Source organism: Lathyrus oleraceus, chromosome 6 (assembly GCF_024323335.1).
Source record: "Lathyrus oleraceus cultivar Zhongwan6 chromosome 6, CAAS_Psat_ZW6_1.0, whole genome shotgun sequence".
Classification (NCBI taxonomy): Eukaryota; Viridiplantae; Streptophyta; class Magnoliopsida; order Fabales; family Fabaceae; genus Lathyrus; species Lathyrus oleraceus.
In genome coordinates this window covers 163,132,047-163,204,135 of record NC_066584.1, presented here as the reverse complement: position 1 = coordinate 163,204,135, position 72,089 = coordinate 163,132,047, and the positions used below count along the sequence as shown (strand labels likewise).

Sequence of the window (72,089 nt, the reverse complement as noted above, 5' to 3'; positions counted from 1 at the left end):
GAGGATGGAGGTGGATCAATAGGGTGTTCATCTAAGTCATAAAGTCAGCTATTATGGTTGTGAACACTCGTTCTCTCATGGTTAGGCAAGGTAAATAGTCGGGCCACTAAGGTGTTATTCTCTTCCTTACCAAATAAGGTGTGGGCTAGTATTTTATGAAAATATCGGATAGCAGGGTTATGGATCTTTTGTGAGTGCATCTCATTCGGGTTTGGGTTGGGTTCTCCGGATATGCAACCCCAGAAGTCATCGAGATCAATGTCATCAATAAGGTCCTCCTGGCGGGTATTAAAGACGAAAGGGCTGCTAGGGAATCCTAAGAGGTCAGCAAGGTCTCGACGGGTGTAGGTGAAGTCCATGCTAAATAACCTAAAGGATATTAACCCTTTGTTAAGTCCGTAACCATGTTCAGGGATGTATACAAGGGAAATCAGGAATTCTAAGGTTAGCTCACGGTACGTGACAAACCGTCTCTTAATGGCTGCGTTCTCCTACCCAAGCTGGTTAAACATAAACAAGAATGATATCTCAGATGCCTAATTTATCCATGGTCGGTCCATAATATATGGTCAGTGCCATATCCTTCTGGGCTAGATAATCATACCGCCTTCTCTGAACACTGCCTCTGAAAATGGTATCTACTGGTTGCATGATGAAAGTCAGTAGCTCGATGAATTCAAGTAGATACTGGCATTAAGTCAGTAATGGTTATTAAAGAAAAAATACGGATTGACTTTATGAAAGGGAAGAAAAATATATATATATATATATAAAAAAAATGGATAGAGAGAAAAATTGACATTAATAGAACTGGAAATATTCGCTATGTTTTACGTCGATAGCGCGGCGACTTAGGAGTGTAAGTACTCATGGTGGTTCTTTCGAGGATGAATCCTCAGTCAAACTTTTAATTATCCTTGATTTCCATGGCCACTTATCAATCCATCTCTCATATCCATCACTTTTTCTTCTTTTTCTTCTGCGAGGTAGTTTATCCTTCTGAACTTGTGGTGGTGGTTCTGGCTCTATTCTGAGAGCTAGCTTTTCAGGTTTAGGTTCAATTTTTGAAAACACCACCTCAAAGTCTGGTTTGCCCCTTTTTATACTAATTAGTTCCCTAATTTCATGGGCTTCAAATTCTCTCTTCTTGTTCAGGGTGGCAAATAAAGGTGCATTGGTGTGGATATTTTCTGATGGCTCCTCATTTCTTTCGGATTTGGGGTCTACCTTAACTTCCACAGACCTTTGCTGGAAAGGAATTGGTGATTTATAGGGAGGAGGGACAACACATAGCTCTTCCTTCTCTACCTTTTTGACAACCTCCCTTTCGGGTGGTGTTTGTGGAACTTTCTCAATCTCTACTTTTTTCTCACCTGAACCCTCCTCCTCATCACTATCCTTAGGATTTTCGGTAAATCTTTCACTGGTGGTTGTTACCATATCCGCATGTTTCTCAGGGAAAGGTCCTAGAGGTGTCTGCGCAAGTAGGGAGATTTGAGTCTCCAATGCCTCGTTGTGAGTGACGAGGGACTCGACCACAATGTTCAGTTGCGTAAGGGTTTCATTGGTATATAGACTTTGTTTTCTAAATTCTTCATTCTGAAGAGTTTGTGTAGCCACAAAGCGTTCCATCATAGATTCTATCCTTGAGTGAGTTTGCGTCTCAATGAAATCCTCCATTAATATTTCCAGGTTGGATTTATAGGAATCTTGCGATTCCTCAAAATACTGGGAGTGATAATCGTAGAGAAAGTTTGGGTGATACATAGTGATAGAGAAAAAAAAATTGCCTTAGTCTCTACAGCGTAATAGAAGAGTTACGATATCGACTAAATAAAGTCCCCGGCAACGGCGCCAAAAACTTGATCGCGACTTTATGAGTCGAATTTGGGGTACAAACTGCAAGTGCACAGTTCTATCGCGTAGTTTTAAAAGATATCGATCCCACAGGGACTTATGAATCGATATACCGTTATCTAAGGTTACTTCGTAAAGCTAAGGCAGGTAATACTTTGATTGTTTGGGGGAAAAAGCTAAAACTAAAATAAGATCTAAAATTAATATCTAATAAGCGGATATCGGTATGCAGTTCGTCGTAATTAAGGAATCAATTCTTTGTCGGTCCCTTAGTTTTAAAACAAATCTTTTCAGTTGACTTTATTGATTAAAAGTTTTATCTCAAACTCTCGCTCTGTTGAATAAACCATGATTTTATGTTAACGTAGTTGTCACTTATAGTTAAGTCAAAAACCACTTTTTGAAAACAATAGAATCCGTAGAAACTCTTTTTTAAGAAAACACTAACTGTTTAAACACCCTTATCTCAAACTCTCGCTCTGTTGACTTAGGTTATATAATTAAACTCAAATGCTTAACTCTCGCCCTCACATTCAATCTTTAAAAATACTTTTTGAAAAAGGTTAGAATTTAATTAACTCTAAAAATTGCTCTCGCCCTGATCTAGAATTAATGTCCAATTTACACTGTCCAGTCAAAACCTCAAACTCTCGCTCTATTGATTTTAACTTCTTTATGTCTTTTACTTTCGTAAAAACCTTTGTTATTAACCCTGTAAATTGAGACCGTAAAAAGAGTGATTTTAATTTTAAATTTAATTAAACCGACTTAGTTTTGATTCCTTATTCCGCTTACTTTACATATCGATATCTAAGCGAATTAGCCAGACATGCTAAACAAACTTAAATACTTATCATGCATAAACAGACTCATCCCCGGCAAATAATATAAATAAATAATAAAACAAAGCATTAAATAATAATTAAAGAACCTGAATGAGTTAAACAATAGTCTTGAACACTCCACCACAAGCCGGTAGGATTTGTTCTTGGATTCTTCAATTAAACAACAAATTAAAACGAAGGAAATAAAAACTAGATTCTAACGTAAGGTTAGATCCGGTAAAAAGGTACACAATAGTTTCCGGTGTAGAAACTATTGTGCGAAAAGAATTAACTAAATGCTAAAAAGGAAAATAGAAATTGCAAGGGAAATAGTGTAGAACTCGTAAAAATAATAAAGAAACAATGCCTAAGCTGCTGGAAAAGAAAATATGCAAAAGCGAAAACGGCAAGAAAAAAATGTGGAAAAGCGTGGAACCCTTTTAGGTTTGGAAAGTGGCTATTTATATTGGTGCCTTGAGTAACTGCCTCCGCTTCAAAGGTCTTCAACGTGCATAAAAGTTGGGCGTGGATATAGGGCTCAACTCTCCCTCAACGTCTCTGAAGCGTTCCTTGCGCCAAAATTGTAGGGGAATGGTGTGACGTTCGTCACACCATGTGTGACGTCCGTCACAGGAGTGTGCAAGGCGTGACGCTCGTCACGGCCTCTGTGACGTCCGTCACAGGCACAGCACCTGTGTTTTGTGCTTTGGGCTGGGCTTTGATATTTGGTTCATTTTCTCTCCTTTTTGCACCTCCTTTTCTTCCATTTTTACTTGTGCTTCAAATAAACCACCTGAGACAAATAGGAAGAAAATACCGCGTAATATCTAATAAAATGAAGTGAACTGAAATAAATAGTAATATAATTTAATTGAATTAAGTCCTAAAATATGATATAATTTCATGTTATCAGTAGAACCGAATCAAAAAAGAAACCACATGACACGAGGAGGCTTCAGAACTTGCAAAGCTAACCAACATGGTGAGATTACAAAAAGCCAAACACTAAATATCAACATGAGAGTTCAGCCAGGTATGACTTTATCACTCTGATTTTGCGTATGTCATGTTGACACGTCACAGCATGACAACACACACTGAGGCAAGTTGTTTGTTTAGCCAGGGCCTTTCTAACCATCCCTATATGTATGTTTCCCTTCGTAAACCCCGTTGAGCCTTAGCCATTTTATTCATCGTAAACCGCATGTTAACTTTTAAGCATTATTCATCATAAACCCCCTGTGAACTTTTAATCATTCATTTCCTTTTGTGTCATAACTCGGTATGATTGTGTGAATTACAAGATGTGCAATAAAACTAAGTTTGGGGTGGAAATCTTGAAAGAGAAGGCAAGTGCATAATAGGAGATCATACAAAAAGAAAAATAGTATGTATTTTCTTTAAAAGAAAAAAAAGAAAAAAAAAAAGAGAAAAGAAAAACAAAAGAGAAAAATGCACTTGCCGAGACTTAAGACTCTAACAAATATAAAATGCTCGGAAAATTTGAGTAGAAAAAGAGTCAAAAGAGTGAAATTACCCCCAGAGTATACGTGATGCACGAGAAAAAAAAGAGAAAGAAAAATCACACAACATGACTACCGAGTTCAAAACCCTTTGTTATCCAATTTTTTTTTGTTTATCCCACCGTACCCAAGCCCTGTTACAACCTAAAGACCTCAAAAAGTGTGTGGAATCTGCTGTGGTAGTGACATTAGAATGTATTCAAAGTTAAGAGTTGGTATTGCATATTGTGCTGTGAGTGTATACACCTAACCCTGAGAGATATTGTGAGCGTGTGAAAAGCTTGCAGGTGAAGAGGTTTCTGATGTGGAAATGTGGTAAACTACCTGAATCGGAGAGACCTGAAACTCGATTGGAAAGGAAGAACACAAATGGTGAAAGACTAGGTTGCATTGTGGAAAATGAATTCGGGGGTGACCTTTGTTTGGACTCAATACATCACTTGAGGACAAGCAATGAGACAAGTTTGGGGTTGTGATCGGTCACCATTTCCATTGAATTCCCGCCGTTAATCCGACATATTTTCATCACTTTGGTAATATTTAGGTTTGTTTTTAGTTGCTTTGGAGTCATTTATCATGTTTTGTTGGTTTGGTATCGCATTGCATTCGATTACAAGTTTATGTCAAAAAAGATCTCGTTTATGCTTCGTTTGGTAGTGTCATTGTTATAGGCCATTGCACAGGTTTAAAAGCAAGAATGGTGAAGTTATGGACACTCTGAAAGGCAAAAATATGAAGAAACAGCAGGTCAACACGGGCACCCGTGTGCCACAACACTGCCCGTGTTATTCATCAGGCAGAGCAAGAGAGGAGAAGAAAAACAGAGATCAACACGGGCACCCGTGTTCCACCACACGGTCGTGTTGATTAAAACAGTGCATCAACACGGGCACCCGTGTGTAGGAACACGGCCCGTGTTGTTGCCTCTATAGCTTGTGCTGAAAATAATTAATTATGGAGAACAACACGGCCACCCGTGTGGTGACACACGGCCGTGTTGATTGGACGCAACTTGGAAAACCTAATTTTTGCTTTGTGAACCGATTCTGCTCATTAAGGTTAGTTTGGACCTTTTGCTTGGAAGAGATGCATCTGAAGCTATAAGAAGGTTAGAAGAGAAAGAAGAATGGACTTTTGGAGAGACGAAAGAAGACATTGCATTGGAGAAGATAGCGAATACGAAGGATTTGAAGATGGCGAGATTCAAGGGCATCAACCATTGAAGATCAAACTCTCCTAATTCTTTGTAATGTCTAATCTTTACATTATGAATTCTTTAAGTACTATGAGAGGCTAAACCCCCTGATGCTAGGGGGTGGTCCTGATGTTATCGCATGTTATGAATTTGAACAAATGATTTCTTGATTACTATGTTACTTATTTCAATTCAATTGTGTGATGTTATTATGCTTTTGTATCGGACAAATACAAATTGATCTATGACTTTCAATAACAGGATTGTGATTGTTAGGGTTTTCACACAATTGGGTTTATGAATGCATCATCTAGGACTAGTAACTTTCGTAAATCACCGTAAACCTTGATATTATGTATGATTAAAACCAATGCTTAATTGAATGGACATTTGAGTAAGAATTGATAGTTTAATAGTTTCTTCCTTAAGGACTTAAGTAAGAACATTCTGAGGTTAGGTGATTGAATGTTTTATATGTATTAAGGAAATCTTGACTGAATTCATAACTGGTTACATCAACCACTCACCCTAGCATCTTTTATCTTAATCAATTACTTTTACTGTTTTTGTGTTTACTATTATAAATTCCAAAACAACCAAACCATTATCTTTTTGTTCTGATAGAATCAAATTAAAATAAGTATTTCCTACGCAATCCCTGAGATCGATACTTGGAAATAAAACTCCTTATTACTACATCGGTAAAAATAGTACACTTGCTATTTTTCCGAGCAGCCATTTTCCTGAAGTACATTACCAAGTGGATTCTTGGACAAGTTTGTCCTTTGTATTTCTGGAAATCAAGAGTTTTAAATTTAGCCGGGATGACTAAATTCGATACCAAACACATGTTCATGGCAGAAGTGCCAAAGATATTGTTTCCTTCTATGGTTTTGATCTTCTTTTCCAGGGCATGGAGCCTATCTGCAGCAGGATCTGGAAGTATCCTAGGCTTCGGTTGATCAGGCACATAGAATGCATCGTACTAGTCATCTCCAATTTCGGATCCATGATGAGTAGACGTATCATAAGGTTCTGCACGATCTCCATCTTCTTTGCCTCCTACCGGTATCTGAACCAGTCTCTTCTTGGTGGGGACGTAACCCTCGTCTTGGGGATCCAGACCTGACGTGCTATCATTCCTTTTTTCCCTAGCTTCTTCCTCCTCAATCCTCTCTCTTTGAGCAATTGTGAGCATTGTCTCCAACAGCTGGTCCATCTTCTCTTGGATCGTATTGATGTCTGTCCTCATGGTAATCTGGTTAGCCTCAACTTGCTCTAACGTTATCTTGTATTTTCTTCGCATCTCGTATCAGTGTTGATTAGTCAGTGTGGCTGGATAAAGGGTAAAAAGGTTGGGTAAGTTGTTTTGAATTTTATGAAGCGTGATGCATAATGAAGATGCGAATGTTATGTGTATTTTATTTTCAGGGAATCGTTCGAGCTTCATTAGTTGTTAGTAATTTAAAGAAACGAGAAATACTTAGAATAATAATAATGGAGTAATTTTTAAATGTCATTCATTCAAGTACATAACATAGAGGTCCAAAAAGGTCATAGCTCAAAAATACATTTGTTAAAGGAACAAAATATAAGACATAAGAAAATTAAACTGTTGGCTTTCTGGCTTGAAGCTCTTCTAGTTCCTCCTTGAATCTCTTCATCAACCCTCTACAGAGCAGAATGAAACTGATTATGGCGGGAGGAGTTATATCTTCTTTCAACTCTTCAACTGCGTCTCTTAACTTCCATGGTAATTCTTTAGCCGCCCAATTACAGAACCCCACTAACCCATCGAGCTTTGCACGAAACTTATCCCTATCTCCTTGTAGGAAATATATGGTCTTCTTAAAGGATTCATAATCTTCAATCACATAGTCTTGCTCTTTCAACCATATGGAGCTGTCTTGGCTTAATGACTCTAGTTGGTTCTTCCAATAGCTGACAAACTCCCTTGCATCTCCTACTTCTCGACACTTCTCTTCCCATATCATGGGTGACACCCTAGAAGCTTTAGTGGCTATATTCTTGAGTCGGCGCTCCTGATCTACTTCAGCCTTTGCATGACGAACATAATTGGTGAGCTCTTTTATCTGAGCCCCAAGTGTATCCCTTATCGTCTTGTTTTCCTTCGTGGCTAGATGCCACCAACGCTTATTATCTTGACATTCTTTCGGAGCTTGTCGTAGTTGACCTTTAAGAGTATCTAAACAATGCTCAGCTTGTTCTAATCCCACTTTGATCTTTTTCCTCTTATTCTCTTCCTTGTTGAACTTTTCCACATGTGCCTGAAGTTGTGCCTCTTTTCTCTCAAGCTCCCACTTCATATTGTTTTTCTCATTGATGGTTTGTTGGAGTTTTATCTATAAATCTTCATTCTCTTTTTCTAACTTTGCCATGGTGGTTGTAAGACCCTAATTTTGACCCTAAGATCCCTCATGGCATCATATCATTGCTCAATGCATTTTCCTCAAAGATCATAACATGTCTGGCTCCTTAACCCTATGGTGGGACTTGTGTGAGTTGGTTTGAGACCACCAAGCATGCTTGTATTTTATATTATTGCTTTTATTATTTGTTTAACTAACCAAAAGCATAAAAATATGTCACTAACCTCTTTTGTTTTGAAGCTCAAGTAATCATGAGATCCCCTGCTCATAGGAGGCTCCTATGCTCAATGAAGTGGCTAGATGAAGATGAGAACAAGCATGACAATGGTCCACAAAGTTCCTAATCATAATATATGTCTCCCAAGTATCTCAATTTGCCAATTTGATCAAGATAATCCAAAGGGCTTGAGGATTGTTTCTCAAGGAAACCCTAATTCAGTTGTGCATTGAATGTGCCTTGCTCATTAAGCAACCTCAACCTATGATCAAATTCAATAAAGGGAAGTTCTTTCATTAATTATTTTATGCATATATGAGCCTATGTTAGTATCCTCAATCATCCATTCATCAAGATTTGAAGTTTGGCCTTGAGAAGTTGACCAGTCAAGTCATCTGACCAATCTGGGATCCACTGAGACACAACGTTTGATATTTTTGTCAAATGAGGATGACCCCAAGAGAAAAAATGTTTTTAAGAACCATATTAACAACTTTCATGTTCATAAAAAATCCATTTGAAACTTGTAAGGTCATCATTCATTTCAAAAAATTATAGGTCATTTTGATTGAAACCCTAATTTTGGGTCAACTTCCCAAGGACCTAACTTCTTTATTTTTTATGATTTTTAGGTGAGACAAATTGAATTGGAAATATTAACATGTCTACTTAAAATGTTATGTTGGACAAAATTTCATAATCATAAAAGAAACACATGTGATAATACAAAACATTATAGGTCACTTTGGACCAAAACCATTGAATTTGAAAAATGTCCAAATTCAAGTGCCCATAACTTTCTCATTAAAAATCCAAATGATGTAACATTTAAGTCCACATTGATCATCTTTAAAAGATATACAACTTTTATGTTGGAGGTTTTTTCATTTGAGGCTTGCATCATTGAAACAGAAGGGCTTGAAGTTGATCACTTTTGGTAAAAAAATTCAAAGCAAACTTAGACATGTTTTGTACCTCAAACTTCAAAGCCAGTTTTCATAAATTTCCAAACTCCAAATGGATTTTTTCCCAACATAACTTTTATTCCTTATGTCAAGAGCTTTCCAACCATTACTCACACCACCATGTTTGGATTTTCCATGTGGGACTTTCGAAGAGCTCAATGTTTAGGTCCAATTATGCAATTCACTTTGTAACTTGAAATGCAAGCAAATGCCAGGCCTTGTGCACGTCCAATTCAACTCAGTATGATCTTAGCTTGCAATTCCATCCAATTTTGGGCCTCACATGCGCCTGTACAGGCCCATGCATGGAGGACCCAAAGTTCATGCACACGAGCATTTCACTACCTTGCATCAAGCTCAGCTATAAATACATGTGCTTCCTCATTCAAAATGGAACCTCAAGTTGATCTGAAACCCTGCTGAATTGGAAACCCAACCTCACTCAAAGGAATTTCTGTTTTTCATTTCTCTATTTCAAGCTTGAATTTCAACATCCTTAGTTGATCTTCAAGTCTTAATTCCTTAGCCTTGCATCCACATTACATCTCAAGGTCAAATTGGAAGCAAAAGCTTGAAGAAATAGTGTTGTTCAAAGCTGCTCTTCAAAGGTATATCACTCAACTGTTTTGATATGGATCTTGAAATACAATGTGAATTGCTTTGATTTGAACCGTTTTCTGAAGTCCTCGAGCAAGAGGCAGGCCACTGGTGGTCTTAATTTCATGAATTGAGCCATTTCAGTTTGTGTACCTTAATTTTCAAGCTCAGATTTCTCATTAAAAAGAAACATTATGGAAGATCCAAGGTTACAGGGGTGATGTACATCACCCCAACTTCATTTTGGTACCATTGTTTTTCATTTTCATTAAGCTTCAAAAACCTGCGCGTGGTGGCCGAAGTTTGTTCTCTGGCCGAAGAAGATGGTGGTTTCCACCATCATCCCCACGTGGATGCTTTGTGTCCCTCAGATCTCTTGCAAACGTTTTAATCATGGCCATGCGTTCAGTTGACTTATTTTAATTCATTATGTTACGCGCTTGACCAAGGCCTATGGTATGACAACGCTTTTGGACCGTGTGATGGAGCCACGTCATTTAATGAAACAGATCCAATGGGCGCTGATTTTTGCTATTTTCTATTTTCTGTTTTAATTTCTTTTAATTTCTTTTATTTTCAAAAATTCATAACTATTTTATTTGAAGCCACAAAAATATAAGACCAATGGCAAAAAAAATCTTGAAAAATCTAGTTTCATAATCTAATTTTTAATTATTTTTGTGACTTCATTTAATATTTCTTGTGAATTCTTTTGTTTTTAAAAGTTTTTTAATTTATTTTAAATACTTTTTGATATCTGAAAATTCCAAAAATATTTTCTTAACACATATGGATCATGATAAGTCTATGAAAAATAGTCTCATCAATTTATTAATTGATTTGAGATTTATTTGAGATTTTAATTCATATTGTGTTATTTTTCATTGTCTTTAATTGATTTTAAATAGTTTCTGTTTTCAAAAATTGTTGAGAAAATTTGTCAAAACTTGTTTGACCATGTTAGACCTATGAAAATTTAATTGGACTTGTTTAAGTTGATTTGAATTGAATTTGAGGTTTGACCATATTTTGTCCATTTTAATTTTGCATTTATTTTAATTCCAAAAATACCAAAAAAATATGTTTGACTTGTTGACTTCTAATCTTCATTTCTCTTCTGTTTTACATTGGTTGATGATGATTTGATTCACTTTTGACCAATTGTATTTGACATTTGAATTATCTTTTTTTGTCCATTTCATCTTCATCTCTTTCTTTTTATTTTTGGCCAATGATTTAATGTCTTATGGTTGGTCTTGACATATGAGAGGTTTAACCTTCTTTGATCCAAATCAAACTCAACTTGATCCATGATCAAGTGAGTTACTTTGTGTCCAAGATAGGTTGCTTCTTGGTCAAGCAAAAAACTTAAAGTCCATACACGGTCTTTCCTCTTTTCTTTTGGCATGGCAAGTTTTAGGAGCTTGGTTTACTAGTCATGATCCCTAACTTGTGTTTATTTGTCTATAATTTTATTGACCGGCCTCAGATAGGTGTGACTACTACATTAGTCCACTTATGATTGCTTAACATAGCGCTAAATTGCCTTATGACACAGTAACATAACCACTAATTACTAAGTTTTTATTTGAGCATTTAATTTCTTGCAATTTACTTTAATGCACTTTATTTCTTGCTCATTTATTCATATTGCTTTTTTACTTTGCTCACTTGAGCTCATATTCTATTTTTATGTCATTTTCCTTTTGCTCATTTGAGCTCATTGTTGTATATAAATCTATTGTTGCTTTGTGATTGTTTTGTCTTTGTTTGTGTGAACCCAATACAAAAAGGAGAAAGGACTTAGAATTAGGACCTTAACTATGCTTAAAGGAGTTCAAGAGCAACTAGGCCTCATGCCTTTAGAATGCTAAACTTGTTGAAGAGCAACTAGGCCTCATGCCTTTAGAATGCTAAATCAAAGTTGACTTCAAATGACCCCTAATCTAAACTCATTCTTTGTCCATTCCTCTTATTGTGTTGTGAACATTTTGATGTTTTCTCTTGTGTGATAGGGATTCCATCTTGAGATAGTAAGAAGGACCATTGTCATGAGTAGCCAAGTTATGAGAGACAAGCCAAATGGAGATCCTAGGAGCTTGAATGTATATTTGTTTTGATTGCTTGTTGCTTGCTAGGTCCAAAGGAAAGGAGCATCTTGAATCATCTCTATGATTTCAAGAAAAGGAACTCCAACGGTTTTATCTCTTCTCTTATCTTTGTATGCTTTAGGACTAGCCCTTATCTTCTTCTCTCCACTCTAACCCAAGCCAAACTCATTTTGTGCAAACTTTGACATTGTTTTTCAAACTAGAAACCTAGGCCTTATGCCTTTGATTTTTTCAAACTCTTTTCATTAATACTCATTGTGAATAAATTTTAACCATACTTTGACTTCATTTTTGTAAATACTTCTAATTTGTAAATACAACTCACTTCAAGTTGTTTTTTTGTGGTTCCAATGGCCACCTTTGTTTAAAACCTTTTCATAAACATTAGTCATAGGTTTGAGTTATCATTGTGGTTGATGTAAACCTCACCTTATCCTTAGTGATTGGACTATAATTCTTCCATACTTATTATAGGGTTAACCCCTCACTAGTATGTTGAAGCCCTCCTCACATGGTGGATTGTTGGTTTAGGTTGATTCGTCTCCCTTTGATAACAAAAGACCTTAAGGCTTTTGGTCAAATCAATTCACCAATCTTTGAAATTTTTACCCTGAACTATGAGGTTTTGATCCTACCTTTGTTATGGTACGTAGGCAATGGGTTTATCCATTCAAACAACAAATTTGTAAATATAATGTATATTCTCTTCTCATCCCTCCAATCTTGTTTGCACAAATATTTTCACAAATACCAACCTACAACACACACTTGCAAAAAGGGCTCCCTTAGAGTACTAAGGATGTTTTGGGTGCTTAAAACATTTCCATTTCATAACCAACCCCCTTACCTAGATCTCTGACATTTTTATTAGTTTTTTATTTGATAAAACTTCTTACTTGGTTTTTGTTCGCTTTTTAACATTTCCTTTGGATAAATAAAAGTGCGGTGGCAACTCGAATTGTATGCTTACTTTTGATTTAGTCAATAAATCTAAAGGTAACAAATACCCCGCTACAGAAAAGTGGCGACTCTACTGGGGAAATCAAAATGCTTCCTAGTGGGTTTAGCCTACTTTTTGCTTGTGTGTTGTATGTTTATATTTATTTGTGACATATTTTTGTGCAAATTTGGGATGACTGTATTGTTTGTAATGTATGAATTGCTTGATATATCACTTGCTTGTATGCTTGGTGGTTTCTTGTGAGATGAGTTCTATACCCGAACTCGAGTGCACTTATGATAGGAGAATGGCATAGTCTTGTTGACTTGTGTGGAGTTATTCCTTAGCAAGTTGACTTGCAAGCCCATTCACTTGGTGGAGGTCTTGTTGGGATCAATAATGTCACACGAGTAGTCGTGATTAGGCATTACTCTTTCCAATATAAACCTTAGAAGCCAAGGACCTTAGATTACCTAGCCCATCTTGGCCTATTTTAGGACGTAGTGCGAAGATCGTTCAAGTGTAAGATTTGATACGATTGTTATGCGATACTACACTCATAAGAGTCTCTCTTAAGAATATTTTTGGAATACGAGTAGTCGTTTTATCCGATAATATCCGAAAGATGAGATGATGACTATGGGGACCTCTTTTAGAACATGATCATCATGTTTAACCATAGTACACTCCCATTGGGTGGTTCTTAATCGAGACTCCATGCTCGTGACTTACAACAAACCCTTGATTCGCGGTTGACCCGTTCTCGTATATCCTCAATATCAATGGAACTTGGGTGTTGATAAGGTGTAAACATAATCCACCAAAATGGATGATTGATATTGAGGATGACTCGAGCCATCCCGTGACCTTTTTATGGTGTGACTTGCTTGATCCTTGAGTGTGATTGTTGCATCCATGCGTTCATGCATTCATATGCATCCATATCATCAACAATGAAAATTTTCAAGGAACTTAAGAGGTCTATTTGCAAATTTTCAGACGTGGATAAGTAAAGAAGGAATACAAAGAAGTACAATTTCAGACAAACCGACTTGAAAGAGTTAAGTAATTTGACATCTTTTGTATTAAATCCCTTGGAGTTCAAAGCTCCCCATGGGAAGCTTCTGTCTATTCTTGCTACTCAGGTGGATGAAGGTCTGATGAGTGTGTTGGTGCAGTTCTACGATCCTCTGTACCGTTGCTTCACTTTTCCAAATTTCCAGCTTTTGCCTACACTTAAGGAGTATGCCTATCTTGTGGGTATACCTGTTTTGGATCAGTTGTCGTTCAGTGGTTTGGAGAGGGTTCCTTCTTCCCAAGAGATTGCTGATCTGCTTCATATAGATGTATCTTATATTGTTGCTCATATGACTACCAAAGGTGGAATTCAAGGTCTCCCATCTGATTTTCTCATTGCCCAAGCTACTTTGTTTGGGAAGGCCATGAGTGAGGACGCCTTTGAAGCCATATTTGTACTTCTCATCTATGGGCTAGTGTTATTCCCCAACATCGACAACTTTGTGGATGTGAACGCCATTAGGATTTTCTCTACTCTTAATCCCGTTTCGACTCTGTTGGGTGACACTTATTTCTCTTTGCATATGAGGAATGCAAAAGGTGGTGGATCCATTGTGTGTTGTTTGCCTCTGTTGTACAAGTGGTTTATTTCGCACTTGCCTCAGACGCTTGCCTTCAAGGAGAACAAAGGATGTCTACGGTGGTCTACGAGACTTATGTCTCTCACTAATGATGATATCTTTTTGTACAACCGTGTCTATGATGGCGTTCAGATTATTGACTCTTGTGGTGAATTCTCCAATGTGCCTCTTCTTGGTACATGTGGTGGGATTAACTACAACCCTATTTTGGCTTGCCGTCAACTTGGGTTCCCCTTAAAGGATAAACCTAACAACATTCTGTTGGAAGGTGTGTTCTTTCAAGAGGGTAAAGATCCCCAGAACTTAAAGGGCAGAATGGTCCGCGCCTGGCGCAAGATCCATAGGAAGGGGAGTAAAGAGCTTGGTCTGAAGAATTGTATTGCTTTGGAACCCTACACCGCTTGGGTGAGGAAGAGAGCGCTTGAGTACCGCATGCCATATGACTATCCGAGCATTGCATGCCATAGATCTCTATAAAGTTCCTCAAATAAAAATAAATCATATGCACAAGCATTGCATGCATCATATGCATAAGCAGGTTTTGCTTTAAACTTCTTGATCAGTGGTCTAACTCTTTGCTCTTTATTTATTTTGAAGACAAGCTGACGCACTGGTATAACACAAGAGCCAATCTTCTGAGGATTATGGAGCATCTGGAACAAGAAAACCGGGAACTGAAGAACGAGATTGCTAGGCTGACTGCCATGATGGAGTCAGTGTTGGCTGCTCAGAGCAAATCGTCGCCAACTCCTGCAACTCCTCCCGCGAGGACAGTTATTTCTGAGGTAGCTTCCTCAATTGTTTCTGCTACAACAGCCCACTTCGCTCCAACTATGCCAGTCGGGTTCCCCTGGGGAATGCCCACCAACTTTGTGCCCGAGGGTTTTGCTCCAACTCTCGCTTCTCTGCCGGCATCTAGCCCGGTCCTTTTTGTGCCACCTCCCGTTGTGCACACTTTACCTAGAGTTAAAGACACCACCTACCATTCTGAACCATCTGAGGGCCCAAATGTTTATGAAAATATGGACGAAATGAAAGACCAATTCCTTGAGCTGCGCAAGGAACTGAAGACTCTGAGGGGTAAGGACCTCTTTGGTAAGAGTGCTCCTGATAGGGACCAGTTGAGGGCGATGTCCCAAAAAGAGAAGGAGACTTTCAAAGAGTACGCCCAGAGATAGCGCGAGTTGGCAGCTCAGATAGTGTCACCCCTAAAGGAGAAAGAGATAACGAAGATCTTTTTGAAGATTTTGAGCTCTTTTTACTATGAGAGGATGATAACCAGTGCTCCCTCAGACTTCACCGAGATGGTGAATATGGGAATGAGACTGGAAGAATGGGTCCGCGAAGGACGTCTATCCCGGGATGACAGCTCTTCAGCAAAGAGATACGGGAGCTTTACGAAGAAGAAGGAAGGAGAGGCACATGTTATGTCTTCTTACATCAAAAGAAGGCCCTCTGTGAAGTGGAAGAACGTGCGACATGCCGCTAACCAACACCAGGTGGCTCATATAGCATCTGCCTTTAGAGAAGTTCATCATCAACAACAGCAACAACATCAACAACAAGATCGTCAGCAACAGCAGGCCTACCAGCCTCGAAACAACAATAACACTAACACCAATAACTACGAGAGGAAGAGGGTCACTTTTGATCCGATTCCGGTAACTTATGTTGAACTATATCCATCTCTGATTGATAGAAAATTGATTACTCCACGAGACCCACCCGTTGTACCAACCAACCCTCAGTGGTGGTATAAGCCTGAATTACACTGTGTATATCATTCCGGTGATCCCGGACATGATTTGGAGAATTGCTATCCGTTGAAGACCAAGGTGCAAGACCTTGTGAGAAATGGTATTTTGTTTTTCGAGGACATAGGTCCTAATCTGAAGAAGAACCCACTGCCCGAGCATGGGAAAGCTGCTGTAAATATGGTCCAGGGTTACCCTGGCAAATATAAAGTCTTGTATGTCAATGATATCAGGCAATCTTTGGTCGAGATGCATAAACTGTTGTGTGGATACAGTCACTATGAGCATGACCATGATAGGTGCCAGGTGTGCACTATCAACGAAAGAGGATGCCGACAAGTTAGAAAGGACATCCAAGAGATGATGGATCAAGGAATGATCGAAATACTTCAGAATCGCAATGAGGACGAAGTTGATGTTATAAGCCCTGTGTTTAATATTCCAGAGCCTGTTGTCGTCAAGTATGATGGCAGCAAGAAGAAAGTGTCACCATCTCTTGTGATAAAGCCAACAGGCCCTGTCCCGTATTCATCTGACAAATTTGTTCCCTATAGATACAATGATGTGATGCTAGAAGATGGGAAGGAGGTGTCGTTGCCCTCAACCTCTGTTGTGAGCATCTCAAATGTCAGTGGTGTGACCCGTAGTAGTCGTGTTTTCTCGGCGCCGCCGAAACCCCATGAAGATGTTGTGGGGAAAGCTGTGGTTAATCCTGTCGGTACCGTGGGGACTTCTTCTCAAAATAATCCTGTTGCGAAGGGTGTTGACCCTGTTGTTGATAAACCTGTTAAAGCTCCTGTCCTGGTTGGCCAGTCTGGCAATTTGAAAGAGGATGGTGATGAGATGTTGAGGCTCATCAAGAGGAGTAAATATAATATTGTTGATCAGCTGCTACAAACTCCATCAAAGATATATGTGTTATCTTTGTTGATGAATTCTGAGCCACACCGTGAAGCTTTGCAGAGGGTGTTGGACGTGGCATACGTGGACCACGATGTCACTATTGAACAGTTTGATAGCATTGTTGCAAACATAACTGCTTGTAACAATTTGAGCTTCTGTGATGTTGATCTTCCTGGGGAGGGAAAATACCATAATTTGGCTCTACACATTTCCATGAACTGCAAGGATGATGCCTTGTCCAACATGTTGGTGGACACAGGATCATCACTTAATGTGTTGCCAAAATCCATTCTGGCCAAACTTTCTTACCAAGGGCCTCCCATGAGGTAGAGTGGAGTGGTTGTGAAAGCTTTTGATGGATCAAGGAAAACTGTGATCGGCGAAGTAGAGCTCCCGATCAAGATTGGACCTAGTGATTTCCAGATCACTTTCCAGGTCATGGATATCCATCCATCATACAGTTGTTTGCTTGGCAGACCGTGGATTCATGAGGCAGGCGCCGTGACATCCACCCTACACCAGAAGTTGAAGTTTGTCAAAAACAAAAAGTTGGTGGTGATAGGGGGAGATAAGGCTCTCTTGGTTAGCCATTTATCTTCCTTTTCCTATATAGATGCTAAGGATGAGGTTGGGACTCCATTCCAAGCCTTTTCTATTGTTGAGCCTTCAAGGAAAGGACTTTCTTCACTTGCTTCCTACAATGATGCGAAGTTGGCCATTGAGCATGGTGTAACTACTGGTTTGGGGCAAATGATCAAGATGGAAGATAATAAATCCCGAGCTGGCATAGGGTATTCTTCAGGTATTTCCAATGAGCGTAGGTTGTTCCAGAGTGGAGGTTTCATCCACACTGTCGAAGATCAAGAGGCTGCTGCCATTGTGGAAGATGATGAAGAGGAAGACCTTGGCAACTTCGTCATACCTGGTGGAATCTGCAATAACTGGGTCATTATTGATGTTCCAACAGTTATCCACAAGTCCACGTAATGTGTTCATTTTGTTTGAAAACCCTTCTCCCATGCCAAAAGGAGAAGTGATGACATTGTTGGCATATTTGATTAATACAATGATATCCATTCAATAATTACATGTTAAATGTTTGTTTTTCCAAATTATTTTCCCTTTTTGCTTTTTGCATGAAATTGGTGATCACCATAAAACCCTAAAAAAGAGAATAAAATTAATCTTTTCATCTGCATAATGATTTGCCTTGCTTGAATTCTGAAATCTCTTTTATACTCAAAATTATTATGCAGGTTGATCAAACCCATTGAACATAATGATCCAACACCATCTTCCAACTTTGAGTTCCCTGTATTTGAGGCAGAAGAAGATGATGTTGAAGAGATTCCTGATGAGATTACCCGTTTGCTTGAGCATGAAGAGAAGATCATTCAGCCACATCTTGAGAATCTGGAAACAGACAACTTGGGGTCTAAAGACTGCATTCGTGAAGTGAAGATTGGGGCACTCCTGGAAGAGTCTGTCAAGAAGGGGTTGATTGAGTTGCTACGAGAATATGTCGACGTATTTTTCTGGTCGTATGAAGACATGCTCGGTATAGATACTGATATTGTGCAACACTTCCTACCTTTGAAGCCTGAGTGTGTGCCTGTGAAGCAGAAGCTCAGGAGAACTCATCCTGATATGGCAATGAAGATTAAAGAAGAAGTTCATAAGCAAATTGGTGCGGGGTTTCTAGTGACTTCTACATATCCTCAATGGGTGGCTAATATTGTGCATGTGCCTAAGAAAGATGGAAAAGTATGAATGTGTGTTGAATATCGTGACTTGAATAAGGCTAGTCCGAAATATGATTTTCCTCTACCACACATTGATATGTTGGTAGACAACACAACTAAATTCAATGTCTTCTCATTTATATACGGATTTTCCGGTTATAACCAGATTAAAATGGCACCCGAGGATATGGAGAAAACAACATTCATCACCCCTTGGGGAACATTCTGTTATCGAGTGATGCCCTTCGGTTTGAAGAACGCCGGAGCCACGTATCAACGTGCTATGACTACTTTGTTTCATGATATGATGCACAAGGAGATTGAGGTGTATGTTGATGATATGATTACAAAGTCGAAAATGGAAGTTGAACATGTAGAGCACTTGCTGAAGCTCTTTCAGCGTTTTAGGAAGTACAAACTCCGCCTGAACCCGAACAAGTGTACATTTGGAGTCCGTTCCGGCAAGTTATTGGGCTTTATTATCAGTGAAAGAGGTATTGAAGTTGATCCTGCCAAGGTCAAAGCAATACAAGAGATGTCTGCGCCCAAAACTGAGAAGCAAGTCCGAGGTTTTCTTGGCCGCTTGAATTATATTTCCAGATTTATAGCCCACATGACTGCCACATGTGCGCCTATATTCAAGCTCCTCCAGAAAGATTAAAGTAATGATTGGATAGAGGATTGCCAAAAGGCCTTTGATAGTATCAAAGAGTATATGTCTGAGCCTCTGATCCTGTCTCCGCCTGTTGAAGGGAGACCATTGATTATGTACTTGACCGTGCTTGATGACTCTATGGGTTGTGTATTGGGTCAGCAAGATGAATCAGGGAAGAAAGAATATGCAATATACTACTTGAGTAAGAAGTTCACTGATTGTGAGTCTCGGTACTCAATGATTGAGAAGACATGTTGTGCTTTGGCTTGGGCCACTAAGCGTTTACGCCAGTATATGTTGAATCATACAACTTGGTTGATATCCAAAATGGATCCAATCAAGTATATCTTTGAGAAGCCTGCTTTAACTGGGAGGATTTCCCATTGGCAGATGTTGTTGTCTGAGTATGATATTAAGTATCGAGCTCAGAAAGCTATTAAAGGTAGTATCTTGGCTGACCACTTGGCACATCAACCAATTGAGGATTATCAGTCTGTTCGGTATGACTTCCCGGATGAAGAGATTCTATATTTGAAGATGAAAGATTGCAATGAGCCTACGCTCAATGAAGGGCCAGAGCCTGGTTCCCGATGGGGTATGGTGTTTGATGGCGCTGTTAATCGGTATGGAAATGGTATTGGGGCATTGATTATTACTCCTCAGGGCACACATTTTCCTTTTACAGCAAGGCTAACTTTCAAATGCACGAATAATACGGCGGAGTATGAGGCATGTATTATGGGTTTGGAAGAATGTATTGATTTTAGGATCAAACATCTTGATGTTTATGGTGATTCGGCCCTTGTTGTTAATCAGATTAAGGGTGAATGGGAGACGAATCAGCCTGGCCTCATCCCATACAGAGATTATGCGAGGAGGATTTCAACTTTCTTTACTGAGGTTGACTTCCATCATATTTCTCGAGATGAGAATCAGATGGCGAATGCTCTTGCTACGCTTGCATCAATGATTGTGGTGAAGTATTGGAATGAAGTTCCCAATATCACTGTGATGCGCTTGGATAGACCAGCTCATGTATTTGCAGTTGAAGAAGTGAAAGATGATAAGCCAGGTATTATGATATCAAATGCTTTCTCCAAAGTCAGATTTACCCGCCCGGGGCATCTGTTAAAGATAAGAAGACTTTGAGGAGACTATCTGACAATTTCTACCTTAATGGTGATGTGCTTTATAAGAGGAATTTTGACATGGTTTTGCTCAAATGCGTGGATAGACACGAAGCAAACTTGTTGATGACTGAAGTCCATGAGGGTTCATTTGGTACTCATTCCAATGGGCAGGACATGGCAAAAAAGATGTTAATAGCAGGCTACTATTGGCTGACAATGGAGTCTGACTGCTGCAGATATGTGAAGAAATGCCACAAGTGTCAGATTTAAGTGGATAAGATTCATATTCCCCTGACACTTCTGAATGTTATTTCCTCACCATGGCCTTTCTCCATGTGGGGAATTGACATGATTGGCATGATTGAACCAAAGGCATCTAACGATCATTGTTTTATTCTCGTAGCTATTGATTACTTCACCAAGTGGGTTGAAGCGGCATCATATGCAAATGTGACCAGGCAGGTGGTTGTGAGGTTTATCAAGAATCAACTCATATGCCGATATGGTGTGCCAGACAAGATCATTACTGATAATGGATCTAACTTGAACAATAAGATGATGAAAGAGCTGTTTAGCAAGTTCAAGATTGCGCATCATAATTCTTCTCCTTATAGACCCAAGATGAATGGGGCTATTGAAGCTGCTAATAAGAACATCAAGAAAATTATCCGGAAGATGGTTGTTACGTACAAAGATTGACACGAGATGTTGCCATTTGCTTTACATGGCTATCGTACGTCAGTTCGCACTTCAACAGGGGCAACCCCTTTCTCCCTTGTATACGGTATGGAGGTTGTGCTCCCCGTGGAGGTTGAGATCCCATCAATGAGAGTCTTGATGGAATCCAAGTTGACAGAGGCTGAATGGGTCCAGAGTCGTTATGACCAACTGAATTTGATAGAAGAGAAGAGGTTGACTGCCATGTGTCATGGTCAGTTGTATCAGCAAAGGATGAAGAAAGCCTTTGATAAGAAGGTCAAGCCTCGTGTGTTCCAAGAAGGTGACCTCGTGCTCAAGAAAGTCTTGTCTTTCACGCTCGATTCCAAGGGCAAGTGGACTCCAAACTATGAAGGTTCATATGTTGTTAAGGGAGCCTTTTCAGGCGGTGCTTTGATACTTACAACTATGGATGGGGAGGTGATCGGTCACCATTTCCATTGAATTTCCGCCGCTAATCCGACATACTTTCATCACCTTGGTAAGATTTATGTTTGTTTTTAGTTGCATTTGAGTCAATTAGCATGTTTTGTTGGTTTGGTATTGCATTGCATTCGATTACGAGTTTATGTCAAAAAGATCTCGTTTATGCTTCGTTTGGTAGTGTTATTGTTACAGGTTTAAAAAGCAAGAATGGTGAAGTTCTGGACACTCTGAAGGACAAAAATATGAGAAAACAGCAGGTCAACACGGGCACCCGTGTGCCACAACACTGCCCGTGTTGTTGATCAAGCAGAGCAGAGAGGGAGCAGAAAACAGGGATCAACACGGCCACCCGTGTGCCACCACACGGCCGTGTTGATTAAAACAATGCATTAACACGGGCACCCGTGTGTAGGGACACGACCCGTGTTGTTGCCACTGTAACCTATGCTGAAAATAATTAATGCTGAAGAACAACACGGCCACCCGTGTGCCACCACACGGCCGTGTTGATTGAACGCAGCTTGGAAAACCTAATTTTTGCTATGTGAACCGATTCTGCTCATTAAGGGTAGTTTGGACCTTTAGCTTGGAAGGGAGTGATCTGAAGCTATAAGAAGGCTTGGAAGAGAAAGAAGAGAGGACCTTTGGAGAGACGAACGAAAGCATTGCATTGGAGAAGATAGCGAATACGACGAATTTGAAGACGACGAGATTCAAGGGTATCAACCATTGAAGATCAAACTCTCTTAATTCTTTGTAATGTCTAATCTTTACTTTATGAGTTCTTTAAGTACTATGAGAGGCTAAACCCCCTGATGCTAGGGGATGGTCCTGATGTTATCACATGTTATGAATTTGAACCTATGATTTCTTGATTACTATGTTACGTATTTCAATTCAATTGTGTGATGTTATTATGCTTTTGTATCGGACAAATACAAATTGATCTATGACTTCCAATAACAGGATTGTGATTGGTAGGGTTTTCACACAATTAGGTTTATGAATGCATCGTCTAGGACTAGTAACTTTCGTAAATCACCGTAAACCTTGATATTTTGTATGATTAAAACCAATGATTAATTGAATGGACATTTGAGTGAGAATTGGTAGTTTAATAGTTTCTTCCTTAAGGACTTAAGTAAGAACATACCAGAGGTTAGGTGATTGAATGTTTCATATGTATTAAAGAAATCGGGACTGAATTCATAACCGGTAAACTCAACCACTCACCCTAGCATCTTTTATCTTAATCAATTTTTTCTATTATTTTTGTGTTTACGATTATAAATTCCAAAACAACCAAACCATTATCTTTTTGTTCTGGTAGAATCGAATTAAAATAAGTAATTCCTACGCAATCCTTGAGATTGATACTTGGAAATAAAACTCCTTATTACTACATCGGTAAAAATAGTACACTTGCTATTTTTCCGATCAAGTTTTTGGCGCCGTTGCCGGGGATTGCCAAACTACATATTTTAATTTTTATTCTATCGAAATTTTGTTGCTTGCCAACCAAAATTCTATCTGTGACAATTTTGTTATTCAATTCTAATCTTTGTCTAACTTGTTTATGCGAGGTAAGGCCTCAGCGGATTTTCCTTTTGACGCAGATCTAGAAAGAACTCTTCGCGCGAGACTCAGACAAGCTAAGAGAAAGAAACTGGAATTAGCAGAGAAAGCGGAGGAAGAAGTTGTTTTAGTGCACTCAGAGAATTCAGATTCAGACACGGAAACAGTTCCTGAAATCATGGCTGCTAATCCACCACCACCAGAGAGACTCCTCGGTGACTATGGTGGAACCAACACCCCGGGTGGTCGTATGACAATTGTCAACCAACAAGTTACTGTGGAACAATTCCAGCTGCATCCCAGCACCATTAATCAACTCGAAAGAAGGTCCTTCTCTGAAAGAGTGAATGAAGATGCCAACAAGAATCTGCAAAGATTCTTAACCATGAGTACAACACTGAAAATGCCTGGACATAGCGAAGAAGCAGTCCGACTTCGTATGTTCCCATTCACTTTAGCAGATGAGGCTGAAGAGTGGTTTTATTCCTTACCTGCTGGTAGTATCACTACATGGGAGCACATGGAAACAACATTCTTGCAGGAGTATTTTCCCGCATCTGTGTCATTGCGGAAAAGATATGAGATCCTAAACTTCAAACAGAAGGAGGGTGAGTCACTAGGAGATGCCTACAAACGATTCAAGAGGATCCTAGTGGCTTATCCTACTCACAACATGGATGAAACTGAACAAATGCAAATGTTTGTCAATGGTCTTCGAATTCAAACAAGACAAATCCTGGATTCAGCAGCTGGTGGCTCAGCCAACTTTGCAACAGCCACCGGTATGAAGAAGATAATTGAAGTTATTGCCTCGAACGAGCATTTAGAGTTATATGACAGGGTATCAAGCAAATCTGCAGTTATTGACTTGAAGCTTGAAACAAATAAACAGGTGAAAATTGAAGAAGTTGTTGCTGCAGAGGTAGAGAAAAGGTTGAAAGCACTAAACATAGGTGCTCAGAAAGTGGCTCAAGTGCAACAGGCACCGAGTGAAGTGTGTGAAATTTGTAATGGACCACACAATACTTTTCATTATTTTGCAACACCGCAACAGATCGAAGATATAAAATTTTTGAAGCAGAACAATCCCTACTCCAACACATACAATCCGGGGTGGAAGAATCATCCTAACTTTGCATGGAAAGATCAAATAGGGAACATGCAATAGCAGGCACAGGGTCAATATCAAAATCAATATCAGCAGTAACCACAATAGGTACCTAAGAAGGCAGGTTGGGAGATCGCAATTGAAAAAATGGCAGCTCACAACATCCAATTCCAAGAGGAGACTCGAAATAATCAGAAAAACACTACAGCTTCCATAAAAAATCTTGAAATTCAGATGGGTCAAATTGCCCAACAGTTAGCTTCAAACTCCCATGCACCTGGCACACTTCCTAGTGGGACAATAGTTAATCCCCGTGATCAAAATCACATTAAAGTTGTGGTCACCAGAAAAGGAAAGGCTAAGGAACCACAAGTTGACGAACAGGTTGAAGAAGAGGGATTGTTGGAAGTTGACTTGGAGATTAGAGAAGAGCCAAAACAAACTGAAGAAGTGGTAGTCAAGCCGACAAGCCAGCAAGAGAAACAAAAACCAACGGTCATTCTTCCTTTTCCGACAAGAACAAAGAAGAAAGATCTCCATGAGAATTTTTTTGAGAAATTCTTAGAATTATTCAAGAAGCTCGAGATCAACATACCTTTTGCTGAAGCTCTGGAACAAATGCCAATCTACGCCAAATTCATGAAAGACATCATATCAAAGAAAAGGTCAATCGACAGCGAGCCAGTCATGCTAACTGAAACCTGTAGTGCTATTTTGCAGGGCCTAAAAATTCCGATGAAGAAAAAAGATAGAGGTGCAGTAACTATTCCTTGTAGCATTGGAGATAGATCCTTCAAAAAGGCATTGATCGATATGGGAGCAAGTGTGAGTCTAATACCCCTCTCAATTTACAAAAAACTTGAGTTAGGGGAGGTGCAGGATACTCGCATGACACTGCAATTTGCGGATCATTCTATGAAGAGACCCTATGGTATAGCAACAGATGTTCTGGTAAAGATTGATAAATTTGTATTCCCGGTGGATTTTGTGATACTCAAGATGCCGGAAGATGAGGAGATTCCTCTCATACTGGGAAGACCTTTCCTGGAAACTGGAAGATGCATGATAGATATTGAGGAAGGAACCATGACCCTCAAAGTTTATGATGAAAAGCTAAAAATTGATGTGAGGGATACTATGAAATTCAAGGAAGACGAAGGGGCAAGTAAAAGTATTGAAGTGTTAGATACAGTTTTTGCTCAATCTATGCAGATTACAACATCCAGGCTTCCTTTGGAAAGAGTTTTGAGTTTAGCTATTGTTGAGGATACTGAAGGAATTGATGAGAAAGAATCCGAAGTGGTAGTAATGTTAAAAGAACAACCGCCTTGGGTTCGTTCCCGACCGAAACGGTGTGAGGAGCTTCGACCTGAAACATCTTCAGAATCAAAACAGGTTATCAAAAAGGGGATCGAGTTGAAACAATTACCAGAACATCTTAAATATGTTTTTCTTGACGATGAGGAAAAATGTCCAGCAATCATCAATTCAGGTTTGAGAGAGACCCAAGAAGGAGAGCTAATCAAAGTCCTAAAGAAATACAAGGGTGCTATTGGGTGGGCGATGGACGATTTGAAAGGAATCAGCCCGACAATGTGTATGCACAAGATTTTGATGGAGGATGATCAGAAACCGGTCGTCCAACCTCAAAGAAGATTGAATCCTGCTATGAAAGAAGTTGTTCGCAAGGAGGTTGTGAAACTTTTAGATGCGGGGTTAATTTACCCAATATCTGACAGTTCGTGGGTGAGCCCAGTTCATGTGGTACCAAAGAAGGGAGGGACAACTGTGATAAAAAATGAGAAGAATGAGTTGATCCCCACCCGTACTGTTACAGGATGGAGAGTTTGCATAGACTATAGAAGACTAAACACTGCTACAAGGAAGGATCATTTTCCTTTACCTTTTATCGATCAGATGTTGGAAAGATTGGCAGGTCATGATTTCTACTGTTTTCTGGATGGGTACTCAGGGTACAACCAAATTGCGGTGGCACCTGAGGATCAAGAAAAAACAGCATTCACATGCCCATACGGAATCTTTGCTTATAGAAGAATGCCATTTGGTTTATGCAACGCACCCGCAACATTTCAGAGGTGTATGACATCCATATTTTCCGATATGCTTGAAAAGCACATGGAAGTGTTTATGGATGATTTTTCGGTATTTGGATCTTCTTTTGAAAATTGTTTGTATAATCTGTCACTTGTGCTGGAAAGGTGTCAACAAACCAATCTAATTCTGAATTGGGAAAAGTGTCACTTCATGGTGAGAGAAGGGATAGTACTAGATCATAAAATTTCCCATCAGGGGATAGAAGTTGACAAGGCAAAAGTGGAAGTGATCGCCAATCTACCTCACCCTGTGAACGAGAAAGGTATACGGAGTTTCTTAGGACATGCAGGATTCTATGGTAGGTTCATCAAAGATTTCTCCAAGATCGCAAAACCATTGACTAGCCTGCTTGTGAAGGATACTCCGTTTCTGTTTGACAAAAAGTGCAATGAAGCCTTCGAGACTCTGAAAAATAAATTGGTGTCTGCTCCTATCGTGATCTCGCATGACTGGTCTCTACCCTTTGAGATAATGTGCGATGTGAGCGATATAGCAGTAGGGGCAATCTTGGGGCAAAGAAAAGACAAACGCCTTCACGTCATCTACTATGCTAGCCATGTGTTGAATCCAGCCCAGATGAATTATGCAACCATAGAGAAGGAGTTACTGGCGGTGGTTTATGCCTTTGACAAATTTCGACAATACTTGTTGGGAACAAAGGTAATTGTTTATACTGACCATGCTGCATTGAAATATCTTTTTTCTAAACAGGACTCGAAGCCAAGGCTGCTCAGGTGGATCTTGCTGTTGCAAGAATTTGACCTTGAAATTCGAGACAAAAAGGGGTGTGAAAACACCGTTGCTGACCATCTGTCCTGAATGTCTCCGATTGAAGAGACGGAAGAAGAACATCCCATAAAGGACGAGTTTATAGATGAAAGAATCCTCGCGATGGTGGGTGTTCCTTGGTTTGCAGACTATGCAAACTACCTGGTAGGTGGTATAATTCCTGATGACTTTGATTATAACAAAAAGAAAAAGTTTCTTCATGATTGCAGGTTTTATTTGTCGGACGAACCATTCTTGTATAAGAAAGGGGTAGACGGACTAATTCGCCGATGTGTCCCTGAGGAAGAACAAAATGAAGTCTTAAAGGCTTGTCATGACTCCGATTATGGGGGACACTTTAGTGGAGACAGGACAGCCGCAAAAGTCCTCCAATCCGGGTTGTACTGGCCCACGTTGTTTAAGGATGCCCAAGTCGTGGTGAAGGAATGTGACAGATGCCAACGGATAGGAAATATCTCTAGAAAGAATCAGATGCCTCAAAAGGGCATGCTTGAAGTGGAATTATTTGATGTTTGGGGAATAGACTTTATGGGACCATTTCCACCCTCATTTGGAAAAAATTATATTCTGGTGGCTGTGGACTACGTCTCCAAATGGGTGGAAGCCGTAGCTCTCCCCTCTAATGACGCTAGAGCAGTGGTAAGCTTCCTTAAACAAAATATCTTCTCCAGGTTTGGTGTGCCTCGAGCACTTATCAGTGATGAAGGAACACATTTCTTGAATAAGCTCATGGAGAACTTATTAAAGAAATATAATGTGAAGCACAAGATTGCCACACCATATCATCCCCAAACGAGTGGGCAAGTTGAAGTGTCTAATCGACAAATTAAAAAGATCTTGGAAAAAACAGTCAGTGCTTCACGGAAAGATTGGGCAATCAAATTGGATGACGCGTTATGGGCGTATCGAACCGCTTTCAAAACACCAATTGGCATGTCTCCGTATCAGCTGATTTATGGTAAGGCTTGTCATCTTCCTTTGGAATTAGAGCACAAAGCCTTTTGGGCATCCAAGTTCTTAAATTGTGATCTTGCAAAAGCTGGTGAATCCCGAATTCTTCAACTTCACGAGTTAGAAGAATTTCGTAATCAGGCATATGAGAATGCAAAGATGTATAAGGAGCAAACACGGAAGTGGCATGATCAGAGAATTATCAGGAAAGATTTCTGGGAAGGACAACTGGTATTGTTGTTCAATTCGCGGCTCAAGTTGTTTCCTGGGAAATTAAAGTCCAGATGGTCCGGGCCATTTGTCGTGCATAAAGTTTTTCCGCACGGAGCAATAGAGATTAAGAACCAAGACAATGGAGATATATTCAAGGTGAATGGCCAGCGGCTGAAGCCATATTACAGAGGCCAACAACCGGGTTTGATTGACCATATGCGCCTCGCCTAATGAGGTGGGCAACCGTCGAGCCATGCGACGTTAAACGAAGCGCTTCGTGGGAGGCAACCCACGTGTTCGATTGCTAACTTATTTTGTTTTTTTTCGTTTCTTTTCTGTATGGGTGTGAAATGTTGTTGCATGTAAGGAGAAAGGATACCATGATCATAATCACGTCGCAGTGACAGGATGCCAGACCAAAGAAGCATTTCCGAATTCAGAAAATGTGAAAAACAGGGGCATCCACACGGCCACCCGTGTGCTGACACACGACCATGTTAATTAAAACAGTAAATTAACACGGGCGCCCGTGTGCTGACACACGGCCGTGTTAATTAAAACAGTGAGTTAACACGGGCACCCGTGTGCTGACACACGGCCGTGTTAATTAAAACAGAAAATTAACACGGGTGCCCGTGTGCAGGAGCACGACCGTGTTGTTTGTAACGGGTAAAATTTTCAAATTTTTTGATTTTGGGTATTTTAAGTAATGGGGCCCACTTGTTACTATCTCTATTCCTCACCACTCATTCTCAATTTTTCTGATTTTGGCAACCTCTCTCTCCCACTTCCTCCATTGTTAACCTAGCCTCCATCAAGCTAAGCTTCAATTTTCTCCTAGCTCCACTCACTTTCACATCCACTCACCTTCACAAAAAGTGTTCCTCTCGCCGTCATCTACACAGTGACGGTTGCAGTTTTCACTAACCTTTTCGTTGGATTTTGAGAAATTTTTGTCAGGTACATTATGTCTCCAAAGCGTGCAAGCAAGGAGAAGGAGGTAGCCACGTCTTCTCGATCAAAGCAACGGGTTAGACGCTCTACAAACAATCATGGCATTTTGTTTGACCAACCGGAGCATCAAGAAAGGTATGTCATTCTAGCCAAACGTAAGCTTATTTCGACCAGATATATGTGTGATGCCACCCTGGATGAGTTAGGTTTGAAAGAAGAGGTGCACCGCATGTTCCACAACATTGGTATGTTGGAATACATGCAATTTGAGGCACTGACCTTCGCTCGGATAACCCTTGAATTTTTGAGTACGGTTGAGTTCAAGATGCGGAGAAGGTGGACATGGTCGGAGTTGGAGTTTTATGGGCAAATTACTTTCCGCCTGTTTGATGAAGATCATGAGTTATCGGTTGCGGAACTAGGGAGTATTCTGAAACTCCCGGTATCTGGACCCGGATCCCCTCCGGACACTTTTTCTGCTGTTGATTTCTGGCAAGCTATTACAGGTAAAACTGGGTATAACCCCAGCTCGGGAAAGGCTTCTGGAATTCACAACCCGTACTTTAGGTATGCACAAAAAGGGTTAGCATACACCCTGTTCGGACGGGGTGATAGTACTGGGGTTGCGGCAAAGAGAGAATTATATTTTCTGTATTGTATGGCTCACAATGAGCGAATCAATGCAGCGGCTTTCGCCGCCAATCATCTGAAACAGGTTGGCCATGCAACTACTGGGGATATTTCTGTAGGTGGTATGATCACGCAGATTGCGGGCCACTTTGGGTATGATCAACTGCTGATGGAAGAGACTGCAGTAATGGGCAAGAATAGGATTGACATGCACACGCTAGTCAATCAACAAATGATTGTCATCAGGCCGACTCATTACGCTCTGATGATTCACAATGTAGAAGTGCTCGCACTACCGGCACCTGGGTCCATTAGCATTGCCAATGCTGCTAATTGGTTGTACACAGGTTCAGCCCACGCGGGAGGGGAAGATACACAGTTTGACCATGACCTTTCAGGTGAGGACATGGAAGAAGACGAGAGGCAAGCTACTCACGGTATGCCACCCCCACATGATTCGAGCCTACCGGGTGAAGGCTCCTCTTTTATGTCTCAGGATCAGTGGGGTTGGATCCAGACGGAGATGGGAACTCTCCGCACCGAGCAGACTAGGCAAGGTGCGGAACTTGATAGACAGAGTGTGGAACTGTTCCGGCAAGGGACAGTCATGGATGATATGCAGGCCATGATGCAACGTCTGATGTTGCATTTCCCGCACGATCCTCCGCCCCCTCCTCAACAGTGAGCACTGTAAGTCCCCTTCGTGTTTGAATTTAAACATTGAGGTCAATGTTTAGTTCAAGTGTGAGGGGGTTTTTCTCCTTTCATGTTTTATTTTCTTTCAATTTGTTTTGTTTTTGTTATGTTATCATTATATTAGTAGGATTGTTTGTTCTGTTTGTTTTCTGTTCTTTTGGACCTATTGTGTGTACAGGGTGATGAGAAACGGTTGGACGAGCCCGGGATCAATGGTAGTGGATGAATGACACTCCTCAAACTTAGGCTAATAAGGCATCCCGGAAGTTGATGCAACCTTGAGAAAAGAAGTCAGACACATTTTGGGAACACCGGACCAAGAAAGCGGTATGGAAAGACCAAGTCAGGAAAGAACCACATAACACGAAGAGATTTCAGAGCTTGCAAGCTAACCAACATGGTGAGATCACAAAAAGCCAAACACGAAATATCAACATGAGAGTTCAGCCAGGTATGACTTTATCACTCTGATTTTGCGTATGTCCTGTTGACACGTCACAGCATGACAACACACACTGAGGCAAGTTGTTTGTTTAGCCAGGGCCTTTTTAGCCATCCCTATATGTATGCTTCCCTTCGTAAACCCCGTTGAGCCTTAGCCATTTTATTCATTGTAAACCCCATGTTAAGGTTTAAGCATTATTCATCATGAACCCCCTGTTAACTTTTAATCATCCATTCCCTTTTGTGTCATAACTCGGTATGATTGTGTGAATTGCAAGATGTGCAATAAAACTAAGTTTGGGGTGGAAATCTTGAAAGAGAAGGCAAGTGCATAAGATGAGATCATACAAAAAGAAAATAGTATGTAGTCTCTTTAAAAGAAAAAAAAAAGGAAAAAAAATGCACTTGTCGAGACCTTAGATTCTAACAGATATAAAATGCTCGGAAAATTTGAGTAGAAAAAGAATCAAAAGAGTGAAATTAACCCCCAGAGTATATGTGATGCACAGAAAAAAAGAGAAAGAAAAATCACACAACATGACTACCGAGTTCAAAACCATTTGTTATCCAATTTTTTTGTTTATCCCACCGTACCCAAGCCCCGTTACAACCTAAAAAGACCTCAAAAAGTGTGTGGAATCTGCTGTGGTAGTGACATTAGAATGTATTCAAAGTTAAGAGTTGGTATTGCATACTGTGCTGTGAGTGTACACACCTAACCCTGAGAGATATTGTGAGTGTGTGAAAAGCTTGCAGGTGAAGAGGTTTCTGATGTGGAAATATGGTAAACTGCCTGAATCGGAGAGACCTGAAACTCGATTGGAAAGGAAGAACACAAATGGTGAAATACTAGGTTGCATTGTGGAAAGCGAATTCGGGGGTGACCTTTGTTTGGACTCAATACATCACTTGAGGACAAGCAATGAGACAAGTTTGTGGTTGTGATCGGTCACCATTTCCATTGAATTCTCACCGCTAATCCGACATACTTTCATCACCTTGGTAAGATTTATGTTTGCTTTTAGTTGCATTTGAGTCAATTAGCATGTTTTGTTAGTTTGGTATTGCATTGCATTCGATTACGAGTTTATGTCAAAAAGATCTCGTTTATGCTTCGTTTGGTAGTGTTATTGTTACAGGTTTAAAAAGCAAGAATGGGGAAGTTCTGGACACTCTGAAGGACAAAAATATGAGAAAACAGCAGGTCAACACGGGCACCCGTGTGCCACAACACTGCCCGTGTTGTTGATCAAGCAGAGCAGAGAGGGAGCAGAAAACAGGGATCAACACGGCCACCCGTGTGCCACCACACGGCCGTGTTGATTAAAACAATGCATTAACACGGGCACCCGTGTGTAGGGACACGGCCCGTGTTGTTGCCACTGTAACCTATGTTGAAAATAATTAATGCTGAAGAACAACACGGCCACCCGTGTGCCACCACACGGCCTTGTTGATTGAACGCAGCTTGGAAAACCTAATTTTTGCTGTGTGAACCGATTCTGCTCATTAAGGGTAGTTTGGACCTTTAGCTTGGAAGGGAGTGATCTGAAGCTATAAGAAGGCTTGGAAGAGAAAGAAGAGAGGACCTTTGGAGAGACGAACGAAAGCATTGCATTGGAGAAGATAGCGAATACGACGGATTTGAAGACAGCGAGATTCAAGGGTATCAACCATTGAAGATCAAACTCTCCTAATTCTTTGTAATGTCTAATCTTTACTTTATGAGTTCTTTAAGTACTATGAGAGGCTAAACCCCCTGATGCTAGGGGGGTGGTCCTGATGTTATCACATGTTATGAATTTGAACCTATGATTTCTTGATTACTATGTTACGTATTTCAATTCAATTGTGTGATGTTATTATGCTTTTGTATCGGACAAATACAAATTGATCTATGACTTCCAATAACAGGATTGTGATTGGTAGGGTTTTCACACAATTGGGTTTATGAATGCATCATCTAGGACTAGTAACTTTCGTAAATTACCGTAAACCTTGATATTTTGTATGATTAAAACCAATGATTAATTGAATGGACATTTGAGTGAGAATTGGTAGTTTAATAGTTTCTTCCTTAAGGACTTAAGTAAGAACATACCAGAGGTTATGTGATTGAATGTTTCATATGTATTAAAGAAATCGGGACTGAATTCATAACCGGTAAACTCAACCACTCACCCTAGCATCTTTTATCTTAATCAATTATTTCTACTATTTTTGTGTTTACGATTATAAATTCCAAAACAACCAAACCATTATCTTTTTGTTCTGGTAGAATCGAATTAAAATAAGTAATTCCTACGCCATCCTTGAGATCGATACTTGGAAATAAAACTCCTTATTACTACATCGGTAAAAATAGTACACTTGCTATTTTTCCGATCAGGAGGATTTCACTCGTCCTGTGAATTCAGATGCAGTCAAGAAATACTTCGCCTAAAATAAAAACAGAATAGCTCGCTAAGTTGAAAACCCGAAAGGGCGACTTAGGCAAAAATGAGCGTCTCAGTGGATTGAAAACCCGAAAGGGCGGTCCGGGCAAAAGTTAGAGACATAAAAAAATGAATATATATATATATATATATATATATATATATATATATATATATATATATATATATATATATATATATATATATATATATATATTATATATATATATATATATATATATATATATATATATATATATATATATATATATATATATATATATATATATATATATATATATATATATATATATATATATATATATATATATATATATATCCCGCTAGATTGAGTACCTCACCCTGGGGAAATCTAGTAAAAGTTTAGGGATTTGGCAAGTAACTGCATCCTGACAAGACTTCGTTCTACAAGTGTCTTCTGTCAAAGATTCTCGCTCAGTCATCGTCAACTGAAGCTTTAAATACATTGGACTCAGAGTTGGTGGAGAAATGGTCATTATGTTCAATGTAGCCCTTTTTCCAATATATATCACCAATTTCAAATTTGTAAAGATCCATGGAGTCTTGCCATTTGCGGACTACCATTCTATCAAATAAATTTGAGCCTTTGTCCAATTCTTTGCACTCTTATTTGTTTATGTTTAACAAATGTTTGCATGTTTTAATTGATAAATATCATTGTTTTAAACAAATAAAGTTTTTATAAACTGTTTTTAAACAAAGTGAACATTCACAATGACTGAAAGGATAAATGGAATGTCTTCAGCGCTCTCCCAAGGATAGTACAATCTCCCAAAGGGTAAGACAGTTGTTCATGTTCTGGCATGTTTGTATCCTCTTCATCATCTTTCAGGTTGCCTCCAGCGAGCGCAGAAAAAAATAAAACCTCGGCAACTCCCCAGAGAGTCTGGAGTTTTGGCCTCGATCTTTTAGAGATGTGTATACCTCTATATTAGGCACTAGCATTTGTGTTTTATCAATTATATGGTTGTCATCCCTTGTGTGGACTGACCTAAAATCCCTTATAGATTGATAAAAGTTGATATGCTATCTATTCTTGAGGAAGTTTGTCTTTCCTCAGTGAGCAGAAATTCCCAGCATGAGTAGAAGTCCTCAGCGGAGTAAGCATGTGTTCCCTGCAAAGCTATCTTTTAGATATCTCCTCAGTAATAGTTTCCTAGAGCAGTTGGTGAAGGGTTTGTTCCCTTTTCATCCCCTAGCATGACACGTGTTAATGAAGGATTCACTTCTGATCCCCTCAGCCAAGACAGTTCCTCCATAGGTACTTGTGGTTTCTCCCCGGCAGTTTTGCCTATAGCTCACCCCAGTAGAGTTGCTTGCAGCAGATTATCCCCAGTACGGTCGCCTGCAGACCATCCCTTGTAAGGTTGCCTAATCCTAGCTTAACATTGGTATCCCCTCCGAATGGAAGACACTTTCCAGTATAGAGGGATTTTGAGGAAGATGTGTTATTTCCTTCCCCAGCAGAGCAATTTGTTCCTTCTCCCGTTAGCAGAGATGTCTCTTCAGCAGTTAGAAGAGAATGCTTGATTGATGTGTATCTGTTTGGTGGTTGTTCCCCATAGAGTTTCATATCATCCCTTGATAAGATCCCCAGTAGAGTTCTTCTATGACAGATCTTATTGATATTTCTGCATGTTCCCCAGCTTAGACTTTGCCTATCCCCAGCGGTGGTCTGTGTCTCCTGGTTTTGGATGCCATCCCCGCCAGAGTTGATTTCTCCTGTGGGCTGGCCTTTCTCTTTTGAGATGTTATACCGGATTCCCGTCCATTGATTCTTGAACTTGTTTGTGTTAGATATGTCTGTTTGTCAGCATTAATTATACATAAACCACGCATATACATGCATAGTTATAGCATTCAGATATTCATGTTGCATTCTTTTCCATATATCTTTGCTTGTTATCTCCTGTTGTTGGTGAAATATTCTTCCCCAAGTAGATGTTTGTGTCTGATCTCTCCATACAGAGTCAGCCCTATAGGCAGAAAATGTCTATCATTCCTTCTATATTCCCCACTGAGTTATGTCCTCGTGGATGATTTTGTTTCAGTTTCCTCCCCAACTGTGTATCTGGATGGAATTACTCCCCTGAGTTATATCCTCATTGGGTTGAGTCTTGTTTGATTGTGTCCTTCTAGTTTGTTCCTAGATTGACTCCTTTCTTGTTATTCCCCTGCAGTTCCCTGTGGTTTAGTTGTTCAATTGCTCAGTAACCAGTAATTGTTCATCTTTTCCCCAGTGGATAGTTTTGGGCCTTCTACCCAGTAACCGGTAGTTGTAAGTCCTATTTCTATGGTTTTCTACCCAGTAACCGGTAGATGTAATCCCCTCTTTGTTGGTTATCTTTATCTAATATTCGGTATTGATATTCCTTCGTTTTTTGAGTATACCACCCAGTAACCGGTGATATATCTCTCGAATAATTGCTTTTGTCAAGAAATTCATCCCCCGCGAGTCATCTTTCATTTACCCTTGTTTGGTAATGATTGTTTATCCTTTGGATTGGTCATCATTTTATACCCAGTACCCAATATCCCGATGTTCTTTCTTTTCAGTCGATTTATCCTTTATTAACCCAGTAACCGGTTGTGGATAATCTTCCATGCGAGTATGTTATCTATGTTTTGACGATAATAGATAATATATCTGATGCGCTCTTCAGTCGAAGTCTTTTTCTTCCCAGTTGAGTAAGATTCGTTTTTCCTTGTGGAATCGAATGCCCATCCTGTAAATTGAGTTTGCTTTTTCAACCCTCCTTTTCGGATGATGAGTGTCTTGGATATGTTCCCAAGTCACGCCTGGTTGGTCACCTATTATTGCCCAGTAACCGGTATCCCTGGTGTTCCTTCCTTCTGCTCCCTATTATGACTTTTTGTCCCCTGTGGAATCAGATTTTCCTGAGTTGAGATGTGCCTTTTTGGGTCCTCCTCGGATGTTTCGGATGATTGATATCTCTCACCCTTATACCGGTATTAGATATTCTTTCTCCCTGAGTGTGTTGTTCTCACCCAGTAACCGGTGTTTTGATGACATGTCTCTTTTTTGAGTTTATTACCCAGATGTTGGTAATATCTCGTTTTTCTTCCTCAGTTGAGTCCTTTGTGGACATCCCCATCTGAGTCCAGATTTTTATCCGAAGAATCCTTCGCGGGTAGTTTTGCTGTATTGACATATTCCCCGATACATGGATCTTTGCCTCAGCTCGAGTCTTTCGATCCATTTATTTTCATGGAATCCCATCGTGTCTCCCAGCAAGTTCTCAAGTCGTGACCTACTCATGCATTTTTACCCTATTTTCCCTAGAGTCTTTGTGAGTGTACTACTCCTATGGACTTTCAGTCTTTCTCTGATTTCTCTTTCCTTTGTGGTCATATTTCCCCATAGAGTATTAACTTTTGCATGCATACATTTGCATCATGAGGTCTCTTATGGACCAAAATTCGTCTATTTGTTATTATTTAAGCCCATTCTACCTCGTCGAGACGAAGATTTCAACCTTCATATATCCGGCTAGAATGACCTTAAATACGGGCATTTGTAAGACCCTAATTTTGACCCTAAGATCCCTCATGGCATCATATCATTGCTTAATGCATTTGCCTCAAGGATCATAGCATGTGTGGCTCCTTAACCCTAGGGTAGGAGTTGTGTGAGTTGGTTTGAGACCACCAAGCATGCTTGTATTGTATATTATTGCTTTTATTATTTGTTTAACTAACAAAAGCATAAAAATATGTCACTAACCTCTTTTGTTTTGAAGCTCAAGTAATCATGAGATCCCCTGCTCATAGGAGGCTCCTATGCTCAATGAAGTGGCTAGATGAAGATGAGAACAAGCATGACAATGGTCCACAAAGTTTCTAATCATCATATATGTCTCCCAAGTATATCAATTTGCCAATTTGATCAAGATAATCCAAAGGGCTTGAGGATTGTTTCTCAAGGAAACCCTAATTCAGTTGTGCATTGACTGTGCCTTGTGTAACACCCTTCTAAAATACCCCCAATAAATAATTAAAACAACCAAACATAATTCAGAGTATATATGCAATTAAGGGTGTCACACTTGACACTTCACACCGTGTTCCAAAATATCTGGTCATACTCATTTATTTATCAAAATAAACATTTGCATAATTCGCAGCGGATAGAAATTAACAACAACATGCAAACCATGTAACACATTACAGGTAAGATCATTCAACAACCAACAATGAAAATAAGGTAAACATCCCGTCCCGATGTTACATCTACCAGAGCATGACCCACTAAGGAACTACACTAGACTCCAAGGACTAGCTTCTACTCAATCACTGCTCGTTACCTGAAACATAGTTGTAAGGGTGAGTTCCTCAATCGATATAATAAGCATTATAAAATATCATGTAATGTTAAGTAAATTAACACATTTCATCACCCTAATCATATCACACATTCAGCAACGGCAACATAAACTCATAATCATACTCATACTCATACTCATACTCATACTCATACTCAACACAACCACAAAACACACGTATAATATTGGAACACATCCATTCATATTATACGCCATACATACATTATGCAATGAGACTCCATGCATGCGGTACCGACTATTCGTGAACATATAGTTCAACCTCACCGACCAAATCCAGGTACGGCTACCAAGCTCACTAGTCCCACTCATTTGAGACCTAGTGACTCACTCACTAATTCCTCACCATGGGAATTAGCTACCACCCCAAGGGCTATGCTATGCACGCTAAATCACCTAGCATGCAAACATCAACAACAGTCCACAATGACTAACTCACTAATTCCTCACCATGGGAATTAGCTACCACCATAAAGGCCACACTATGCATGCTAAATCACCTAGCATACAACCATCAACAACGATCCACAATGGACATATGCTCACACTCTAAGCCATAAAACAGTCCATCCACAATTACATACATAATATATACATTCACAACATTATGCATATTTTCACACATCATCAGCATATTTATCACACAATCATATCATGTCATGCCAAATAAGTCAATCACAGTATTAGCACCCTCTACTAATACCTATACTACTCAAAACAACGGGAAATGATCCCTACTCTATCATACATCCGCTAAATTACATTACTCAGCTGAACAACCAAAAACTGCACAACAACAGCACAGAAAAATCACAATCCTGCCCATACGCGTATTGCCTAGTCCCATACGCGTATGGCCCAATTCTCAGCCAATCACATACGCGTACCACCTATCTCATACGCGTATGCTACGCGTACCACTTCCCCATACGCGTACCAACAGAGACCAAACCACGTTCAAAACATCATCTTCCTCATCCATACGCGTAATGCCTAGTGCCATACGCGTACCAGACCATCTCATACGCGTATTGCCTAGTGCCATACGCGTATGACCAGAAACCAGATTTCCAGATCTGCTATGGTTTTCTCTACCACGAGATTCCTCAGATCCAACCTCCCACAGTCCAATTTTACACAGTATTCATTCATATCATCTTAACACGAATCATACCCTATTCGATTTCACCAATTCTAACATTTTTACATCTAATTCCTACGAATTCCTTTCAATCATAATCCAACTTCGTTCATCCAAAAGTTCACAATTTCATCATGCATCATTCCAAATAGAGTCAAATCAATGGTCTATCACTACCCACTACATGTTATCCTATAATACCCATTAATCGACGATAAACCCCCCTTACCTGAGTTAATCCGGCGAATCTTTAAGCTTCAAGCTCTTCCTCTCTCCAACCCTTGTTCTCTGGTTCTCTTTGCCCTTTTTCCACTTTTCTGTCCCTTTTTCCTTTTCACGTGAAAAATAAACCTTTTTACTAAATGGGACCTTTTCTAAATTCCAACTTTTATTCCAATAAAATAATAATCCAATAATAATAATTCCAATTATTTAATTAAATTAATAAATATATTATTAACTTAAATTAAATAATTATCTTATTTTATCGGGGTGTTACAACTCTCCCCCACTAAAAGAGTTTTCGTCCTCGAAAACATACCTCAAGCGAATAACTCCGGATACGACTCCTTCATCTGGCTCTCAAGTTCCCAAGTCACATTGCCACCTGCTGGTCCTCCCCAAGCTACCTTTACTAAAGCAATCTCTTTACCCCGCAGCTGCTTCAACTCTCGATCCTCAATCCTCATAGGTGATGTTTCAACAGTCAGGTTATCTCTCACCTGGACATCATCTACTTGGACCACATGCGACGGATCATGAATGTATCTCCTCAACTGAGACACATGAAAAACCTCATGCAAATTCGCAAGTGACGGCGGTAAAGCGATACGATAGGCTACCTCCCCTATCCTCTCCAAAATCTGATAAGGACCAATAAATCGAGGTGTCAACTTCTTCGACTTCAAAGCTCGACCAACCCCAGTTATCGGAGTAACACGAAGAAACACATGATCTCCCTCTTGAAACTCAAGTGACTTCCTCCTCTTGTCGTGATAACTCTTCTGACGACTCTGAGCAATCCTCATCTTCTCCTGAATCATCTTAATCTTTTCCGTAGTTTGTTGAACAATCTCCGGTCCAACCACAGCACTCTCACCGGACTCATACCCACATAAAGGTGTCCGACATCTCCTACCATACAAAGCTTCAAACGGTGCCATACCAATGCTCGAATGAAAACTATTGTTGTAGGTAAACTCAATCAAAGGTAAATAACAATCCCAAGCACCTCCCTTTTCCAAAACACAAGCCCTCAAAAGATCCTCTAGTGACTGAATCGTCCTCTCAGTCTGACCATCAGTCTGCGGATGATATGCAGAACTCAATCTCAGCTTAGTTCCCAAAGCCCTCTGCAAACCTTCCCAAAACTTCGATGTAAATCTAGGATCTCTGTCCGAAACAATACTCGACGGAATACCATGCAAACTTACAATTTTCTCAATATACAATTCAGCAAATCTCTCTAACGGATAATCCATTCTGATCGGAATGAAATGAGCCGATTTTGTCAATCTGTCAACAATCACCCAAATAGCTTCAAAATTCTTAATCGTCCTCGGTAAACCCGAAACAAAATCCATACTGATACTATCCCACTTCCACTCTGGAATAGCCAACGGTTGCATTAGCCCAGACGGCTTCTGATGCTCAATCTTTGACTACTGACAAGTCAAACAAGAATAAACAAAACTCGCAATTTCTCTTTTCATGCCCGGCCACCAAAATAGCTTTTTCAAATCATGATACATCTTCGTAGCTCCAGGATGAATACTCAAGCCACTACGATGTCCTTCCTCAAGAATACTCTTCTTAAGTTCGGTAACATCCGGAATACACACCCGATTACCAAATTTCAAAACACCATCCTCATCAACTCTGAATTCACCACCTTGACCTTGATTCACTAGAGTCAACTTATCAACCAAAAGCACATCGGATTTCTGACCCTCTCTAATCTCATCCAGAATACCACTCGTTAACTTCAACATTCCCAATTTAACACTATTGTGAGTACTCTCACACACCAAACTCAAGTCTCTAAACTGCTCAATTAAATCCAATTCCTTAACCATTAACATAGACATATGCAATGATTTCCGACTCAATGCATCAGCCACTACGTTTGCTTTACCCGGATGGTAATTCAAACCAAAGTCATAATCCTTCAGAAACTCTAACCATCTCCTCTGTCTCATATTCAGCTCTTTCTGATCAAACAAATACTTTAAACTTTTATGGTCACTGAAAACCTCAAATCTTGACCCGTACAAGTAATGCCTCCATAACTTCAGAACAAACACCACAGCTGCCAACTCTAAATCGTGTGTCGGATAGTTCCTCTCATGAACCTTCAGTTGTCTCGAAGCATAAGCTACAACTTGCTTATTCTGCATCAACACACCACCCAAACCCAACAATGAAGCATCACAGTAAACCTCAAATGGTTCTGACGGACTTGGTAATATCAGAATAGGAGCAGTAGTTAACCTTCTCTTTAACTCTTGGAAACCTTCTTCACATTTTGAGTCCCAAACAAATGCTTGCCCCTTTCTAGTCAACATCGTCAACGGTAACGCCAACTTAGAAAATCCCTCAATGAACTTCCTATAATAACCTGCAAGTCCAAGAAAACTCCTTATCTCAGAAACTGACTTCGGAGCTTCCCACTTAGATACCGCTTCTATCTTAGAAGGATCAACAGCAACACCACCTCTTGAAATCACATGACCAAGAAAACTAACCTCTTCTAACCAAAATTCACACTTAGACAGTTTAGCAAATAACTTCTTTTCTCGTAGAACTCTTAAAACCATTCTCAAATGCTCAGCATGCTCTTCTTCAGATTTCGAATACACCAAAATATCGTCAATAAACACCACAACAAACTGGTCTAGATACGGATGGAAAATCCTATTCATATACTCCATAAATACTCCAGGCGCATTAGTCACACCAAAAGGCATTACAGAATATTCATAATGTCCATACCTTGTTCTGAAAGCAGTCTTCTGAATATCCTCAGTTTTCACACGTATCTGATGATACCCCGATCTCAAATCTATTTTGCTGAACACACTCGCACCAACCAACTGATCCATCAAATCATCAATCCTCGGCAAAGGATACCGATTCTTGATCGTCACTTTATTCAGTTGCCTGTAGTCCACACACAACCTCATAGTACCTTCTTTCTTTTTAACCAATAACACTGGTGCACCCCATGGCGACACACTCGGACGAATAAATTTCTTATCCAACAGATCTTCCAACTGATTCTTCAATTCAGTTAACTCAACAGCAGACATACGGTACGGAGCCATCGACACCGGCCTAGTACCAGGTACCAAATCAATCGAGAACTCAACTTCACGCTCTGGCGGCAATTCATTCACTTCTTCAGGAAACACATCAGGAAAATCACACACCACGGCTAGATCGCAAATCACCAGTTTATCTTTAGCCTCCAAGGTCGCTAACAGCATAAACAACTCTGCCCCATCTACTACTGCCTCATTCACTTGCCTCGCTGATAGAAACAAACTCTCTCCTTCCTCCATCTCAGGAAAGATCACAGTCTTATCAAAACAATTGATAGAAACTCGGTTAAACACCAACCAGTTCATACCCAGAATAACATCAATCTGCACTAGTGGAAGACACACAAGGTCCATTCCAAAGTCTCTACCAAAAATACTCAAGGGACAATTTAAACAAACTGAAGTAGTAGTCACTGAACCCTTCGCAGGAGTATCAATCACCATACTACCATGCATCTCAGATATCTCTAATTTAAGTTTCACAGCACAATCCAAAGATATAAAGGAATGAGTCGCACCGGTGTCAATAATAGCTACAAGAGGAAAGCCATTAATATAACACGTACCTCAGATCAAACGATCATCTGCAGAAGTCTCAGAACCCGATAAAGCAAAGACCTTGCCTCCCGACTGGTTCTCTCTCTTCGGCTTAGGACACTGTGGACTGATATGACCCACTTCTCCACAGTTGAAACAAGTCACAGTCTTCAACCGGCACTCTGCAGCCAAGTGACCACCTTTTCCACACTTGAAACACTTCTTCTCAGTACTGGTACACTCATGGACACGATGTCCAGCCTGACCACATCTGTAACACTTAGCAGGGGCACTAGAGTCTCCCCCACTAGGCCTCTTCATTCCACTCTGTCTCTGGAAACCTTTGCCAGCTGCATACGGTTTCCCACGATCATTCTGATTCTTGCCTTTCCTATCACCCCTCTGCTGATAGCTTTCCGCTCTGGCTTTGGTATCCTGTTCAAAAATCCTGCAACAGTCAACCAAATCAGAAAACACTCTAATCCGCTGATACCCAATAGCCTGCTTGATCTCGGGACGTAACCCGTTCTCAAACTTCACACATTTTGAAAATTCCCCAGTAGCCTTGTTATAGGGAGTGTAATACTTCGACAGCTCTGTGAACTTAGCAGCATACTCAGTAACAGACCGGTTGCCCTGCTTCAATTCCAAGAACTCTATCTCTTTCTTTCCTCTGACATCCTCTGGAAAGTACTTCCTCAGGAATCTCTCTCTGAACACCGCCCAGGTGACCTCAGTATTCCCAGCAGATTCCAACTCAGTGCGGGTAGCAACCCACCAATCATCTGCTTCTTCTGACAGCATATGCGTACCGAACCTGACCTTCTGGTTATCGGCACACTCAGTCACTCGGAAGATCCTCTCAATCTCCTTCAACCACTTCTGAGCACCATCTGGATCGTATACTCCCTTGAACATTGAAGGATTGTTCTTCTGGAACTCACTCAGTTGACGAGCAGCTCCCATTCCTACAACATTCGGATTCCCTCCAAGTACTCCAGCTAGCATACCCAGAGCCTCAGCAATCGCAGCATCGTCTCTACCTCTTCCAACCATCTCTATTCTGAAAACCCAACAAGCTAAACAATAAGTACTGATAGGGTTACACAACACCTATCCCGTATAGGGGAAACAGAATAATTACGACTCGACTCGACCGACTATGCTCTGATACCACTAATGTAACACCCTTCTAAAATACCCCCAATAAATAATTAAAACAACCAAACATAATTCAGAGTATATATGCAATTAAGGGTGTCACACTTGACACTTCACACCGTGTTCCAAAATATCTGGTCATACTCATTTATTAATTAAATAAACATTTGCATAATTCGCAGCGGATAGAAATTAACAACAACATGCAAACCATGTAACACATTACAGGTAAGATCATTCAACAACCAACAATGAAAATAAGGTAAACATCCCGTCCCGATGTTACATCTACCAGAGCATGACCCACTAAGGAACTACACTAGACTCCAAGGACTAGCTTCTACTCAATCACTGCTCGTTACCTGAAACATAGTTGTAAGGGTGAGTTCCTCAATCGATATAATAAGCATTATAAAATATCATGTAATGTTAAGTAAATTAACACATTTCATCACCCTAATCATATCACATATTCAGCAACGGCAACATAAACTCATAATCATACTCATACTCATACTCATACTCATACTCATACTCATACTCAACACAACCACAAAACACACGTATAATATTGGAACACATCCATTCATATTATACGCCATACATACATTATGCAATGAGACTCCATGCATGCGGTACCGACTATTCGTGAACATATAGTTCAACCTCACCGACCAAATCCAGGTACGGCTACCAAGCTCACTAGTCCCACTCATTTGAGACCTAGTGACTCACTCACTAATTCCTCACCATGGGAATTAGCTACCACCCCAAGGGCTATGCTATGCACGCTAAATCACCTAGCATGCAAACATCAACAACAGTCCACAATGACTAACTCACTAATTCCTCACCATGGGAATTAGCTACCACCATAAAGGCCACACTATGCATGCTAAATCACCTAGCATACAACCATCAACAACGATCCACAATGGACATATGCTCACACTCTAAGCCATAAAACAGTCCATCCACAATTACATACATAATATATACATTCACAACATTATGCATATTTTCACACATCATCAGCATATTTATCACATAATCATATCATGTCATGCCAAATAAGTCAATCATAGTATTAGCACCCTCTACTAATACCTATACTACTCAAAACAACGGGAAATGATCCCTACTCTATCATACATCCGCTAAATTACATTACTCAGCTGAACAACCAAAAACTGCACAACAACAGCACAGAAAAATCACAATCCTGCCCATACGCGTATTGCCTAGTCCCATACGCGTATGGCCCAATTCTCAGCCAATCCCATACGCGTACCACCTATCTCATACGCGTATGCTACGCGTACCACTTCCCCATACGCGTACCAACAGAGACCAAACCACGTTCAAAACATCATCTTCCTCATCCATACGCGTAATGCCTAGTGCCATACGCGTACCAGACCATCTCATACGCGTATTGCCTAGTGCCATACGCGTATGACCAGAAACCAGATTTCCAGATCTGCTATGGTTTTCTCTACCACGAGATTCCTCAGATCCAACCTCCCACAGTCCAATTTTACACAGTATTCATTCATATCATCTTAACACGAATCATACCCTATTCGATTTCACCAATTCTAACATTTTTACATCTAATTCCTACGAATTCCTTTCAATCATAATCCAATTTCGTTCATCCAAAAGTTCACAATTTCATCATGCATCATTCCAAATAGAGTCAAATCAATGGTCTATCACTACCCACTACATGTTATCCTATAATACCCATTAATCGACGATAAACCCCCCTTACCTGAGTTAATCCGGCGAATCTTTAAGCTTCAAGCTCTTCCTCTCTCCAACCCTTGTTCTCTGGTTCTCTTTGCCCTTTTTCCACTTTTCTGTCCCTTTTTCCTTTTCACGTGAAAAATAAACCTTTTTACTAAATGGGACCTTTTCTAAATTCCAACTTTTATTCCAATAAAATAATAATCCAATAATAATAATTCCAATTATTTAATTAAATTAATAAATATATTATTAACTTAAATTAAATAATTATCTTATTTTATCGGGGTGTTACACCTTGCTCATGAAGCAACCTCAACCTATGATCAAATTCAATAAAGGGAAGTTCTTTCATTCATTATTTTATGCATATATGAGCCTATGTTAGTATCCTCAATCATCCATTCATCAAGATTTGAAGTTTGGCCTTGAGAAGTTGACCAGTCAAGTTATCTGACCAATCTGGGATCCACTGAGACACAACGTTTGATATTTTTGTCAAATAAGGATGACCCCAAGAGAAAAAATGTTTTTAAGAAGCATATTAACAACTTTCATGTTCAGAAAAAATCCATTTGAAACTTGTAAGGTCATCATTCATTTCAAAACATTATAGGTCATTTTGATTGAAACCCTAATTTTGGGTCAACTTCCCAAGGACCTAACTTCTTTATTTTTTATGATTTTTAGGTGAGACAAATTGAATTGGAAATATTAAGATGTCTACTTAAAATGTTATGTTGGACAAAATTTCATAATCATAAAAGAAACACATGTGATAATACAAAACATTATAGGTCACTTTGGACCAAAACCATTAAATTTGAAAAATGTCCAAATTCAAGTGCCCATAACTTTCTCATTAAAAATCCAAATGATGTAACATTTAAGTCCATATTGATCATCTTTAAAAGATATACAACTTTTATGTTGGAGGTTTTTTCATTTGAGACTTGCATCATTGAAATAGAAGGGCTTGAAGTTGATCACTTTTGGTAAAAAAATTCAAAGGAAACTTAGACATGTTTTGTACCTCAAACTTCAAAGCCAGTTTTCATAAATTTCCAAACTCCAAATGGATTTTTTCCCAACATAACTTTTATTCCTTATGTCAAGAGCTTTCCAACCATGTGAGCACCATGTTTGGATTTTCCATGTGGGACTTTCGAAGAGCTCAATGTTTAGGTCCAATTATGCAATTCACTTTGTAACTTGAAATGCAAGAAAATGCCAGGCCTTGTGCACGTCCAATTCAACTCAGTATGATCTTAGCTTGCAATTCCATCCAATTTTGGGCCTCACATGCGCCTGTACAGGCCCATGCATGGAGGACCCAAAGTTCATGCACACGAGCATTTCACTACCTTGCATCAAGCTCAGCTATAAATACATGTGCTTCCTCATTCAAAATGGAACCTCAAGTTGATCTGAAACCCTGCTGAATTGGAAACCCAACCTCACTCAAAGGAATTTCTGTTTTTCATTTCTCTATTTCAAGCTTGAATTTCAACATCCTTAGTTGATCTTCAAGTCTTAATTCCTTAGCCTTGCATCCACATTACATCTCAAGATCAAATTGGAAGCAAAAGCTTGAAGAAATCATGTTGTTTAAAGTTGCTCTTCAAAGGTATATCACTCAACTGTTTTAATCTGGATCTTGAAATACAATGTGAATTACTTTGATTTGAACCGTTTTCTGAAGTCCTCGAGCAAGAGGCAGGCCAGTGGTGGTCCTGATTTCATGGATTGAGCCATTTCAGTTTGTGTACCTTGATTTTCAAGCTCAGATTTCTCATTAAATAGAAACATTGAGGAAGATCCAAGGTTACAGGGGTGATGTACATCACCCCAACTTCATTTTGGTACCATTGTTTTTCATTTTCATTAAGCTTCAAAAACCTGCGCGTGGTGGCCGGAGTTGTTCTCTGGCCGGAGAAGATGGTGGTTTCCACCACCATCCCCACGTGGATGCTTTGTGTCCCTCAGATCTCTTGCAAACGTTTTAATCATGGTCATGCGTTCTGTTGACTTATTTTAATTCATTATGTTACGCGCTTGACCAAGGCCTATGGTATGACAGCGCTTCTGGACCGTGTGATGGAGCCACGTCATTTAATGAAACAGATCCAATGGGCGCTGATTTTTGCTATTTTCTATTTTCTATTTTAATTTCTTTTAATTTCTTTTATTTTCAAAAATTCAGAACTATTTTATTTGAAGTCACAAAAATATGAGACCAATGGCAAAAAAATTCTTGAAAAATCTAGTTTCATAATCTGATTTTTAATTATATTTGTGACTTCATTTAATATTTTTTATGAATTATTTTGTTTTTAATAGTTTTTAATTCATTTTAAATACTTTTTGATATTTGAAAATTTCAAAAATATTTTCTTAACACATATGGATCATGATAAGTCTATGAAAAATAGTCTCATCAATTTCTTAATTGATTTGATATTTATTTGAGATTTTAATTCATATTGTGTTATTTTTCATTGATTTTAAATAGTTTCTGTTTTCAAAAATTGTTGAGAAAATTTGTCAAAACTTGTTGGACCATGTTAGACCTATGAAAATTTAATTGGACTTGTTTAAGTTGATTTGAATTGAATTTGAGGTTTGGCCATATTTTGTCCATTTTAATTTTGCATTTATTTTAATTCCAAAAATACCAAAAAAATATGTTTGACTTGTTGACTTCTAATCTTCATTTCTCTTCTGTTTTATATTGGTTGATGATGATTTAATTCACTTTTGACCAATTGTATTTGACATTTGAATTATCTTTTTTTGTCCATTTCATCTTCATCTCTTTCTTTTTATTTTTGGTCAATGAGTTAATGTCTTATGGTTGGTCTTGATATATGAGAGGTTTAACCTTCTTTGATCCAAATCAAACTCAACTTGATCCATGATCAAGTGAGTTGCTTTGTGTCCAAGATAGGTTGCTTCTTGGTCAAGCAAAAAACTTAAAGTCCATACAAGGCCTTTCCTCTTTTCTTTTGGCATTGCAAGTTTTAGGAGTTTGGCTTACTAGTCATGATCTCTAACTTGTGTTTATTTTCCTATAGTTTTATTGACCGGCCTCAGATAGGTGTGACTACTACATTAGTCCACTTACGATTGTTTAACATAACGCTAAATTGTCTTATGACACACTGTCATACCCTGAAATTCGTCTCACCTTTCACATTGATTTTATAGGTCACTAATCCCAAATATTTGCATATCATCCTCATTCATTCATTTCATTAAGCATGGTTCGCCACAAGCAGGCATCCTCTTGGCATCATGTTAATAGTGGTTCTGATTGATTATGACTTCGTATTGATTTCAATTTCAAATTAACGTTTGAAGTTTGAATTAACTTTGAAGTTAGATTTGATCTTTGAAAATAACTTTGATTTTAGGAATCATTTCGTTCTTTTTCGAATTAATTTTGGAAATTCAAGTTAAGTTGGACGGTTCAAAATTGATTCTTGAAAAATCGAATTGGTTTTGGAAATTTAATCAGTTTTAGGAATCATTTCATCATTTCATGTCAAATTAGTTTTAGAAGTTTCAACTTAATTTTAGAATTTCATTTCATATCAAATCGGGCCAAACTTGTTCATTTGCAATAAAGCTCATTCACCTTTTTTTGTTGATTCGATTATCCATTAGCCATGTACCAAGTTCATATCCATTTTGTCTAACCAAATCAACTCCATCCATATCCATAAAAACAATAATCCATTTGAATCATTTTTCATCTTATAATCCCAATTTCCATTTTATCCAATTTAATCCATATTATCCAAAATCTATATCCAATTCCCATATCAAAATTCAATTCAAATTTCTATTTTTTTAAATCCACATTTATACAAACCAATTAACCATTCCATTTCCATTTTCGATTAACCAAATTAATCCCACATCCATTAACCAGTAAAAATCATAAACCATTTGATGTCCATGTTTTAAATCCATTTGTTACTAATCCACATTTTCTAATTCAATTCAATTTGCATTATCCAATATAATCCATAACCTTTTTTTATCATTGCTTATTAAATAATTAAAAAAAAATAATAACAACAGAGAGTAGCCACAATTTTCCAGCAGGCTTCAATGTTCACGTGCAAATTGATCGGCAAGAAAAGAGAAGTTGCAAACGCACAAGTTGCAATACAAGCTACAATTCAAGGCTTCAAGCCAAGGCAAGTGAAAAGCTGCATAATTCCAACAAGCTCCAAGCGTAAGCCAAGAGCGTGGAAACGGCAACGAGGCTGCCACCGCAGCTAGGCAATTCCACGCGAGCCAAACAAAATGCAAGGCTTGAAATGCAGCTAACGGAAGCTGCAACCGCATGAGCAACTGCTACAAGCCTCAATCCAAACGGCACCATCTACGACTAAAACGCATCACACAACGCAGACTGCAAAACGGCAATAGAAATGAAATAAACGGCAACGGAAAAATCAAACTTAACTCTATAAATTCTTCTTCCCGCTCTCAAATATTTTTTCCAGATTCTTCCTCTCCTTCAACCTCAATGCTTCAACCAAAACCCTCTTACAACCTCCATAACCGTAATTTCCATTCCTTCAACCTTAATTCTTCAACCATTGCGAATCCGTAACCGTAACCGTAATCTCCATTGGCCAAACCTTCAACCATTGCGAATCCGTAACCGTAACCGTAATCTCCATTGGCCAAACCTTCAACCATTGCGAATCCGTAACCGTAATCTCCGTTCACCGAACCTTCAACCTTCACCACACGAAATCACAACAAACCGCACCAATCTTCATCGAACCGCAAAACCAAATCTTCAATCCACAGCAAAACGAACAGAAGCAGAGGAGCGGAGTGAGAATCAAGTGGAAGTTTCGGAGACTTCATGTGTGGATGAGAACGGCACGGATTTGAAAGCGCAATCGATTATGAAGCAATTGCCGGATGATTCAGCGAGTTTTCACAGGGATCCATCGTGATGATACCGGAGGTGTTTCAGGCAGCCGTGAAGAAGACGATGGAGAATTGTACCGATTCGCTGAAATTTCTTCCGAAGTGCATCTAAGGTATTTTTCTGGATTTTGTTCTCATGGCTTTTGACTCTGTTTTATTTCAGCAAGATTATTTTTCTATGTTTGGATGTTAGTGGGCTCATTCTTGGATCTAAAGCCTAAAGCAATTTCTGTTTTACTTTATACCTCCAGTCTAACAGTACACCCTCCTTCAGTTGGGGCCTAGGTAGTTTTAGGCCCATGCCGTCTTCGGGAATGGACTCAATTCCATTTTGAGTAGTTAATTAGCTACAGCAATAGTCAATAATAGTAATGGTAATTAGGATTTTGTTTAGAATTTAATTAGAATAATTTTGTTTAGAATGTTAATTAGGATATAATAATTGCTTTGAACTTTGGAATTCTATTCGATTTTATTTTGATAGTTTACTAATTGTTTAGAAGTTCATGTGATAATTGTTTTCAATATTAGAACTCTATTTGATTTTAACTCTAGAGTAGTGTTGGAATTACATCTTAATTTTAGAATTTGGTTTGATATAACATTAGAATTCTATTTGATTTTAATTTTTGAATTAATGTTGAATTTTTGTTGATATTCTAGAATTTAACTGTGATAGTATTTTAGATGTTGATTTTTGATATTATTTTAGAGATTGTTTTAATTGCTTAGAATTTCATTTTGATAAATTGTTCTCTTGAATATTATGCTACTTTAATCTAACATCTAACATTTAACACCTAACTTCTAATTCATTTTAATTTCGCAATTAACTTCTAACATTTAAACTTTGTCCTTTATCTCACTTTTATTTTGTTTTTTTTTATCGTATTGTACATATTCATCTCATTCTAAAATGAACATAAAAAAGGCAAAGACTTAAAAAATACAAAAACAAGATAATTCCTTAGCATGTAATGGACATTGGACAATGGACTTAGAGACTCATTAGGATCCTTTGCAAGAGGCCTTGGACAATCATTCAACCCAAACATGGAAATGAGCTTTCAAGATTCAAGACAAATTGTAATCTTTTATGTGCTTTCTAGTTTAGTACACAATTGCACACACATTGCTTTCTCTTGGGCTATCTGACAATGAGACCATTTATTTTCCGCACTCCCTTGTATTTTACATGTACCCCCCTCCCCTTTCCGATGTACGCATTTACTCGCTTTCTTTTATTGCTTGTTAGATACTCCTTAGGCATTAGGAATGCCCACCATTTCACAATCAATAATCAAACCCTTGATCCAACGTCAAGCGGTCATTTTCCAAATCAAATTCAATAAACAAACCCTTGATCCAACGTCAAGCGGTCTTTTCTAAATCAAATCCAAAAACACAATAAATGGCGATTAGGATCGTACGTCACGAGCCTTAAGCGATAAAGAAGGGATGAGACTGAAGCTTTCCTACACTCATTCTGAATGCTTCGAACACAAGACGTTTGGCTTGACCGTTTGAGGTATTCACCTTTATCCATAGTCTTTAGTGCAATCCGAAATTAATAACACTTTCTTCAAAACATAAAAACAACTCAACCCATTCAAACCTTTTGTTTGAGCCTTAGGGCGACACCATTCGAAAACCCTTCTTCAAGCTAATAAAATCAACAAAACAAACACAAACAATTTCAAAACCACGAACTACGAACGCTCTGATTTCTCACTTCAACAAGTGGGCATACGTAGGCACGAGGATCCATTCCTTGGCGAGCACACTAATTTAAAACTACCTCCACTCCGCATACCTTTGGCAAGCAAACGTTCGATAAACAACACACACTTAAGCACAAACATCCTAGATGGTTCCCATGGAGTACCATGGATGTGAGGGGTGTTAATACCTTCCCCTTGCATAATCGACTTCCGAACCTGTTCGTGGTTGCGATGACCACTCTTTGGGGTTTTCTCGATATTTTCCCATACCTTTGGAATAAATAAAAATCGATGGCGACTCTGTATTTTTCGCGTAGCGACAGCTGGCGACTCTGCTGGGGAAACCTCCCTAAGCAAGTCAAGCCTAATTTAGGTTGCTTCCTCGCATGTGTGTATGCTTATCCTTTTGATATTGCTTGTTTTATTTATCGCGTTTTGCTTTAAATTTTGATTCCATGGTTCTATGGTAGTGATGGATACTACTTTGATTACAAGTAACCTTGTGGGAAAGACTCTCCACCCGAGTCTAGAGTGCAAACTTGAGATAGGAGAGGTTGAGTAGTATGGGCCACCGAGAAGCTTTTCTCGTATGGGTCGATACGAGAACCTCGCTTAGAGTAGATTCTTTTGGAGACGTTGACGACCGTCAAGCTTTTGGCTAAGCGATCAATGTATTCATTTGGATCCATGACTCTAAGGACCTTTGTAGAACATTAAACCTATGACCTATTAAGATTGATGGTCGCGTAGTACGGGTCCCCGAGAAGCTTTTTTCGTGTGGGTCGGTACGAAGATCTCACTCAAAATAGATCTCCTTGATGGAGTTGACGACCGACAAGCTTTTGCCGTAAGCGGCAAACAGTCAAGGAGGTCCGTGACTTTGAGACCCTTGTCTAGAACCCGATGTCGATGGTCGCGTAGTGCGGGCCTCCGAGAAGCTTTTCTCGTGTGGGTCGGTACGAAGATCTCACCCAGAAGAGGCTCATTTGAGGAAGTTGACGACCGGTAAGCTTTTGCCGTAAGCGTCAAACAGCCAAATGAATCAATGATTCTGGGGTCCCTATTTAACCCTAGACTACGATCGGTGAGATCCCCATTATGGAAAGCAATTAGAGCTATCCTCCATCCGTATCTCGAACTTGTGATACCATGCCAACTTATGTGTTCGACTCGTGGGAACCATGCTTGTGTATCATTCATTCACTCACTCATGCATTCATGCATCATAAAAATATTCAAATACAATATTCATGCATCATTCTGCATATCATCAAACAAAAACCATAAAACTTACCATTTGACCCTTCTATCCAGAATCATCCACAATCAAGCTGACTTCCCGACATTCATACTACACGCGCAATAATCAGAAATTGCTCATGGATCAGTTGGAGCAGAATCAAGCTGCTATGAAGGAGGATATGACCACTGTGAAGGCTCAGATGGGTAAACTCGTTGAAGCCCTACAAGCTCTGGCTAGGGGACAAGAGGAAATGCGTCAGGCTAATCTGAGAGCCTCTACTGCCAACCCTGATGTTCTGACTATACCGGTGAATCCACAAGGAGGAGCTGGTACGCCTGTTGTAGCTCAGCCACCTCCTGGAAGAGGTCCGGTGTATCAGAATGTTAATCAGACGTTCAACATCCCCGCCAATGGGAGATTCCAACCTGAGATTGACGATCAGCAGGACACTTTCTTCACTACAAAGGCTGACTCAGTTTATGAACCTTTTGGTCCTTCTCCTGCTGACATCGAAAGGAGATTTCAAATGGTGGAGGAGAGATTCAAGGCGATGCAAGGTCCCGATACCTTTGGGTTGGACGCTACTGACATGTGCCTAGTGCCAGACGTAAAAATTCCTCCCAAGTTCAAAGTCCCGAGCTTTGAAAAATATCAGGGGGTCACTTGTCCAAAGACCTACATCCGAGCTTTATGCAGAAAGATGGCCGCTCATTCTAGTGACGAGAAACTCTTAATGCACTTTTTCCAAGACAGTCTTAGTGGAGCTTCTCTGGAATGGTATATGCAGCTCGAGCGCATATACGAACCTGGAGGGAACTTGCTGAAGCCTTCTTGAAGCATTATCAGTATAACTCAGACATGGCTCCCAATCGGACTCAGCTCCAAAGCCTTTCTCAGAAGCCGGATGAATCATTCAAAGAGTACGCTCAGCGATGGAGAGACTTGGCTGCCAGGGTTCAACCCCCTCTTCTTGAAAGAGAGCTGATAAACATGTTCGTGGATACCCTCCAAGGGCCGTATTTTGAAAAAATGATTGGGAGTACCACCTCGGGATTCTCAGACTTGGTCATCGCTGGTGAGCGAATTGAGAATGGCTTGAAGATCGGTAAAATACAAGATACAACCGCTGTGGCTAATAGAGCAAAGAAGCCTTATTCCGGATTCTCAAAGAAGAAGGAAGGAGAGACCAATGCTATCGCTCAAGGGGGAGATGGAGGTTACCAAATGCCATACTATCCAGTGGCAACAGTAACACGTAACCCATATCCGCAGCCAACGTATGTCATTCCAACTGGTCCTCCAGCGGTGCAATATCAGCAACCCTACTGTAAGACCCCAATTTTGTCCCCAAGATCCCTCATGGCCCATATCATATCATATCATGGCCTCAAGGATCATTGCATGCCCTAGCTTCCCTCCTAGTGGGTGGGTACCTTGTGAGTGTGGTTCTTGATCACCAAGCATGTATTGCATTTGTATATCATTGCTTTTCATTTGTTTACTAACCAAAAGTACAAAAATATTGTCATCTAACCATGTTACTTGCAGATGAAGCAAACTAGGTCAAACAGTCAAAATCATTCATTGAGCCATAGATGGTGGCCATTCTTGCAGAATTTGGGCACCATGATCATTCATCAAGAGTTCATATAAGTTGTGACATCATTTGGAATCAAGATCTCAAGTGATTAGGGTTTGGAGTTCATCAGAACATGGTTCAGTCAACCAAAACCCTAGCAAAGTCAACTGTGGTCAACTGTGCATTTAATCAGTGATTTGATGGTGGGAATTGGTCTGAGAGGTCTCATTCATGTCCATATAAGCCTCATATAACATGTAAAACATCCACAGTGAAGAATTTGAAGTCAGACAAGAAATTTCCAAAAATAGAAAGTTGACCTGTAATTGGAATTTGCCAAAAATGGAAAGTTCTTCTTCTCAACATTACTTCATCATACAAGCTTCAAATGAATTTTTGCCCAACATGAAAGTTGAAGATCTTGTTCTCCCATTTTCAAAAAGTCCAAGAACACTCATTTCTCATGTGTGGTTGGCAAGTTATGATCAAATCATTCTCAAAAAATTTTGAACTTCAAAAGGCCATAACTTCCAAACCATTTGGCCAAATTGAGTGAGGTTTTTTGCTACAAGTCATATTTGATGTGCTCTATCCAAATCTTTCATCACAATTCACCAAAACTCAACCAATCAAAATGACATTTTTTTAGTTGACTTGAATTAAAAAGGAAGGGTAAAAAAGTTGACTTTCAAAATAGCTATTTGCTACACATTCTACCACTTGCCAAAGTTCAGAAATGATATTTAGAGGTTGTTCAAGGCCCATTTCGTGCATTACCATGCACCCCCATGCAACTTGAATGGATTTTAGCAAATTGGTCAAAACACACTTCATTAAGCAAATTCTGATTACCATTCAATTAACCAAGCTAATGCAACACTAAACAGACTACATATACCACATTTCCATTCTGAACAACCCTAGCCACTTTCACAAAACAGATCAAAAACTCTCTTGCTCTCAAAACATTCATTTTCTCCATCTTGAATTTTTGCTGAAAACTCCAAAAGAGCTCGAACTTGTGTTGGTTGCTTCATCATTCACCATCACTTTGGAAGCATTTGTGAGCATCAAACCACAACTGTAGCACCATTATACAGCACTGTTTCATCAACCTTCATCCATGGCAGATTTTGATTGGAGCTTCTTCCAAGGATGTTGAGCTAAAACCCTTCATTCATTCATCATCTGGAGCTTGAAGCAGCATCTGTTTCAACAATACACGACCAAACAACATCTGTTTCATCACTGTGCTCCAAATTTGGTAAGAATTCGAATCTCTCCATTCTCAAAATCATGATGTGCTTTGAATAAATCTTGCCATGCTGATCATTTTGAAACTTAAATCGTGTAAAATGGTTGCATATTGAGAGAGATACATGGATTCAAAGTTTCATATGTGAATATGTTTGTGCTTGGTTCTGCTTTGTTAGCTCGAGTCATTGAAAATGGATGTTGGAATGATGATGTGCATTGTGTGCTGGTTCGAATGCTATGTTTGTTTTCCATTTTTGGGCAAAAATTTCATTTCGATTTGTTGATGATGATGAACAGTGCTCATAAACCCTAAAACCAAACCCAGATTTCGTTTACTCGTGTTTTGGCTCTTTTGTTGCATGAACTCACTGTTGCATTGCCATGAGCCTGTAATCACGCGCCACCTCACTAAGTGAAACGCAGCGTTTCACTTAGTGAGTCCAGTTATTACCATTTTGCCATTCCGTGTTTAAATTAATTAAATCATTTTCATTATTTCAATTTTTATTTCACTTTGTATACTAATCTTAGAAAAATCATAAGTGCTTCAATTTTAATCCAATTTTGATGGGATTTTTTGCAAAATGATCCTCATGACCTCTAGTTTTTTATGATGATTTTTCCAGATTTTTTGCACATGTGGATTTTAAAATGTGCTAGGGTTTGTTCATGTTGTCCATTTTATGTATGTCTTGCCAAATTGATTGTGAAATGGTGATACTTTATCCAATGAGGCTGAAAAATTTTGTGCTTAAACTAGACATGTTAATGGTGATTTTGGTGTAGAGTTTGTGAATTTATCATTTCTGGTTGTGGAGTTATAATTTTTTGAATAGGGGTGTGACAATTTGTGTCACACCATTCATGTCCAACTTCATGATTTTAATTACCATGCTTCTTGAACTCAAATTGGTCTGAATTTTTGCATGAACATACTTATGGATGTCTAGTTTACATGTGATTTTTTTTTCTGGAATTATTGATGGCATTTCCTATTTGTTTGGGATTTTTTCCCCTGTTTGGTCATATGTTGACTTTTTGTGACACATGTTCTCATTTGATTTGTGAAATTCTCATACATTATTGGATGAACTTGAAATTTGACATGTGATTTGTATACATCCTAAAGTTTGTCATGGTTTTGATCCCATTCATTTCTCATATGTTGCCACTGTTTTATGATTTATTGAAGTTGGTGCATGTTTGGTTGACTTCTTTGAGCATGTTTGAACTTGCTTTGACTTTCTGATTTTCATTTACCTACTTCCCTTGATCCAAATGAGCTGAAATTTGATATGCTTATCATGTTATGGATGATGTTTGATCATGAATTATTTGAGAATTTATTGAGATGTTTGAGATTGGTTTTGAGCTAAATCATTCTGTTGACTTCTATGAGCTTCTATATGCCATGCTTTGACCTAATTTGCTTGTGAAATGATAATGATGAATGATATGAATGTGGAACCAATTGAGTTTGTTTCTTGATTGTTTGAACTTGATTTTGGACACTTGTCACTTGCTGTTTTGACTTTCTTATCTCTTTTTGACCCTAGGCTTGTCCTAGTGGTCATGTTGCTCATGTTTAAGTTTGTTGTTTCAGGTTAAGCAACAAATACCCAAAGAGATCAATACAAATTGATTGAGCTTGATTGATTATCATGACTAACTTGTTTGTTTTGTAGGTTGCTTGGCTCACATGCTTTGAGCCTTGTGCATTGCACATTTAACTGATTGTGTTGACTGTTGATCCCTATCTTATTTTGGTTTGACTTTGAGTTGTGTACTAATTGTGCTTGACTGATTTCAGGTACTTTAGTTGCTATTAGTTCCTTGTGAACTTTGCTTTGCTTTGCTTAATAGCAATTTGCATTGAGGTATAACTTCTTATCTTCATGTAGTCTGGAAGACTTGGCCTGTTATTTGGCCAGGCAACTGTCTGAAGTCCTCCTTAAGAGGCAATGCTTGTGTGTGTTTACATTTGTCCCAAGCAGGAAAAGTCCTTTGAATAAGGCAATTGGTAGAATCCAAGAGATATGTAACCTATCTCCTACTATTCTGTGAGTCACTCACCTTGCTCACACCACATGTGTTGATGCATAGTGAGTAAAAACCCAAGATCTATCGAGTCAATAATCTGTGGAGAGAGTTCCTACTTTCTGAACTCCCACACCTTCGGATACTCAAATGCTCTCCCTGGCCAGGGATAAGAGCAATGAGTCACACCCCTCATATCTTTTCATCTGCTTCACCTTAGCTCCTCAACGGCAAGGTTAAGAGCACCCTTAACCCTATTCCAGTTGGCTTCAATGCCTAACCCTTTGTGTGAGCCTGATTGTTTGGTTATAGTGTGTGCTGAATGACTTTAATTGATTGATTGCTTGCTTCATATGCACATGTTTGCTCATTGCCTATTCCAAAGGACACACTTGAGTCATCTTCAATATGATTTCAAGAGGTGAACATTCTAGGAAGTTTTACAATCCATTTTCATCCATTCATCCCCATTATGTCCTAAACCTTTTCACACATTACTTTCAAACTTGAGATAGATATTGTGCAAACATCTTCATGTTTTCAAATCAAAAACCTGGACCCAAGTCCTTGACTTTTTTTCAAACTCCCTTTCATAATACTTCTTTGAATCAATCTTAATCATACTTTGACCCTGCTTTCATGAACACTCATAATCAATTAACTTCACCCATTCAATTGTTTTGGCTTTGTCCATTCCTGCTAAGTTTTCATGCATTAGCCATAGGTTTCAATTATCATTGTGGTTGATATAAACCTCACCCTATCCTTAGTGAGTCGACTATAAGACTTCCGTACTGAAAACAGGGTTAACCCCTCTAGTACGTCGAAGCTATCCTCGCATGGTGGATGTTGGTCTTGGTCGAGTTTTCTCCCATTGATAATGAAAAGCCTCAAGTGCTATTGTTTAAAATTGAATCCACTAACTTTTGGAAATATTTTAGCCGAACTACGGCGTTTTGATCCTTACCTTTGATGGAAGGTACGTAGGCAACGGGTTCATCCGTTCGAACACAAAAATAATAAAAATTGTATATTCTTTTCTCATCATCCCAATCATGTTTGCACAATAAATATTTCATAACAAATAACAATTTTATACAACAAGTGTGAAAAGGGCTCCCTAGGAGTACCTAGGACGTAGTGGGTGCCTAACACCTTCCCATTGCGTAATTTACCCCTTACCCAGACTCTCTGATCTTTTTATTAGTTTTCTACGCGTAAAACTTCTTAGGCTTTTGTTCGCTTTTTAGCCAGTCCTTTGGATAAATAAAAGTGCGGTGGCGACTCGAATTCATTGTATGCTTTGCTTATGGTTTAATCGATAAATCATATAGCGACGAGTACACCGCTACAGAAAAGTGGCGACTCTGCTGGGGAACATCCTTGGTGGTATTGCCTACTTTTCACCATTGTTGTGTGATATATTGTTATTTGTTATATGACATATTTTTGTACCATTTGGGATGACTGTATTGATTGTAATGTTTGAATTGCTTGATATACAATTGCTGTTTGCTTTGGTGATCTGTGAGATGAGTTCTATACCCGAACTCGAGTGCACTCTAGGATAGGAGAATGGCATAGTCTTGTTGACTGGTGTGGAGTATTCCTTAGCCAGTTGACTTGCGAGTCCATTCACTTGGTGGAGGTCATGTTGATTTAATAATGTCACACAAGTTATTTGTGGTTAGGCATTATTCTTTCAATCATGTGCCGCAGAAGCCAAAGACCGTAGTTTACCAAACCCATCTTGGCCTATTTTTTAGGAACGTAGTGTGGAGGTCGTTCAGATGTAAGTTCTGATGCGATTGTTACGCGATACTACACTCATAAGAGTTTCTCTTGAGAATATTCTTGGAATACGAGTATTCGTTCCTCCGATAATATTCGAAAGATGGAACGATGATTATGGGAACCTCTGGTAGAACATGTCTGGCAGGTTTAAACCCTAGTACATTCCTTTTGGGTGGTTCTTAACCGAGACTCCATGCTCGTGACTCTCAGCAAACCCGTGATTCATGGTTGAGTCGTTCATACAACCTTAATATCAATGGAACCTGGGTGTTGATCAGGTGTAAAACCTAAATCCCCAAAAAGGATGGTTGATATTAAGGATGTTAGAGCCGGTTCATGTACCGTTAATATCAATGGAACTTGGGTGTTGATAAGGTGAAAACCTGAATCCACCAAAATGGATGATTGATATTAGGGATACAATGAGCTTTCCCATGACCTTTGTTTGGTGTGTCTTGCTTGATCCTTGAGTGTGATTGTTGCATTCATGCACTCATGCATTCATCTGCACTTCATGACATCAGAAAAGAGAAAATTTTCAAGGAACTTAAAAGGGTTTATTTGCAAAATTTTCAGACATGGAAAGACCAAAAAGGCATACAAAGAAGTACAGCTTTAAGCAGCCCGATGTAAAAGAGTTAAGGAATCTGACATCTTATGTATTAGATCTCTTGGGTTTCAAAGCTCGCTATGGGAAGCTTCTACCTCTGCTGACTACTCAGGTTGACGAAGGATTGATGAGTACTCTGGCTCAGTTCTACGATCCGATGTATCACTGCTTCTCTTTCCCGGACTTCCAGCTATTGCCAACTTTGGAGGAGTATTCTCACCTCATTAGGATTCCGATTCTGGATCAAGTGCCGTTCAGTGGCCTAGAGAGTATTCCGATTTCTCGAGAGATTGCCAGCTTGTTGCACATAGATGAAGATTTGATTAAGGCTAATCTGACTACCAAAGGCGGAATTCAGGGTTTTCCTTCCGAGTTCCTCATTGATCAAGCTGCCTTTTATGGGAAGGCCATGAGTGAGGATGCCTTTGAGGCTTTGTTTGTGCTGCTCATCTATGGATTGGTGTTGTTTCCCAACTTCGACAAGTTCGTGGACATGAACGCCATTAGGATCTTCTCAGTTCTTAATCCCGTTCCGACTTTGTTGGGCGATGCCTATGTCTCTTTGCATTTGAGGAACGCAAAGGGTGGAGGAGTTATTGCCTGCTGTCTACCCCTGCTGTACAAGTGGTTTATTTCGCACTTGCCGCAGACAGTTGCTTTCAAGGAGAACAAGGGATGTCTACGGTGGTCTCAGAGACTTATGTCTCTCACCAATGATGATATCACCTGGTATGATCGCGTGTATGATACCGTCCAGATCATTGACTATTGTGGTGAATTCCCTAATGTGCCTCTTCTTGGCACATGTGGTGGGATCAGCTACAATCCTATTCTCGCACGACGTCAGCTTGGGTTCCCCCTGAAGGATAAACCTCATAACATTCTGTTAGAAGGTGTGTTCTTCCAGGAGGGTAAAGATCCCCAAGGCCTGAAAGCCAGATTTGTCCGTGCTTGGCGCAGTATTCACAAGAAGAGTAGGAACGAGTTGGGTCCAAAGAACTGCATTGCTTTGGAGCCATACACCTCTTGGGTCAGACAGAGAGCTGCCACTTACTTAATGCCGTATGATCATCCGAGACCTACACCGTTGGATGTGGCTGGGCCTTCAACCCTCCCTACCCAACGTGTAGAGGAGTTGAGAGAAGAAGACCTTTCACGTGCTTGGATCCGTGAAAGAGAAGAATTGCTTCAGCAGCTTAAGGAGAAGGACGCTATGATTGAATTCCTCGAGCATCGAGTGATCGACGATCCGAACGACGCTTGGACTTCTCTGCTTCCTCAGTCTTCCAGGTTCTGGAAGAGGAAGTATGATCGACTTGCGAAGGAGAAAGCAGACATGGAAGCGGCCTATGAGAGAGAGATCAAGAAGCTGTGTACTTCTCGTCTTCCAGCATCCCGAGCTTCTAGGGATCCATAGGATGTTTATTTCCCTTTTCTCTTTGTAATGATCAAAAATGTTGTACTTCTTTGTCTTGATATATTAAATGAATATTTTCCATGAGAAATTAAAATGCTTTAACTATTCAATATATTGCAAATAATACCCTAAGGGTTCCTTGAAAACAAACAAAGCATCTGCACAAGCATTTCATGCATCATTTTTGCATAAGCAGGTACCCTTTGTTTCTGGTCTTCTTGTCCTAACTGTGTTCTTCATTTATTTTGAAGACAAGCTGACTCACCGGTATTATACGCGAGTCAATTCTGCAAGAGTCATGGAGCAGCTAGAACAAGAGAACAGAGAACTGAAAGAAGAGGTCGCCAGACTTGGCGCTTTGATGGAGCAACTCCTCGCTGCTCAAAATCAACCTGCTCAGACGCCTGCAACGCCTGCTCAGAGGACAGTCATCTCAGAAGTCTCCACTTCGACTGTGCCAGCCAGTGCTCATCAAGTGCCCAATGCTATGCCATCCGGGTTTCCTTGGGGAATGCCTCCAGGTTTTATGCCTGATCTCCCCGCACCAACATTTGCTCATATGCCGGCATCTAGCCCGGTCCCTGTTCCCGCTCCTCCTGTCGTGCATACCATGCCAAGGGTAGACGACGCCATCTACCACTCCGAGCCATCTGAGGGCTCAGATGTTCATGAAAAGATGGATGCCATGAACGACCAATTCCTTGAGCTGAGAAAGGAATTGAGGACTCTTCGAGGCAAAGATTTATTTGGCAAGTCTGCTGCTGAGTTGTGTCTTGTTCCCAGTGTGAAGATACCGATCAAATTCAAAGTACCTGACTTTGAAAAGTATAAAGGGAACACCTGTCCACTCGCTCACCTGGTCATGTACGCCAGGAAGATGTCGACCCAGACTGATAATGATCAACTTCTGATTCATTATTTCCAAGATAGTCTGTCTGGTGCCGCGCTCAGATGGTACATGAGCTTGGACAGTGCCAATATCAGATCCTTCAACGACCTTGGCGAAGCTTTCATCAAGCAATATAAGTACAACATCGATATGACGCCTGACCGAGATCAACTCAGGTCCATGTCGCATAAGGACAAGGAAACGTTCAAGGAGTACGCCCAGAGGTGGCGAGAGCTGGCAGCTCAGATTACTCCACCGCTTGAGGAGAAGGAAATGACCAAGATCTTTTTGAAGACTCTTGGCTCATTCTATTATGAGCGGATGGTAGCAAGCGCTCCCTCTGATTTCACCGAGATGGTGAACATGGGGATGCGTCTCGAAGAAGGTGTCCGTGAAGGACGATTGGCGAAGGATGAGAGCTCTTCCTCTAAACGATATGGAGCGTTTAAGAGGAAGGATGGGGAAGCACATGCTGTGCAATCCCATCCCAAGCAAAGAAGACTGTCATACCCCAAAATTTGCCCATTGGTGTTACAAAGCATTTTCCAAGACCCTCTGACTTGTTCCGCAAGGCACTGATGCCAAACGGACAAAAGCCCAGCTCACTACAGGCCCAATCCACAGGCGGTCCAAAGTAGCTTGCTCGCTAGGCGAGCAGCTCCTTCGCCTAGCGAGTATCTCAGCATGCCACTCGCCCAGCGAAGCGTCAGGTCCAGAAAAAGCCCAAACCTAATTTGCTCGCTAGGCGAGTAATTCCTTCGCCTAGCGAAGCTTGCGAAAATTGGAAATTTTGGACCTCATTTCAAGCCCATTAGGTCACCATTGCCACTACTATAAATACATGCTCTTCTGCCACGAAAAAGACAACCCAGAGGCGGACGAAAAAACGGAGAACCAACACGGAAAAGCAGAGAAAGACGGACGGAAACCCTAGCACGGGAACTTTGACGGCCACGTATCCGCACCGGAGTTACCACTGCCCAACGCAACCCGACACCAGCAAGGATTCGTCAATTCAGCATCATCACTAGGTTGCTAACAGGTTTGTGTATCATTACCGTTTTATGTCTTCATTCCATAAGCTCTAAATGCATAACACCGCATGATATATTGAATTTTTGGATACGAGTTCATACTTTGCATGCAAGCTTAAATGTGTCTGAACATCATGAATATTGGACCCTGTTATTGCTGTAATTGAATGTGATAAGATATGTAATATGCTGGAGTCATGCTGTTCTGAAATTCCAAACCCGTGGTCGCTCGCTAGCTCATCGCTAGGCGAGTCTGCAGCGAGCCTTCGCTGAGCCTTCGCTAGGCGAGGCAGCAGCGAACGGGACAGTGGCTGCTTTGTCCCTTTGCTGTTCCATTTTACGTGTATTTCATTATTGTTGCATCATTTGGCCTGAACTCTAACTGTTATTTTATGGCATTTTATGGTATTAATTAAATCATATTTTATCCTTATGCTCTAACCCGTGCGTTGAATGATGTAAAAGCTTCCATATCCCCAATGAAGTGGCCGGCTAGGTACCCTTACGTGCGAGAGACTTTCGTGGAGATGGAGTCCAAATTACTTCACTTTAATGTGAAGATTCATATTGATTACCAATTAATTTTAATGTGTCAATTTTTAATGTATTGATTGATTTTAATGTGTTGGTTTTAATTGGTTTTAATGTGGAAATTCACCATAATTACCTAATGAACTTAAAACATGGACTTTAAATTAGTGATATCGGACCTCTCTCTATTACCCCACGATTACAATATTACGGTCAGGTCCCGCGAATATGGGGATATCCTTAGCAAAGACCCTTCGGTAAAATCATCATAGTCCCTCGGATGTTGCCTTCAAAAATACGATGTTGTCCCTCGATGACCCTTCGGTGTAGCCTACGGTTAAATGATGATAGTCCCTTCGAATGCTAAGGTATCCTCACAACTGTTGCCTTCAATGACCAATCGATGACCCTACGATGACCCTTCTACATCCCAAGGATAAAACTACTTACTTCTCAATAGTAAAGACAGTTTTACCCTCATAAGGATAGGAAACGCCCGGAAAGACCTCGGACAGGTATAACCTTAATTGCTCATTCATAACCAAAAAATATACTTTTCACCTCACACCTTTCAAACATCTTTTTGGAAAATCACCACTTAGCATACATCCGCACTAGGATCATTGCTGAGTTATATTTTTCTAAACTATTTTCTAAATTAAAATGAGATAACCACTTTGTATACATTCATGCAAGAATCATTACAAAGTTAAATTCTCATTTTGCAAAACATTTTTCACACCTTTCTCAACCACCTTTTTCAAACTAGAAAACATAAATGATTGAGCAATTAAGAGCCCATGGATAACCATGGATACAAAGGGTTCTAATACCTTCCCTTTGTATAAAGTACCTCCCGAACCTAAGAATTTAAAATTAAGGTCTTTCCTGTTCTTTTCCACCTTTCCTTATGGGATAAAAGAAAAGTCGGTGGCGACTCTTGCTAACCGCGACATTGCGATTACAAATCCAATAAGGTCCAGTTCACCGTATGACAGAACTGGCGACTCTGCTGGGGACTCACTAAAGAGAGGTCCACCTTAAAAAATCGAAAATCATTTATGTTTTAATTTGTTCTTTCGTTTTAAGGGATTGTCTGAGTGAAAGATCCTACACCCGGATCTAGTGTACCTTAGGTAAGTAGCAATAGATCATCGCGACTATCCGGCGTATACTGGAATGGTCAAAATGATGGCTACGGTTAATGTGACACTTTGGTTGTCCTGATGTTCCTCATGTTACTTGAGGAAAAATTTGGCTTCCGCGTGGTGTCATCAGAGCATTAACCAGACCTTTAGAACCCTAATTGACTCATCCTAGCCATTAGAAAGTAGTGAGATAACTGGCTTCGGTTCCGACTGAGGTTGGTTGATACTCGATACTACACTCTTTGAGATTGGACTTTAGGGAAGCTCCGGTCAACCACTTGGTGTTGCACTGAAGTGGACTTAAAGAAAGGTCGATGATTTGAGATCCTTCTAGAACCCGGTTACTATTCTAGGACAGATTGAACCAACCAAACTTCAGTGGGGAGGATACTTACCTATGGAACTCATGCAAGCCTTAAAACCTAGGAATGATTGTTGTGTGACATGTCTGTGCTTGCATAACAGCATAACATCATAACATCATAACATCATAGCATCATGGCATTATCATACTAACCATTTCAAGGACTTAGGAATTTAGCTTTGCTCTTTGAACAGGTTATGGCTTCCAGGAAGACTATCCGGATCAATCTTGTAGCAATCTCTCCTCAACTCAAGGATTTGGTGTCAGAACTTCCCGATCAGGCTCAGTTCATCAAGAAACATGGTTATCTCCTCAATTTGGTTACCACTGGTTTCAAAGAAGATATGATGAGAGTTCTATTCCAGTTCTTCGATCCTAAACATCATTGCTTCACCTTCCCAGATTATCAGCTGGTACCCACATTAGAAGAATTCTCCCAGCTACTTGGGATACCTATCCTGGATCAAATACCCTTCAGTGGTTTAGAAAAGATGCCAAAGTCTGAAGAAGTTGCCGCAGCTTTACACATGACAAAGTCTGACATTGAGACCAATTGGGTAACAAGGAGTGGAACAAAAGGTTTACTTGCCAAATTTCTGACAAGTAAGGCCCGAGAATTCTTAAAAGTTATGAATGTCCGTGCTTTTGAAGATGTTCTAGCATTGCTAATCTATGGTTTGGTGCTATTCCCTAATCCGGACCAATTCATAGATGTGAATGCTATTAAGATATTCCTCACTCATAACCCTGTGCCTACCTTGCTTGGAGATGTCTTGCATTCCCTTCACACTCGTACTATGAGGAGGCAAGGGACTCTCATGTGCTGCGTACCTTTGTTGTCTAGGTGGTTTATTTCGCACCTCCCTCAATCAGTCCCGAAGAGTAATCAAAATCTGAAATGGTCTCAAAGGATAATGGCACTCTCCCATTCGGACATCCGTTGGTGTTCTAACCCCAGAGAAAATGTTATCATCATCGACCGTTGTGGAGAATTCCCTAATGTACCACTCCTGGGGATAAGGGGAGGTATTACTTATAATCCTGCCTTAGCCCTACGTCAGTTTGGGCATGCCCGAAGAGATGGTCCACATGAAATGATTATCCAAGGTATAGTGTTTGACTATGACAATGACTCTCAAGGTCTCCGCCAAAGGTTTGTACGAGCTTGGGGCATGGTGAAAAGAAGCAATTTAGGAAAGAAAAATTCTATTCCTATGGAGCCTTATCTCAGATGGGTGCGCGCCAGAGCTCGCGAACTTGTCATGCCATATCTTGCAGTCGGACCATTGACTGTTGAATCAGAGGCCGAAGGAGCTACTTCCCAGATCATTCCTTATCCAGATATGCCTACTGATGTTGAGGAATTGAAAAGATCCTGGACCCAGTTGAGAGAAGAGAGAGATACTTTCGAAGCTCAGTTCAATGCAGAAAGGAAGAAAGTGTTAGAGCTCACCAGTCAGCTTAATGAGGAACGAAGACTCAATGCATATCTTCGCCCGAAAAGAAGTCGCCCCTGGGAGACTTGAGCTTTGTAGTTTTACTATTATTCCTTTTGTAATGAACATTGATCAAAAAAACGTAGCAATAAAACATTTCCCTCTTGTTGGGGATTTATGCAGAGTTGAATTCCAAAAGTCCTTGAAAACATTTCATACATTGCATCGCATAACATAACATTGCATAACAGGTGTTCTAAAAGACCATATTCTCACGGCCTGCCTCTTAAACAGAAAAATGGATCTCGAACAGACTGTCAAAGATCTCCAGACTCAAAATGCTCAGTTCAAGGAGATGATGTTAAGCTTATCCAAGGGACAGGAGGAGCTGAAGGCTCTTTTGGTTGAAAAGAAGAAGGACAAGAAAACTGTGAGCTTCATTAACCCGGGCAGAAGGCGTAAAGGACAGGCTACGGGAATCAAATTTGGAATCCCGAATGGCCCAGAAGAGGGAGAGGAAAATGATTCAGAGGAGGAGAATGTCGATTTCTCTAACCCTGAGGATGTTGATGAAGAGTATGAAAATGAACAGTACTCTCCAAGGGATGATAAATACAAACTGCTGGAAGAACGCATGCTAGCCATGGAGGGTCAGCAGACACCTGGTCTGGATTTCGAAAGTTTGGGTCTGGTCTCCGATGTGACCATTCCTCGCAAATTCAAAATCCCCACTTTCAATAAGTACGATGGTGCGTCTTGTCCTCAGATGCATCTAAGGGCTTATGTGAGAAAGATTCAGCCGCATACCACTGATAAGAAACTATGGATCCATTTCTTCCAAGAAAGTCTGTCTGGCACTCAATTGGAATGGTATTATCAGCTCGAGAGTTCTGACATCCGCACCTGGACTGATTTAGCAACAGCTTTCTATAAGCAGTACCAGTACAATTCAGAATTAGCACCTACTCGGCTACAGTTGCAGAATATGGCCATGGGATCTAAAGAAAGCTTCAAAGAGTATGCTCAGAAATGGAGAGATTTGGCCGGCAGGGTCAAACCCCCTATGACTGACCGAGAATTAGTAGACCTGTTCATGGGTACCCTGACTGGCCCATTCTACAGCCACCTACTGGGGAGTTCTTCATCAGGTTTCACTGAACTTATATTGACAGGTGAACGGGTGGAGAGCGGCATTCGAAGTGGAAAATTACAGGCAGCTACTTCTACAAGCACCAAAAAGTCCTACCATGGGAAGAATGAATCGAATGCTGTGTATGGTCAAAAGAATCATAATAAGAAAATCGGTGACCATGCCATCGGAGCAGTGACGATCGCAGCCCCGCCAGCTCAAAACTTCCAGCAAAGACAAGACAGACCAAGAAGGCAGTTTACCAAGCTCAATATGACTTTAGCACAAGCACTGCAAAGTATGCTGAAGGTAAACCTAATCACTCTCAGAGGTCCTCCTGCAAATGTCAACACTGCTTCGCCTCGTTATAATCCCAATGCCAGGTGTGCATATCACTCCGATAGCCCCGGGCATGATACAAATGATTGTTGGCTGTTGAAGAATAAGATTCAGGACATGATCGATGCTGGGGAAATTGAGTTCGAGCCTCCGGAGACTCCTAATGTCATCAATGCACCTATGCCTAATCATGACAAGGCTGTTAATGCTCTCAATGACGATTCTCTCATCACTACTGTAGCGGACTTAACATCTCCTCTCCCGACCATAAAGCGGAATTTATTGCAAGCTGGTTTATTTCCAGGTTGTACTGAAGATTGCAATCTCTGCACACTTTGGCCCGAGGACTGTTTGAAATTGAAAAATGGCATTCAACGGCTGATGGACGACCGTACAATTCTCTTTGAAAGGGTTTCTAAAACGGAAAACCCTATTGAAGAAATATCTGTGATTGCAAGGTCCAAAGTTCCAGTAAAGATTACCGCTCCCAGGGTACCTGTGAAGATCATTGCTGAGCCTAGAGCAGCTCCCCTGATCATTACTGCACCTGGCCCAATACCGTACTCCTCAAGCAAGGCCATTCCGTGGAATTATGGAGGCGAGGTGTACATCCATGGCGTAAAGCAAGTTGGTGATTCTGCTAATCCTAAAGACATCGTGGGGACTAGTAAAATTACTCGAAGCGGAAGGATCTTCTCTCCAGAGATCTCACCCCCAGCTCCTGAGACTCGAGGAAAGGAACCAGTCAATCCTTCCCAGTCAGAGACACCGGTCGAAGCTACTACTGAAGACGTTGCCAAACGAGAAATGGAAGAAGTGTTGAAAATCATCCGCAAGAGTGATTTTGATGTGGTAGAGCAGTTGGGGCACACTCCTTCCAAAATCTCGATGTTGTCCTTGTTGTTGTCTTCTGAATCTCATGCCAATGCCTTGATAAAATTCCTGAAGACTGCCCATGTACCTCAGGAGACCTCCGTTGATCAGTTCGAAAACTATGTTGCTAATCTGACTGTCGACGGTGGCCTAGGTTTTTCCAATGCTGACCTGACACCAGCGGGAAAGAACCATAATAAGGCTCTGCATATCTCTATTGAGTGTAAAGGAATCACCCTGTCTCATGTGTTGATCGATAATGGCTCTTCTTTGAATGTGTTACCGAAAGCCGTGCTCGAGAAACTTGACTGCAAGAGCATTGAGCTGAAGCCTAGTGACATTGAGGTGCGGGCTTACGATGGTGCAAAGAGTGTTGTCCACGGTGAAGTTGTTCTCCCTATCAAGATAGGACCTCAAGTCTTCAACACTACTTTTTATGTAATGAACATTCGCCCTGCCTACTCCTGCTTACTGGGACGCCCTTGGATTCATGAGGCAGGCGCTGTAGCTTCGTCTCTCCATCAAAAGCTGAGGTATCCAATAGAGGGTAAGATCGTCACTGTGTGTGGGGAAGAAGAATACATTGTCAGTAGTGTGCATACCTTCAGATACGTTGAAATGGATGGTGAATTCTTCGAGACTCCGACTCAGTCATTTGAAGTGGTTTCTCCGCCCGATCCTGTCCTTAAGCCAACTCCCTGTGTGCCCAAGATTATTCGTGCTCTTCCTGCTATGATTTCTCTGAAAGATGCTCAAGCTGTAGTGGAAGATGGTGGCTGTACTGGCTGGGGTCAACTGATCAACGTACTGTACAAGTCTGACAAAGCTGGTCTGGGATTCAACTCTGAAAAGATGGTCAAAGATCAAATCAATGTTGTAGAAGATGCTGACAGTGATTGCGACCTGGATAGCTGGATCTACCCAACAATTGGCAACGGACTCAATAATTGGAAGGCTGAAGACATCATCCCGATCTCCTTTAGTCAGGAGTAATTGTTATTGTCTATTTAGCATTGCAAATTTTAATTGAACTTCGTAAAGCATTGTGTCTATACCCGGGGCACAATAGCTAATTTGTTAAGGGTTTTGTCATTTCATAAGCATATTTTCATATTCAATAAATCAATGGACATTTCGCATTCAAATATTGCGCTCTTTATTTTTCCTGTCGTCTTTCAAACAAGCTATGCATTCTTACACACACTCACGTAACAAATTGCAGATCCGTACTCACTCTGGATCCTATTGATAATAATTCCGCTACTGTTCATTATGACTTTGAAAATCCAATCTGCCAAGCCGAAGATGGAAGTGAGGAAGATTGTGAAGTCCCTGGAGAGCTTGCCAGACTATTACTGCAAGAGGAAAGGACTATACAGCCGCATGAAGAATCCCTCGAAATTGTAAATCTGGGTACTGAGGTAGACAGAAAAGAAGTCAAAATAGGAGCAGGATTGGAAAGCAGTGTCAAGGAAAGATTGATTCGGATGTTACATGACTATGTAGAGGTTTTCGCTTGGTCTTATGAAGACATGCCTGGGTTGGATACTGATATAGTGGTGCATCGGCTGCCTACGAAGGAAGATTGCCGTCCCGTCAAGCAAAAGGTTCGCCGCATGCGTCCTGAAATGTCTGAGAAAATCAAAGCCGAGGTTATGAAGCAATTCAATGCCGGTTTCCTAGCTGTTACTTCTTATCCTCAATGGGTTGCTAATGTGGTGCCTGTGCCAAAGAAGGATGGTAAGGTGCGAATGTGCGTAGATTACCGAGACCTGAATAAAGCAAGTCCCAAAGACGACTTTCCACTCCCACACATTGATGTTCTGGTAGATAACACTGCTCAACACAAAGTATTCTCATTCATGGATGGATTCTCGGGTTATAACCAGATTAAGATGGCACCTGAG

The 72,089-nt window shown here is 40.0% G+C and overlaps 1 protein-coding gene and 1 long non-coding RNA gene across 2 annotated transcripts; one reads left to right on the top strand and one right to left on the bottom strand.

Moving 5' to 3' along the window:
• Positions 1-49,850: 49,850 nt before the first annotated feature.
• LOC127093406 (uncharacterized) lies at positions 49,851-51,013 on the bottom strand. Its single transcript, XR_007792537.1, has 2 exons — positions 50,532-51,013; positions 49,851-50,480 (listed from the first exon to the last, which is right to left on the bottom strand). It is a non-coding gene; the product is annotated as an uncharacterized LOC127093406 (long non-coding RNA).
• A 2,868-nt stretch (positions 51,014-53,881) lies between these two features.
• Positions 53,882-54,580, top strand: LOC127094549 (uncharacterized). The gene has a single exon (XM_051033372.1). It carries the CDS (start codon positions 53,882-53,884, stop codon positions 54,578-54,580), a length of 699 nt encoding a protein of 232 aa, XP_050889329.1.
• The last annotated feature ends 17,509 nt before the right edge of the window (positions 54,581-72,089 follow it).

Coding starts and splice junctions, on each gene's coding strand:
- LOC127094549 (XM_051033372.1), top strand. CDS start 53,882: ATGGATCAGTTGGAGCAGAATCAAGCTGCTATGAAGGAGGATATGACC.